The sequence below is a fragment of the Chelon labrosus genome (assembly GCF_963514085.1).
Source record: "Chelon labrosus genome assembly, chromosome: 1".
NCBI classification, from domain to species: Eukaryota; Metazoa; Chordata; class Actinopteri; order Mugiliformes; family Mugilidae; genus Chelon; species Chelon labrosus.
In genome coordinates, this window is record NC_140337.1 from 35,645,837 (window position 1) to 35,717,925 (window position 72,089).

At 42.7% G+C, this 72,089-nt stretch overlaps 3 protein-coding genes and 1 long non-coding RNA gene across 6 annotated transcripts in view; all 4 read left to right on the forward strand.

Annotated features, from left to right (window-relative positions):
• Window positions 1–6,982: 6,982 nt before the first annotated feature.
• Window positions 6,983–9,999, forward strand: LOC311489878. 2 transcript variants are annotated; one of them, XR_014699132.1, is made up of 3 exons: window positions 6,983–7,120; window positions 8,301–8,645; window positions 8,857–9,999. It is a non-coding gene; the product is annotated as an uncharacterized lncRNA (long non-coding RNA). The 2 variants fall into 2 exon arrangements; XR_014699133.1 differs by having other exon boundaries at window positions 6,999–7,120; window positions 7,297–8,645.
• A 16,518-nt stretch (window positions 10,000–26,517) lies between these two features.
• Window positions 26,518–39,015, forward strand: LOC311488908 (uncharacterized protein). Of its 2 annotated transcripts, XM_084545770.1 has the most exons (3): window positions 26,518–26,743; window positions 37,025–37,390; window positions 37,530–39,015. In XM_084545770.1, exons 2-3 carry the CDS (start codon window positions 37,237–37,239, stop codon window positions 37,739–37,741), a joined length of 366 nt encoding a protein of 121 aa, XP_084401896.1. In that variant the 5' UTR covers window positions 26,518–26,743; window positions 37,025–37,236; the 3' UTR covers window positions 37,742–39,015. The 2 variants fall into 2 exon arrangements, with proteins under 2 accessions (XP_084401896.1, XP_084401895.1); XM_084545769.1 differs by lacking the exons at window positions 37,025–37,390; window positions 37,530–39,015 and adding an exon at window positions 27,224–34,605.
• An 11,330-nt stretch (window positions 39,016–50,345) lies between these two features.
• Window positions 50,346–58,356, forward strand: LOC311489041 (cysteinyl leukotriene receptor 1-like). The gene is made up of 5 exons (XM_084545939.1): window positions 50,346–50,383; window positions 53,333–53,522; window positions 55,502–55,669; window positions 55,814–55,981; window positions 56,303–58,356. The coding sequence occupies exons 1-5, from the start codon at window positions 50,377–50,379 to the stop codon at window positions 56,850–56,852; spliced, it is 1,083 nt and encodes a 360-aa protein (XP_084402065.1). The 5' UTR covers window positions 50,346–50,376; the 3' UTR covers window positions 56,853–58,356.
• A 3,292-nt stretch (window positions 58,357–61,648) lies between these two features.
• The window catches only part of LOC311488410 (kinesin-like protein KIF1C), a 23,674-nt gene continuing 13,233 nt past the window's right edge, over window positions 61,649–72,089 (forward strand). Inside the window, exons 1-6 of the mRNA XM_084545084.1 lie at window positions 61,649–62,223; window positions 68,022–68,149; window positions 69,908–69,984; window positions 70,071–70,149; window positions 71,695–71,795; window positions 71,940–72,005. Coding sequence (XP_084401210.1) covers window positions 68,044–68,149; window positions 69,908–69,984; window positions 70,071–70,149; window positions 71,695–71,795; window positions 71,940–72,005 — 429 coding nt within the window. The 5' untranslated portion in view covers window positions 61,649–62,223; window positions 68,022–68,043. The remainder of the gene's footprint in view (window positions 62,224–68,021; window positions 68,150–69,907; window positions 69,985–70,070; window positions 70,150–71,694; window positions 71,796–71,939; window positions 72,006–72,089) is intronic.

A 72,089-nucleotide genomic window follows, 5' to 3' on the forward strand; every position in this document is an offset into this window, starting at 1 on the left:
AGCAGTGGAGACGCGTTCTCTGGAGTGATGATTCACGCTTTTCCATCTGGCAATCTGATGGACGAGTCTGGGTTTGGAGGTTGCCAGGAGAACGGTACATTTCAGATTGCATTGTGCCAACTGTGAAATTTGGTGGAGGAGGAATTATGGTATGGGGTTGTTTTTCAGGAGCTGGGCTTGGCCCCTTAGTTCCAGTGAAAGGAACATTGAATGCTTCAGGATACCAAAACATTTTGGACAATTCCATGCTCCCAACCTTGTGGGAACAGTTTGGAGCGGGCCCCTTCCTCTTCCAACATGACTGTGCACCAGTGCACAAAGCAAGGTCCATAAAGACGTGGATGACAGAGTCTGGTGTGGATGAACTTGACTGGCCTGCACAGAGTCCTGACCTGAACCCGATAGAACACCTTTGGGATGAATTAGAGCGGAGACTGAGAGCCAGGCCTTCTCGACCAACATCAGTGTGTGACCTCACCAATGCGCTTTTGGAAGAATGGTCAAAAATTCCTATAAACACTCTCCTCAACCTTGTGGACAGTCTTCCCAGAAGAGTTGAACCTGTAATAGCTGCAAAAGGTGGACCGACATCATATTGAATTCTATGAGTTAGGAATGGGATGGCACTTCAGTTCATAGAATGAGTAAAGGCAGGTGAGCGAATACTTTTGGTAATATAGTGTATATATACACATATATATGTGTAGTCCTACTTTAGGTTAAAATATATTTGGGAATTAGGCCATCGAGTTAAGATAAATGTTATGTTGGTGGTTGATAAAATCTGGATGAAGGCTATTTTATTTTATTTAATATTTATTTTACGGTCAGGGGGTTTGCGTGCCTCAGTGACCTTAAGAGCTATACCAACAGGAGCTTAGTCTTCATGTGGGACACCCAAGTTGGACAGATCTGAAGATAGAGGCCTGACAAAGTGCAGTCCATTTCTCCAGGCTGGGGTTGGACACATAGTTAACAACCCAATTCAATAAAGAAAATCCTGTTACTATAAGCAGAGGAAAAAAAGTGTATGTGTACACATGATGCCCCCTTCACATTTCTGACTGCCCCCTCATGTATGCCTACCTAGGACCGGCCCTGATTTCAATCCGTGTGTGTGTAACTAAATTTGCAAATGTGTAAAAAAAATCCAACCATGACACAAGTAAGACTGAACAATCTTGCTGTGTGCCATGTCCATCAGGGAAAACTGGACAATACTGACCTGACAGAAATCTGCCAGCAGTTCATTTCTGCCACAGACCGGCGTAGGCATGTGTTTGGCTCTTTCAAATAAAGTAAAGATGAGAACTCTTCGAAGTTGCCCCCTTGTCTTTCATTATTTGCTTTAACCTATAACATCTGCATGATGTGAAATTATGATTGCTAATGTAAAAAAAACGTCAACTTTCAGGAGTGCTGCTTTTTTGGATATGCTGCCTTGGAGCACTTTTGTGTCCCCACCAATCTCAAAATCAAACCTACTCCCTTGGATGATTCATTTGGTAAGAATAAATGACAGTGACACCAAGTTACCAAAGGTACAGGAATAAATCTATTGGAACACATATTACTGCAATGCATGAAGAACCAACATTAACTCACTCAGATAATACATCCAAAGTTAACAATCAACTGGAAAGTTTGCCGCTCCACAGCCAGACAGCATGCTCTGGAGGACAAAGGAAAAATGGGGCAAGCAGAGCCTGGCTGAGGTTTCTTATCACCTCAGGTGAAGTCTGTTTGATTGATGAGTGTAAGTCCCTCCCACCTGGGCCTGGGCAGGTGGGAGTATTTTCTACAAGCACTACTGTCAAATCTGGTTTTGTGCAGATAACCAACTCCATTTGTATAAAAGGCTATTATTGGAAGTGTGCCCATAGCCCCTCCTTACTGCCGCCACCGGAACTGACAACAGCATCACCGGAAGAAGCAAAAGAAAAACAATAGCCGGCAGCCATGCAAAGAAGTTCTCCAGTTCCTATTAATCACCTGTGCTGTGCCTGAGAGAGCTAGACCTGGAGTTACCTGTTTTTTTGACGTGGGTTTTTGTGTTGACACTCCGAGTTTAAGTTTATGACCAAACGTGAGTATCGTTCCTGTCGCAATGTTTATTGCCTCGTTAACTGCCTCGTTAACTGCCTCGGCAGTGATGTGCGTATTTCTCGCTGCGGTGACTGTTATCCCCACATTGTTAAAAGGACAGGATGAATTTCTGCAGCTGTAAAGTTGTTTATACGTCGCTGGTTGATATTCATACATGTAGTTGTTATTTTAATCCTTAATTGCTCGTTAAGAGTCGGATATGTGTGCCGCGGGTGGGCGCTCGTTTCTATGCCTCGCATAGACAGCAGAGGGCAGTGTTGTGCCATGTACCTCATGTTTATGTTATGTATTTGCTTAATTATTAATACATTGGAGATAATTGTGTATAGCTTTATGTTTACTGTTCATGCAAGAATTTACCAAGTTAGGAATAATATTGTTTATTATTATTTCAGAGCTGTGTACACGGATGTGTCAAAATAAAGCCCCCCTGCCTTGAAGAGACGCTGGCCTTCTGTTCCTTTGTGTCCTGACCGACACACCATCTTGGATGCTGTTATTACCTAAACGAATTAGCCCTTAGTCCCTTAGCTCCCTTACACCTTTGTTTTTGAAACATTGATTTCCACCTGACTGTCTAAGCACCATGCTTCAAAAGCCTTAATGTGAGCAAGATAGGAGGTCTCACCAGACGAGTCTGTTCTCAGTAACAAGCCCACTAAGGCCATGTCATCTGCATATTTAATCGGCTTGGAGTTATAATCATTAAGCGTGAATTCATTTGTAAATAAGGAAAAAAGCTTGTGGAAACCTTGTGGGCAACCTGTGCTTATGACAGCCTCTCCTGAAAGAGTATCATTAACACACAGAAAGTCTCTGATCCAAAGAATCAGGCCCTGCGAAAGGCGGGGGTACACCCTGGACAGGTTGCCAGTCCATCGCAGGGCTAACACAGAGACAGACAACCAGTCACACTCATATTCACACCTACGGCCAATTTAGAATCACCAATGAACCTAACCAGCATGTCTTTGGATGGTGGGAGGAAGCTGGAGAACCTGGAGAGAACCCACGCAGACACAGGGAGAACATGCAAAGGTGACCTTCTCGCTGAGAGGAATCAGTGCTAACCACCTCGCCACTGTGCGGCCCTGAAAGGCAGGAAAAAAAATTGATGTGTATAATTTTATTTTTAATTTAAAAACACATTTCTTAAACATAGACTGACAGGATGTGTACTACACTAAAGTGAAGTGAAGAGGTGCAGACATGTTACGTCTTTTTCGTTAGCTTTAGGTCTCAATACTGGGGCTCATTTCTTTCACCCTGCAGCTACTCAAAATATTTGAATCTCCCGCTAATAGTGTAAATGGCAGCAAATTTGTTTATGGTAAGTGATGCAGTTCCGCCACTTCGCGTTTTTTGTGCTTTTATCTTGAAGAGCATGCATCGCTCTTCTTCTACTTCTTCTTGTTATTGCTGATTAGACTTCCTGCTAGTGATGGGCAATCAAGGCTTTAACACGTGATTCAATAAAAGGTTAATTACTAGAAGCTTCAGTAACACAGTGCTCTATTAGGACATCTAGTGGACAATAAAATGTAGTACAATGGAGACGTGTCTTACTGGTTCATGCTTGTATGGGACTTGATTTGCCATGCACATTCCTGTTCGACTACATTACATGGATATGTGGTTTAAAGCTGATAATAAATACATTTTATACATATGATAATAAAATACATAAAAAGCAATCAAACCCTTGCTTCACTAACAGAAGACCGTTGTTTTTTCAATGTACCACTAGCCTCTTCGTATTGCGCATTTGTCGTTGGACGGTTTTGATTTACGTCACTACTATGCTGAACCCTCGTTAATTTAAATTTACACCAATGTTTTTGTTTCAGCACTTACATCAACTATTTTCTTTTGCTCTTGGTATCATGGTTTAGTAGTGTTAGAGAATATTTGTACTGAATGCAACTCTGTCAAAACAAATCTCTCTTGACTTAGTCATTATTTACTTCAAAGACTCATCTCATCTCTCCTGATGAGCCGAGACAACCAAACCAGTGACAGGGTTTCTGAATGAAGCAGTGAAATGGTTCATACGTCATAAAACACGTCATTTGTCCAAACCAAAACGGAGTGAGAGTTAGAAAAATAGGACTGTATAGCATATTTATGTTTGATTGCTCTAGACTAATGTATGGTTTCAAGTGGAAAAAAATAATAATAATAATAAGGATAATAATTATAAGGATACTAGTTATTGAAGACCACATTTCCTATTTGGCATGTTGGATTGTAACCCTATATACTCTTCAAATATATTATGTAATGAACCATTTAAATGGTGTTGTTTATGTATCTATGTCTATCAACCAGTCTAGTGTTATCTAACTAAGTAACTAATTTATCTATTTCTCTCTGTATCTTACTATCTATCTAGAAGGATTCTTCACAAAATATGCAATCTGATACAACACTACTAACTCTCAAAGCAACTAACACCAACTACAGCAACAAACCAACCTACTCTGCAAAGAAACATTCAAATTAACACCACTAAATAGGGATAGGATATCCAGGATATCCCTGAACACACTCGATCCCACCAGGTGATTCACTTGACGAACCGAACCTATCAGGTGATTCGTTTGCCCGCTAAAGCACTTGAACTGCTTCGAACGTCACTCAAGTGCTTCAAACGTCACTAGTCACGTGACCGAACCACGCCTCGGCACAGTGGTTCGATACAATATGTCGGAGCCTCGGGTGTCAAAGGACCATCACTACTTCCTGCTCCATTCTCGTCGTAACGACACGCTTACGTCGCTCCAGAGTTGGTAAAACATGCAAACAAATTATTAACCTGTCGTAGTCTATGTTGTTGACTTGTGAAAGGGTATTTTATTGTGGTTTGTAAGGACTGTCCAGGGGTGGAGCAGCAACTTTAAAAGTGGGGGGGTTATAGGGGTAGCACATGAGCATCTCAACCACCTTTGGCCCCTGTTTCAGTCTCCAGATCTAATGCAATGCATTTCTGGATTTTTTTCATGAGGATATGCCAATAATATTGCATTCAAAATGTACATTATAGCACAACACTATATAACCCAAGATATATATTCACAAACAATCACATATGGTATTAAGCATCCAATAAAGGCAACTGGACTTGTAGAGTCTTTTTGAGAAGACGTTTCACCACTCATCTGAGTAGTTTCTTCAGTTCTAGGAGAGTGGTGGGAAGTCTGAGGTTTAAATAGGAACTCCTCCTGAAAAAACTTGCTTGTTATGCTAATGACCAGAAACTGGTGCAGTTCATTTCCCTTGTTGAGGGGGGATTGTTTTGTCCCTGTCCTCTTTCCTATGAATGGTGCTCTAACGACTCTTGTCCGTCAGAGGCCACAGTGTCAAGGTGTGAATGAGGTTGCCCACCTCCTCTGTTTAGTGAAGGTTTTTCCAGTCTGACATAGATGGCTTCCTTTACTCCTCTTTCAAACCATCAGTCTTCTCTGGCTAAGATTTGGACGTTGTTATCTTCAAAGGAGTGTCCTTTGTCCTTCGGGTGTAGGTGGACCGCTGAATCGTTTCCTGATGAGCTGGCTCTCCTGTGCTGGTACATGCATTAAGCTATTAATAATAAATGGTATTAAGCAATTCATTTATGTTTTATTAGGAACAAGTGTGAGTGACTAGAACACTGTGTTAATATTCCTGAACATGGAAGCGTTGAGGAAAAAGTGGGGGGATGAAATCACCTCATTGAAAATCAATTTTTTTTTTTGGGGGGGGGGCATGAAGATTTTCTTATGTACCAAAGGGGGGGGCTGTCATTGGTTTAGAGGGGGGGTTCACCCTGGAGAGAACCCATGCAGACACAGGGAGAACATGCAGACTACACACAGAAAGGAACCAGTGGGCCTGGATTAGAACCCAGAACCTTCTGGCTGGGAGGCATCAGTGCTAACCACCACACCACTGAGCCGTCCGTGTACAAGTAAAAACTGTATTGCATAGTACCAGTGCTCCTCATATTATGTAATTATGTGTAATCACCAGTAGAGGGTGATAAGGGTTTTGAGAGTTTTGGAGTGTTGACCGCTCAAGGGCAGGTATCTGTTTTTGGATACCTATCAATAAAGATACTGTAATCATTTTTCTATCACCTTTTCCATCAGAGGAACAGTATTCTGTGTACACAACACATTATTATTTACCTCGTCTTACTGCAATCACACAGAACTTTACAAGAAAAGTTATAGTTCTGAAGAATCAAAACTGAAAGTGCTCTACTCAAATTGAATGTTGAAGCTATAATCTAATGAGCTTTAGATAGATAGATAGATAGATAGATAGATAGATGATACTTTATAATACATCAAGTAATGTTAGACTAAGAGGCAATGCAACATCCACGCACTGAATGGCTGCCCACTGCTCAAAAATCGCCTAAGTCATTTTTTGTCAAATAGTTTTTTTTGCCGAAATCATCTCCTCGCCGGCCACTTATGGTAAAATCGCCAACATCCTCAGTTGATCAGTTCAAGTAATTTTACCCCTTTAAGATGATGGCCTATGACAAGTGTGTGAGACTTCTGGTGAAGTTTTTTGTTTCCTGAAAAACTTGAAAAAATTAAAAAAAGATTATCAGAAATGTTTTACAGTTGGAATCACACTATGAAATGATAATTAAAATGGCATGAAAAAATGTCACATCATATGTTGGTTTCATTTTTAAAATAAGTGAGAGTTACAAAAACTGTCCCAATGCAGCTGAATTCAGGCTACTTTGAAAAACCCTTCACTTGTTAGTGCATGAGAAAAGTGAAGTCATTACAGTTTTCTTGTTTGGTAAGTGAATCACCACCCCCTCCTGTTTCCTTCTTTCTGCTCATAGGCGGGCTATAATCGCACAGTCACAGGCTCACAGCTATAATCTCAGTGGAACATATAATCTCACATTCGACAAGAGCAGGCGACCGTACGCTCATGGCTGCAATAACATCTGCACGGCGTTTGGCTTCCTTTCTGTGTCTATGGACATTAACACTGGGTGACACTGAAAGTGAGTAGTGTAGCTATGTCGGGCGGAGGGAGCTGGGGGATTTGATCACTGAGATATTCAGTTGAAATAATTCAGTTGCTGCTAACATGTTGTGTCGCTGCTATTTTTTGTAATGACTGTGTTCCTCTGTGCATTACTTAGTTTTGATGTCTGATTTTAACTAATTTATGTTGCAGTACAAATTGTTCCGAGATTTCCGTCCCGAAATCTTGAACCACCGTGTGCCACTCCTTCGTCTTACTTCAGCTGCGTTCGTTTTTGATTTCGGCTGACTCCGACTGATCTGAAGGACAATATGACTGCAGGGTTGAAGCGTTACAAAAACACCCTCGGCGGGTACATTTCAGCTGAGATCCCAGCAGCTTGCAGCCTTGGGTTTTTTGTTGTTGTTGCCGATTACAACGAATAACGAACGTGATTAAAATTCAGTAGATAATACTCAAAAGTGTCACGTGAGGTTCTTTATATATTAGAGAACCCCAGTACCTGTTTATCCTCCACATTAATTTTCTCAGATAATAAGAAAATAATAAAAGAATACATCGCTATTTAAAAAACAATGAATAAGCAGCATGCCGACACCGTTGCTAAAAAGTTAACAGTAGGCTATACTCGTGTCATCGCTGTAGGTTTTTTAAACAAGTCAGACATGTTAAATATGTTCATAACACACCATCTTTGTAGAAGAGCTGTCAGACGTCCTTTTTACAGTCTGTGGTATACACTCAATGGTTCCCACGCAGTTTGACATGGTGGCATTGTGCAACACCACTACATTTCTAACCAGGATGCATTGTTTTAAACGCAACAGACATGATGTTAAGATAGCAGTGCTGCAAACACCTGAGGAATAACATTTTTAAAAATGGAAAATTTTGTATAAATGCATAGTTTTATAATTACTTATTTGTCTCATTGAAATCTGACATCTTTGCATGGAAAGTGTGAAGTTAAATAAATTCAGAGAAAAAAACTGCCTTAACACAGGAGAAAAATATTCAGAGGAACAAGGACCACATGTCTATTTAGCATTATGTCTGTATTTTGCGTTAGTTAAAGCTGTTGAAAGATATGTCAAAGTGCCATCTAGGCAGTGTTTGTGTTTATATGACATGTTTTGAGAACTTCTCACATTAAAAGATGTATTACTGACATCTTGTTTTTTTTTTTTTTTCACAAGATATGGTTGCAGTGCCAGGACAAACTGTCAGTCTCCAATGTCTGATTGCCAAGGATAAAACCGTGAAAGCACTGTTGTGGAGAAGGCCTGACTTGAATGAGTCAGATGGTTGTGTGTTCTTCTTCAGAGAAAACCGCACCTATGAATCCTTTCAGATTCCATATTTTAGAGATCGAGTGAAGCTGAGTGATCCAGGGATGAAGAATGGAAATGTGTCTTTGACATTGAGTAACGTTAATGCCAATGACACTGGAACATATGAATGTCACGTAATAGTGAGTAGCACAGGGCGCAGTAAAAGGACCACTGAGTTAAGGAAAACTGTCACACTGACTGTAAATGCAGGTGAGTTGAAATGAAGCTGCTTCCTGGTTGTTGATGTGAGAGAGAAAGATCTCAGATCAGATGTTTGACTTTTAGAAAGATGTTGTTGATGAGACTTTCTAGAAAACAGCTGGTCTGAGTGATGTGATCAGAGTGCAGTAGATAATGTCTGACAGCAGTTTGTTCTTCACTCATCAGCTACCTCACACCTCACACCTGCTTCTGTCTGCAGGTCACACAGATGAATCCAGTCGAGAACATCCTGGTCTGATAGCTGCTGTTGCTGTTGTCCTTGTCATGGCTGTTTCTTTGATCACTCTAAGACACATGAAGAAGAAATCTTCACCTCCCTCCTCCTCATCCTCCTCATCCTCCTCATCCTCCCCACCCTCCTCCCCTCTTTCTCTTCAGTCATCTGATCAACTCCTGGCCTGAAACAGCCTGGCAGCAGATAAACCAGAGTTTGAACCCAGTAAAGAAACAAAGAATCCTATTGGCTGCTTCACAGAGGTCCTGACAGTAGCTGATGAACATCTGGAACATCTGGTCTATCAGTCTGCACCAACATATGTTCCCCTCCTAGAATTGCCACCTTATCGTGGTGGGGGGGTTTGAGTTCTCAAAGGATCCTGGGGGTTGTGTTATCTGGAGCAGTAGCTCATGGTAGGGTCTCCCCTGGTAGACTGGTCCCAGGTGATGAGACAGACAAAGAGCAATTCAGAAAGACTTTGAGCTGTGACTGTCACAGCTGTTAAACTACAGTGCATCACAGACTGACCAGAGACCAGGACTAAAATAATATCTTTAAAACAAACTCAACTCCTTCATCTCCTTTTAAAATTTACACAGATGTAAGTGGATTCATCCTAATGTGACAGTCCTAGTGATTAAATGATGTTGTAAAATAACATGAAAGATGTTTCTCTGGTTCTTCTATAGTGTATACGTGATCTGCTTCAAGATGAGATGTAGAGCAGGACTGGTACATTAGGATGTACCTAATGAACTGGTAAGTGAGTGTAGAGCTCTGGTTTATTGTTGCTGTTCAGGCTGATAAAGGTCTTCATCATTAACCTGTAGATATCTATAACAAAGCTCTACTGCTTTACTGTGCTCTACACTGATGGTGTTTTGGATGTAGGATCAGGAACATGTAGCCTGTATAATGTGTTTATTGATTGGTGGCAGTGCATTGCTGTTTAATTGATTTTATGTCATATGTGAACATGTGAAATTAAATGAAGTTTTATTTTTTATATTTGTATATTTTTTCAAACTGAAATTATTCTTCCTTCATTCATTCAGATTCAGAAACTTTATTTGTACCGTATAAGATCCATAAATAATAATAAAAAAAAACAATACACAAATGAAACCTGATCTAAGAGTATTTATTAGGACACAGTCTAATCTCTCTGAGTCCAGCTCAACCAGTCCCACACAAACTACAACTACAACAACACAGCAGCAGTTTTCCAGGTAACGTCAGGTCAACAACCTGCAGAGGTCACAGTCAGGTCTTCAAATAGTCCAGCAGTCTCTCATTATGTCCTCAGTTCATCTGGAACAGTTCAGAGTGACGTCTCTCTTCATATCTGACAGAATAATATCAGATCAAATCCTTTTTTTTTTTTTTTTTTATTTATTTTTAAATGACACACAAATATACAGTGACAACAATTAACATACACATAGACAAGACAAAGTTCACCTGTTCACAGAACTACTTAAGCTTAACAAGCTGTATTGAGCAGCAACATGTACACAGTTATTACTAGCAACCATAGTAGTTTTCAACATTCATCGGCTGAGGAATCAGCGTTGCAAATATTGCAAAAAGGGGGACCATGAGCTCTGTTTTTCCAGTTTAATAAAATTGTTTTTTTTGCAATGGTAAAAGCAATCAGGATAAAAGGCTTAACTGTCTTATTGACATCTAAATTAGACAAGTCACCGAGAAGTACAATAATGGGGCATAAGGGGATGTCAAAGTTCAGTATTTCAGACAAAATTTTTATCACTTCTGTCCAAAAGGAGTTGATACATACACAGTCCCAGAGAGCATGGACATAATCATCAATAGAATCTGGACAGTGTGGACAATTACTATTTTGACTAAAGCCCATCTGATAGAGTTGCTTTGTAGTTATATGGGCTCTATGTAGGACTTTATATTGGATCAACTGAACTTTAGAATTACACGACATAGAGAATGTGTTATTACATATTTTTTGCCAGTTAAGGTCTCTAGGCAGATTCTTTATGTCCTTGGACCATTTGTGTATGGGGATTGACAGGGCTTCTTCGTTAGATGTTAACAATTTGTAAATTTGTGAAAGTTTTTTCTTTGGCTTTAGGTTGCACAGCTTGTCATATAAAGGGGAATTAAGATTGTTGAAACTCTTGATGTTTAAATATTTCTTAAGCACTTCCCGTAACTGTATATATCCAAAGAAACACTGGTTCGGGATGTTAAATTTCTCTTGGATCTGCTTAAAGGACATAAAGAATCCATTTCTAAATAAATGTCCCAATTCTGTTACCCCTTCCCTCTTCCATATTGGCATTAGAAGGGGTTTATTATTCACAAGAAACATGTGGTTGTTCCACAGTGGAGTGTGTGTGGAGACTGAGAAATTAGACTTGAGGATTTCATTTGTCTTCCACCATGCTCGTAATGATGTGTTGATTGTGCAACTACCATAACCTATAGATTTTTTAATGGTTTTATCCATAAATAAAAGGTTCTGCAATCTCAACCCTTGAGTTAATGTATTTTCAATATCTATCCAAGGAGGATTGTCAGTCTTAATCCAATTGCATACCTGTAATATCTGATGTGATAAAAAATAATAATGAAAGTCTGGGGCTCCAAGTCCTCCACTGTGTTTTGGCCTCTGAAGTGAGCTTAAACTGATTCGTGCTTTACCCCCTTTCCAGTAAAATCTGGTGATGGCGCTATTAAGGGAGGAGAACCATCTAGGGGGAGGGGTAACAGGGATCATAGAAAAAAGGTAATTTACTCTCGGAAGGATATTCATTTTAATGATGGAGACTCGTCCGAGTAGGGATAATGGCAACTTAATCCACCTTTCAAGGCTATCTTTGATGTCCTGCAGAAGGGGATTATAGTTGATCTTAAATAGATCATTTAGATTAGTAGGTACTTGAATACCGAGGTACTTGATTATTTTGGAAGGTTCTTTAAAAGGGAGATTCCACTCCTCAGCCTTCCAAACCCAATCTGCTGTGTCTGATATCGACAATATTTCGGATTTTGACCAATTAATAGAATATCCTGACACTTTGCCATAGTCTTTTATCAACTTGTGAATCAGTGGGAGTGATGATGAGGGGTTAGTAATATATAATAAGATATCATCTGCATAAAGACTTATTTTGTGGTGATAAGACTCAGATCTTATTCCTGATATCCCTCCACATTGTCTAATGGCAGCTGCTAGGGGTTCCATAAATAAAGCAAGGATAGGGGGCATCCTTGTCGGGTACCCCTTTGTAACTGAAATGGTTGGGAGATTACTCCATTGGTTATTACTGAGGCCTGTGGTGAGTTATAGAGAACTTCTATCCAATTGATGAAATAATGGGGGAAACCAAATTTTTGTAATGTTGCAAAAAGGAAGGTCCATTCTACCCTATCGAATGCTTTTTCAGCGTCGAGGGTGGCTATGATAAATGGCGAATTAGATTTGGTGAGACTACTCCTATAAGCACTAATTAGATTAAACAATCTTCGGGTGTTATCTGAAGATCGCCTTCCTTTAATGAAGCCTGTTTGGTCTAAATGTATTAAAGGTGTGATTACCGACTCCATTCTAGTTGCTATCACTTTGCTTATAATTTTAATATCTACGTTAATCAATGATATAGGGCGATAATTGGAGCATTGGCTATGATCTTTATGTGGCTTGGGAATAAGTGTGATATATGCTGTGTTCATATGATAGGGTATAGTGCCCTTTTGTTGTATTTCAGCTACCATTTTAATGAAGAGCGGGGAAATCAGAGGCCAGAATTTTTCATAAAATTCTGCTGGATAGCCATCAGGCCCTGGAGATTTATTACTGGGCATGAGATGGAGAGCTTTAGTGATTTCCTCTAATGAAATAGGACTCTCTAACTGCTCTGTTTGTATTTTAGACAACCTGGGTAAGGCTATATTCCCCAAGAAATCGTCTACCTCCTGAGTTGAGGCATCCTGCTCTGAGGTGTACAATTTTTTGTAGAATGATCTAAAGGTTTCATTAATCACCTCAGCCTTTGTGGATGGAGTGCCAGATGCATCTGTTATTGAAGATATGATTGACTTCTCATGTTGCTGTTTAATTTGATTGGCTAAGAGTTTGCCTGTCTTATCTCCAAACTCAAAATAATGTTGTCGGAGCTTGAGACATATCGCTTCTGTTTTCTTGTTATATATGCTATTCAATTTATATTTAACATCCAATAACTCTTTATTTACTGGTCCGTCAGGTGTCCTAAAAGCCAGAATTTCCAGTCTCTTAATTTCTTTCAGTAGTTGTTGTTCCTCTGCTCTGTCTTTTTTCTTTTTATACGAGCAATATGAAATTATTCTTCCCCTCATGAACACCTTAGCAGTTTCCCACAATGTGCATGAACTAATGTCAGGAGCGTCATTACTAAACAAGAAAGAATCCCACTCAGAAGTGAAATAATTATAGAATTCTTTATCACTCAGAAGCGAGGTGTTAAAACGCCACCTTGGAGGTGGATAAGAGTGTTGGTCTGCTAAAAGAGTAATTCTCACAGGACCATGATCTGAGAGGATAATACTATGAATAGTTGAGTCTATTATATTACATGCGCAAGAGTTATTAACCAGAAAATAATCATAAAATATAAAAATATCATATCAAATCCTAAATCAGGCCTGGTTTCAGTTGAATGATGTCCTGCTTGTACAACAGAAGGAAGAATATTTCAATGAAGCTGATAGAAAGCCTGTAGGCCTCCAGACGAGCCTCGCCCTGGAACCAGAGAACAAAATGGAGGGAGGAGTGTTTTCAGAGCGTCTCTGGTTTCAAGCTGCAGTCGCCTCCTCCCCCACCGTTGGAGCTGAATGAGGAAGTGGTTTTATCAGACTGAGCTGAACTCAACCATGTCTGTGACGGCTGCAGTCAGTGTTTGTCGTCCAGTTCCATGTTGAATGCCAACCTGGACTGGCTCCTTTCTGGCAGCAGCAAGTTCAAAATGTTGATGTGAGTGAGAGCAGGGGAAGTCTGAGTAGAAGTCATCTGATGCTGGTTTAGAAACAGAGTAGAAACCCAAAGCCACAACACTGAAGACCATATGTGCTGGTTGAGAGTAGAAATGGATAGAAACAGGTTGAAGAAGCTGCTGTTCTGTTCAGTCTTCTCATGATCAGGGTCATGATGTTGCTTTGTCAACAGGAAGTAGAGACAGTTCCTGGAAACAAGTCTAAAAGTGTCCGAGCTGCTGAAGCTGCTGCTGATCACATATTTGACTTGATTGATATTAAACAGCTCTACTAAGTATTCACAGACTAAAATCTAGACTAGACGGGACTCTGGCCTCAGGGCGTCCCAGTTATCAGTGAGCAGCAGGTTCAAAGAGGAACTCAGAGATCAGACTGTGTTACTGTTTGAGTGTCTGCTCTAGAGTCAGTCCCTGGAAAGTCGAATATTTAGTCACATTCTCGTGGGTTTCTCTGCTCTGGGATTCAGGGGATTTCACTGCAGTCGCTCTGAAGCACTTTTTAAAAACTCCACAGAGTCTGAATCAAGTCAAGTGGAAAGTTTTCATGGTCATCAGCACCTCCCCCTCAGTGTGAACCAGGAAGAACAGAGCTGTTCCTCTTTAACACAATCAACTGTAAAAGGCTAGAAAGACTTTCCTCCTGTTCATGTGGCCAGAAGAATCAAAGGAAAAGAAGACAAAGTCTCCATGAGACACAGACATGTTGTGGACGGATGTTAATCCAGAGTCTGAGTGTGGACTCTGTGGTTAATCTCTCATCATGAATAGACTCAGTGTTTCCAGAGCAGTGTGACAGTCATCTCTGTGTCATCACTGAAAATAAAAGGTGACAATGATCTACAATGACTAATTTAAGCATAACCTTTAATTTTCTTAGTGTTTCCACCAGAGGTTGCGCTAGACTTTTTCGTTGTCGGTCATTTTGACTGACAAGGTCATAAAAATTCCGTCATAATCTACTTTTACCCGTCACTTTAAATTTTTTTTTTTAAACGATTATATATTATCATTTAAAATAAGGACATATTCAATAGCATTTCATTTTCATTGAAGTTTCATTAACTTTAAGTACTTTTTTCAGAACAGTATTTACTTTAAATGGTAACCAAAAAAATAAATAAATAAATAAAAATTTCGGCTGCCGACACGTGTCCGTACTCGGAACGGGACTGCTAGCGTAAACAGCTCTTGGACGGTACGCACAAGCTTCCACTGTTAAGAGCAAAGGGGATGATGACAGGCTCAGACTCAGACTCAGAGGCAGAAAGCAGATAAGTTGGGAGAAATATGGCTAATATTTTCAGCCGATTACACAAAAATTGCAGCAACTTTAAATGACCGTGGAGCTAAAACAAACGCGTCATCATAGGTTATGGAAGTAAAATTAGAACGCCAGTCATTGAATTCAATTGTAATAAAGTTACACACGACCCACAACATAAATAACAAAGAGGATCAGGAACGGATAAAAACAAATTATCCATCTGACGATTTTCAAGTGCAGCGCAGCTGGCTTAGTTAGTTGCGCCGTTGCGCATACGGTGCGTAGAAGAAGATAACTTCTTCTCCGCCATTGCATTTTGCATCTCGCCCACCCCCTAGAGGCAGTTCACGCATCTCCAGGGGTGCGCTCACCACACTTTGGGAATCCCTGGTCTATGGTTAGCCGAGCCAGAGAATGTCTAATAAGGCCGAGCTCTGATGTGTGCATCAGTGTAATCAGTGGACCAGGAAATCATGCACCGACAATAGATGTTTGGAACGCAAACTTCGATGAGAGACAAGAGCCAATTAATAAGGTCTCTCGCCACCATGTGGTCAGGGGTGTGAATTGCAATCTGTCAAAATGACGGACGGCCTTCAGATTTTTCCGTCATATTTAAAAAAAAACGGTCAATGACGGAAAATATTCGGTTAACGCGACCCCTGGTTTCCACCCACTAACCTAACTATCTATTACTTCCAGCTGAGGGTAAATTCCCCTCTTTAGTCTACTTTAAACTCTGTTGGACATGATGAGTAACTGAGGTCTGGAACAGTTTACGTTTATAGTCTTCACACACTTTTAAATATAACAAGATAGAAAGACATCAGGGTGATGGGCCGATGTCTGTTAAGTATTTCCATACTGGAGGACATGCTTGACTCCAAACTTTATACCTATATTTCAACATTTTCCTGTTGTCCTGGGAGGGGGTGCTGTTTTTCCCCGTGATCCTGGGAGGTACGTGGTAGGGTGCATCAGCCAGCGGTAGGGTCTCCCAAGACAAATCGTTCCCAGGGGAGGGACCGGACTAATAGCCGGTTTAGACTTCTGCATTAAGTTCACACAGAGGCTGAGGCGACAGCACAGACTCTAGCACCATAACTGACGCACACCTCCCCAGAAATGTAAAGATACTTTTAGAGTACTGCAGGACCTAGACGCAGTAACCTGCGTATCTGACCGAGCGAAATTTGGCCGAAATTTCTCCGAACACGAGTCATACAGACCTTACAGATCCTTTATTGCAGTCAATAATAAACAATCAATTTGAAAATTGCGGAGATGGAGAAGCAGCCGGAAATACTAAAGAGGAAACATGCTGCTACCAAGTGGACCAATCACAGCTCTTGTGCTCTGCATCGCCGCGTCGTCTATGGTGTTAGGTCCACACAGGCTCTGTGTAGGCGTCTGTGTTGTCGCCATAACCTCTGAATCAACTTAAAGAACTAGTATAAACCACCTATAACTATGCGCTACGCCGCCTGTTTCTCTTTAGTATTTCCAGCTGCTTCTCCATCTCCACAATTTTCAATTTGATTGTTCTGGATCGATAAAGACAGAACTACTGACAAGTGTTTCAGTGACATTGCTACAGAGCGAGCCAGACTAATAAGTATAAATGACTGACACCAGTGAAGTCTACATGCGTAGGCTACTTCGTCTATGTCCTGCAGTACTCTGAAAGAGTCTTAGAGTGATTCACAGACCCTGGTAGGTACGTTGGCTGCAGTACCTCCAGTACAGACCCCACCTGGAGCCAGACCTGGGACCTTAGCTCTCCAGCAAGCATCTGGTGTCCAGGCTTCCCTCCATGGGCCGTGGCCAGAAACAACGAGGACCCGCCTCTCTGGGTTTGTGTCTGCAAACAGCTAGTTGTGTGTGTCTGAACTTGATCCATCACATCATTTATTTAACGTATAAACATGTCATTTAAAGAGTCATGAGCGTTTCTGTTTCAGAGTCACGGTGCTTTTCAGTTGAGTCATATCTCAACAACAAGAGTCCCTCAGGTGAGTAGAAAAGTTTCCAGAACCCAGAGAGAGATTCACATCTCTCGTATAATCATCACGTTGAATTCACCCATTTTCATGTGGAAATTCAGTGAAAAGCAGAAGCAGAGGCTTTTTATTTTTTAACAAACAGAAAGTTAAACTATGTGAATGCTCTGACGTCGCTTATAGATTTCTGCTTATCTCAGCGGAGCAGTGTTTCCTCTAATTTAGCTCTGTGGACAAAACAGGAAGCTGACTGCTTCTGCAAAGTCTGCGGGAGTCAGATAAATACAGTTTAAAAGATAAAAGACAGTCTCAGGAAACAATGTTTATACACTAAAACAGAGCTAGGTAGTTTCTGCTGTTAATCGCAGTGAGGAATGAACAGACTTTACGCTGGGGGAAACAAAATCAGGAAATGATTTAACGGCCCACCTACACCTGAAGGTCAAAGAGGTTTTTATTTCCATTTAAACCACATATAACACATAGTGAGACGAGGAGACGTCTTTTATTGGTTAATGAACCAATAAAAAGACGTTACACAACAACAGAGAATTACTGGCTGTAAGGATTTGAATGATTAGTATCACATTGTGTGCAAAGGTTCAGATATGATTGTGGTTTATGGGTGTGTGTCTGTTGGCGTATGTTCAAGAGTCTGATGATCAACAACAGGGAAGTACTGTATCTAGCCGTAAATGGAGACAAGTCAAACAAGTTTCTGATAGGCTCCTCCCACAAATGTTCCTGTTTACTTCAACTTCTCAGCAGTTCCACAGAAATGAGGAAGCTTTTTTTAAATACACATGACCTGGAGAACAAAGGAGGGTTTTGTTGTGTCAAATCCTCCCTCTCTGTGTTTGTGAGGCTGTTAGCTGCTCTGTTGTTGAGCTTTGACGATGAACTGAAAGAAGTGAATTTGAAAGTGTAGGATGTGTTGAAAGAAATTTGAAATTTGATCCTGTGTGTGGACGTGTCTACTTTGTCTCTACCTGACTGATAAAGGAGCATGAATCAGACTTTATGGTGGTTGTTAACCTTTGAGCCTGCAGATAATAACCGTCAGGGACAGAGAGGAGTCAGAACTAAAATGGAGGAGAGTTGTTGTTTGCAGTAGCTGCACCTCCTCATGGTCTGAATCAGGACTTGGTTTCAGGAAGGCATGATGGCAGCGTCTAGCTATTTTCTCTGAGCACTGAAAGAAACTAAAAACCAGAGCGTGACACACAAGATGTGTAAACAGGAGGGAATGGAATGAAACACGCCCTGACAAGTACGATACGAATGATAAGAACGTTCTTTCACTTTAACTCTTTATAGGGCACTGATAGAAATACATAACCAGAGTGTTACTGTAGGACATAAGAAGACTCTTTCACTTTTGTAACTTTCTTTAAAATCTTTCATTTTCATGTAGAAAATCGAGGTCAGTGTAGTTACCATATATGGTTCCTTGTTCTAAAGTGGTAAACTAATGTAAACATGTATGTAGAACATTAGAACCCTAGACAACATTAGGACACTTCTTCTTCATGGTTCCTAATAAAGTAGTTATGCTCAGCGTTCATTCAGAGGTGGACCTTGTAGACCACATTAGACCCCGAGAAGGTTTCCTTGATCTTCTCTGATTGGCTGAGTGAAAACAACATGCTTCTAAACTTCACTGAGACGCCTCGGGACGCCCCATAACGGGTTAACTGTGGTGTTTAAGTCCTCTGTGTGAGGTCTCTCATGTCTCTCATGTCTGGTCTGACGGGTTAAACTGCATCATTCAAACAGTCACTTCTCAGAAACGAAGGCGAAGCTGCTCTGCAACTTCAGATCATAACAGAGACATGAGAGTTTAGGAGGTTGTTGTTTTTTTTAACATTTATTCTTACTGCAACTTATCCTCTTGCTTTAAATAAAATGATCTGCAGACATGGTTCACTGTGGTTCACATGGTTCAGGAAGCCCACTCATGGTGGAGCTGTGCAGCAGGGTGGGAGGATGCGTGGGCGCCAGTCTTCTAATCTGGGCGGGAAGGTCTCTCTCTGGAGATTCCCGCGCCCTTTTGTGGGCCCTGAGGGAGAAACAGCATATTTGTGGATCCTGTAAATAAAGAAGAGTTTTAAAACTAAACTAGTGTCTGGTTTAACAACTGTTAATTCATGATGAAAGAACCCGAAGGTCACATCTGTGTTTGTTTACACCTGCGTGGCACAGACCGAGGTGGATCAGTGGAAACCCACAGCAGGCTGGGTGCAGGTAATAACAGGTGTGTCTCTGCCTTGGTGATGGGCTGTGTGGCTCATGGTTGCCATCATCATCTCTACAGAGACCTGGCTCAGAGACTCATGTCGACTCGTGTGGAAACAAGAAGACGTTGATACTCAGACTCAGCGTCTGCTCATTTTAATGTGTGTGGCACGAATACACAACTGCTGATGTTTGATGATGATGATGGTGGTGATGAAGGCTGTTAGTGGCTCATATTTGATGATGAACTGAATGAAGTGAATTTGAAAGTGTATGATGTGTTGACTAAAAGAGGAATCTGATCCTGTGTGGACGTGTCTAATCTCTGATGATGCGTTCCAGCGATAGAGGCATGTCTCTACCTGACAGACACATTTTTATGTGGGTTCGAGCCTTTCAGCCTGCAGCTAATAACCGTCTTCAGGGACAGAGAGGAGTCCTGCATGGCTCTGAATGAACCTCTTCCTCGTTAACACAACTAAATGGAGTTGGAGAGTTGTTGTTTGCAGCAGTCTGAATCAGGAAGTGGTTTCAACAGAGACCTGAGCTCTCCCTCTTTAACCAGCTGCTCTGTAGAGAAACACCTTCAAGAATCCAGATCCATGCAGTTCACATCGTGTTCTGGAGCATCCTTCTTTAAATCTAATACACTGACTTTCATCTGAGGTTGGCGGCGGGGATTTTTGTCATTGTCAGATTATTCTCTCTCTTCCTGTCGTTCAGCTCTGTGACTGAAATGGAAACTAAAGCTCCTTCATCACATATGACTCTGTGTAGGGCCTGTCTCTAGGCAGCAGGGACACAGTATACCTCTGTGACCCTGAATTTGAATTTCAAATGTCAACATAATCTGTTTTCCTTGTTCGTGCCATGCGTTGCATAAGGCTGAGGCTGCAGGGTGTTGAACTGACACCGCCTCTTCTCTGAAAGTCCCTGTGAAACTCAGAGGAGTAGGTTTCGTTTCGCAATAAATGAAAGAGCAACAAGCAGTCGCCATTTTACATTCTGAGTCTGACATTATGATCACATGAGTTATGAACATGTTCTATATAACACAGCAGATCAGCCTTAGTTCCTCTAAATTATACAGCCTAGTTTTAAATCCAGACAGACTCTGTGACTGGGACTCAGTGTCTTTACTTTGGCTGGGTCTTAATGTCAGCTGATGTGTTTTTATGTGCTATGCTACTGATCCAGATCTCAGTTTGTCAGTGAAGAACAAAAAGCTGCAGCGTTCACTTCCTGGTTTCCTTCTTTGATATTTGCTGTAACTCTCAGTGTCTGTGAGGATACAAACCTCAGACCTTCACGTTCTTCCTCCTCAGACGTTACAGACTCCAGAGTCAACTCCATCATGTGTTCACAGACTAACTCGGTGTTTTTCAACCGTTCTTGAGCCAAGGTACATTTTTTTCATTGAAAAAAAATCACAAGGCACACCACCAACCGAAAATTCCTGTTTTCATCCTTGTCGAAAATAGGAATCAAATAAACACGAATAAAAAAAGTCTTATGATCTTTCATATTTCTACTCATTCAGTGTGAAACCTGGACCTGTTTGGATGAGCTCTTGGCCTATAGGTACAGATATATATACACAGACACTTGACAATGGCATATTATTTGCAGATAATAATTAATTTGCTTTCAAAAACCGTTTTTTAGACCAATTAGGTGAAATTGCATTATTCCCCACGGCACACCTGGCAATCTCTCATGGCACAATAGTGTGCCACGGCACAGTGGTTGAAAAACACTGGACTAACTGAAGCTCCTGTGATGCCCCCTGCTGGCTGCATCTACAGGATGGTTTTACCCAGAGTGCTTCACTCCCCTCTGACGCTCCACTGACAGGAGGTCTAATGTGTTCACTAACAGTTGCTGTTGATGCTGATGAAGGTGTGAACGAGGTGCAGTGATGATGAGGAGGGTTGTTTTAGATTTTAAAGGTCAGTCCAGCACATTAGAGTCCACAGAGAAGCTGCAGCCACATGGACACATGAACACTCATCCATTATCAGTCAGTGGTGAGTGAATGAGTGAATGGAATCACTGAGGGTCAACACAAAGTGTCCAGTCTACAAAGGTCAAGAGAACACATTCAAATAAAGGAAATAAAGGAATCCGGATTATTTGAATTTTACAAGTTAAAGGAATCACGTCATCAGGAAGTTAAAGGAAACTTAAACTAAAAACGACTTCTTTTCTTTTCTAACTTACAGCAGGTCCATCACTAGTAGGGTCCCGTCTTGAGACGATTTGTATCGCTATTGACGCTATATAAATAAAATTGAATTGAATTGAATTTCTGTTGTGCTTCTTACTTCTGACAGCTTTTAATTTCAATTGCAGGTCATGTGTTTGTCTACTGAATTTGTTTGCATGTGTTTCTTGAAGCTGCAGGACCCTGAGCCCTCCCAGCCAAACGTAGCTTTCTTTAGTTAATTTGCTATGTCATTTTATTTCACTAGATTTTTACTCATATCTTATTTTAATTTTATTTTACTAGAGCTTTACTTTTATTTTATTCTTATTTTACTTTGCTAGATTTTTACTTATATCTTGTTTTTATTTTATTTTATTTACCTATATTTTTACTTATATTTTACTTTTGTTTTATGTTACCAGATTTGTACTTACATGTTATTTTAATTGTATTTTACTGGAGCTTTACTTTTATTTTATTTTCATTTTACTTTACTAGATTTTTACTCATATTTTACTTTTATTTTATTTTACTGGATTTTTACTTTCATATTATTTTTATTTCATCTTTTATTTTTACTTGTGTTTCTCAAGAGTCTTTTTATGTGTAACTGGGACCAAGAAGTTTCCCTTGTGGATCAATAGTGTCTATCTACGACTATGTCTAAGTCTAAGTGTAAATTAAATGTCATCACAACAGACCAACAACAAAGGCGTTCACATTCTCTCATGGTGGAGTCTCTTTTTCTGTCGCCTCTGTCCACTGAGTCAGAATGAGTGTGTCCAAGGTGATGCTCCGTGAACAACCGTCGTCATTAAAGAGTGTTTAAATCAACAATCATCCTTCATGCGTCATATGTTTGGTTTAATTGTGACCAAAAGAATGCAGACAGAGACAACACACAACATCACGATTGGGGCCGGCTGGGCCAGTCAGGCTGGTCGGTCCATTTGGGACGGTCAGGGCGGTCGGGTCGGTGTGAAGGTGTGACGGTGTCCCTCAGGGAAGAGTAGACCACCTCTGGTCCCGGTTGAAACTCTGAACACAAACACACACGGGTGAGTCTAGACCTCTGCAGCCTTTCTAGAAACCAACCAGCAGGACTACAGTGACCACAGACGTCAGGCTGTATAGGCTGTAAGTGTTGTGGAGCGTGTGACTGGTGCATGAACGCCACTATGTGGAGTAAACATTGTGTACATACATCTGGCTTTAGTTAATTATTAGGTCTCAGTAGAAACCCTTGGTCAGAGTGGAGGGGAGGCAGCCGTACCTCTCCTTCTGTTCACCTTGATGGTGATTGGTCCATAACTGACGTCACTGGTTCTTCTCACTGATGAATAAACGGCAGCGGGTTCTGTGTGTGCAAAAGAGGACGGGTCATGAAAATGATAAACTAGTAAGTCTGATCTGGAGGAAACAGGAAACTTCTATTAAAAACACTTCACACGTTTCAGAAGCCGCTGTTAGCCACGTTCTAACAGCAGAGGTAAGAAGGCGTAATGGCACTTGTTTCTGATCGTTTATTAGACGGTTTAAGAAGAGGTATGCGTCAGAACGGGGTTCACGGATGACCCAGAGAAGATGTGGTTAACAGGTAACATCGTGACATAATTCAAAACCCCAGAGTTTCACAGCCGAGCCGAGAGAACATCGTCAACAGTTACACAATTAAAAATCTCAGACCTGTGAAAGGAGGATGTTGGAGAGTCAGATGTGCAAGAACAGAGAAGAGAGACATCCTTCAGAGTTTCAGAATGAAGTGTGACCCTTTCAAATCTCACGTTGCGACCACAAGAGCAGCAGTGTTCAGATTTACAAGGTTTCAAAACCCAGAACACAAACTCACTTAAAGTCATATCCAGTTATATTGGCAGATCCTCATTTTCCTCCTCCAAACCTGCAGCTGTGATTAGAACGTCCATATTACTTTAAAATCTCACCATCCCATATTGAAGCTAGAAATATTTTGTTTCCAACAAACAAAATGAACAACCCTTTATAAGTGAATGTTTACACTTATTATTATTCAATCAAAGAGACCACGCCCTTTAATAAACCAGGACTGGTTCAGCACCAGGCTGTGAACATGTGGAGACCGTTTACCACGTTGAAGTCCAGATGGAGACTCTGACCAGAGTCTCTGTCCCAAGCTGGAGGGGTATTGGAAAGCTCTTTCTGAAGCTCTCTCTTCAGTTCTTAATATTAAAATTGAGCAGCTACCAATTGAGGAGAACACGTAAAGCTGTCGCATTCACGTCGCCTAATACTCTTGAGGTGGAAGGAGGCTGGCCTTGTAAAGGAGACGTGTTGTATAAGCTGAAACTTGATAAAATCAGATACGCACTACGGGCTGTGAAAGCAAATTCATCAAAACTTGGAAACTTCTTGATTTTTCTTTTTTTTTTTGACAAACCCTCTCAGAGGTGGAGGAGTGATTTTCCTCTCTACCTTTATGCCTTGGGCCACTGTGATGGTTCAGTGTGTGGAAACATATCAGGTGGTGAATTCTTCTATGTAATGGAACAGTCTCAACTTTTGGGTGACGGCTGAGGTCGGGGTATGCTCTTGGTTGGCTGGGATTATGTCAGTTTTTCTCACATTAAAAAGAACAGTGATAGAAACTCTCACCAGACTTATCACGGTTCATCCTGAAGGGAACGCTCTCGTCCGAACCAGACGTCCATGTCGTCCTGTTTAGATCGGCGCTTGTTCTTCTCTCTGCAGCTGAATGACTTTCTGTAAAACACAGTCAGACGTCTTGAAGCTCTTCAGCCTCTACAGAGCATCAGCGACTATAACCAATGGAAACACTGTGAGTCTAACTGAGAGAGTGAAGATCTCAAACGTTCTGTTTCTGTGAATTCAGATGTTCTCAATGAGAAAACAGGAAACTGGACGGAGCTTCAGTTGACACTTTGACCACAAGTTCTGAAACGCAGTGTTACAGCTCACACAGGAAAGAGACCAGAGTACAACAACAAGCCTCAGGGAGAAGTCACTTCACCTGCTGTGATGGCGCGTTACCACGTGGAGCTCTAAGGGGTTTTCAGAAACAAGACAAGAACAATCAGTGTCTCACCTTCAGGTTTCCTGCGGACACATCGTCCCACCAGAACCACCAGCAAGACCAGAAGAACCAGACCAAAGATGGAGGGAATGGACAGCAGCACAGAGTCAACGGGAAAGGAGACCGTGGAGGGGGGAGGAGAGGAAACGGTGGAGGGGGTGGACTGCTCTGGAGCAAAAGAGAATAAAAAGTAGAATCTCGTTTTGACCTCCTGACCCCTCAGGTCTCCAGAAGCTGATCAAGAGCCCTCACCTGTGACAGTGATCCAGCTGGATGGAGACTCTCCATGACCCCTGATGTTACACTTGTAGAGGCCTTCATCAGACCTGGTAACATGGTGGATGGTCATGTGACCTGTAGACTCAGTCCTGATGAAGGAGCCATCTTTATAGAAACCAGCTGAGAGGATGGAGGGAGTGGTCTTTGTTTTACAGAGCAGAGTGACGTCATCTCCCTCCATCACAGGGAGGACAGGACTCTGCAGGATCACTGGTCCACCTCAACACAGAGACAAACTACAGCATTTCATCCATTTCCACACAGCTTCATCAATACTAACTCCACAGTCTGAGCTTACCAGAGACAGTGAGGTTGATGCTGTTACTGGTTGCTCCCTCTCTGGACTCACACCAGTAAACTCCACTGTCCAATGGGACAATATAGCCGATGTTACAGGAAGAACCAGCTGCTTCTCCCCAGTCAGCTCCACACTGAGTCCTCTGTCCCATGGTGGTTTTTCTCCTCAGAGTCCATCCAGCAGAGCTGTCGTCCTCCTCACAGCTCAGAGACACAGAGTCTCCTTCAAAGACCTGAGAGCTGCTGGGACTCACAGTCAGACGAGCTGTATTTAGAGCAAAACAGTTTGAGCCTCAGCTCGTTCAGAGGCTTAGACTCTGCACGGTGCCTCAGGAAGTTAAAACACAGAACATTAAAGCGCTAGAGAGGCTGTTTTTCCCTCCGTTACGACAACCAGCTGACTCCACATTTATTGCACTGATGAGACTGACGTCTACAGGTCAAACTGTCCAAGCATCTGTTTACATCCTAACTAACAGACAACACGTTGATCGGGTTCCCTTCAGTCTATGGAGGCTGTTATCTCCTTAAACTTTAAACCTCTTCATTTCATTCTCGTTCACTAACCTTGACGCGTTGAGATGCAGAGCAGCGACGTCTGACCTGAAAATAAACCACCTTGAGATGAGACGATGAGCTTCAGGATGCTTTTCAGAGGCTTTTTCTTTTCAGATCTTCGACTGACTGATGATCAACCTTTAACTGGTTCAGATAAACGCTCTCTGAGGGAGCATGTGCTCCGTGGTGGAGCTGCAGAGCTTCAGCTTCACCCAGAAATAAATTCATCTCCTGTTTAATAATACAAATAATAAAATAAAGTTAACAGTTAATGAATCCACTTACAGAGCAGCCACTGTTTGTTTCATCATAGTCGTGTCAGATTCAGATCTTTCTGTTCTCCTGCTCCACTTAAAGTCACCTCCTTCCTCTGTGGGTGAGATCAGTCACATGTGGTTAGAAAAAAGATTTTTTTTCACTTTATTCTCTGAGGTTTGAGGAGTGAGAGAAACAAAAACAGACAGAAAGAAACTTTTAACTACAAGTGTTTATTAAAGATCGTTTATTTTATTTTATGTTACCAAAGTCATCATTAATTCTTCAAATGTCAAATGAATCTGAATTTGCAGTGTTTTTTTTTTTTCTTTTTCGTGGGGGAGCAGGAAGTAGGGGGCGTGGCCTACTGTCTTTTTTTTTTTGTTTTTTTTTTTTTTTGTTTTTTTCATTCACCGGCGTTCAGGACCACAGCGCGGATTTCTCGTGGATCCCTTCACTCGTGGACCAGATCGCAGACGTGTTGTCTTTCCTTAAACCGAGGACTCGCGACTTATCTTCATGGATACTCTCGGTGAGAAGCTGAGTGGCCGCGGACCACGTGGAGACAGACGTGCGGACAGGGAGAGAGAAACCCCACGGATGTCCTCCACCCCTCAGGTGTCTGTGGGCCCCTGGAACCAGAGGAGGAGCCCTCACCTGTGACCGTTTCCTCCAGAAACCAGACGCAGTGAGCAGGTGAGTGACGTTTTAGACTTTTGAATAAGTGTCTAATAATAAAAAATCATTTGTTAACAACCTGTGGAAATGTGTCCATTGGAGTTTACCCCTGAAACAAAGCCTGGTCAGACACTGCCATGTAACTGCCCACGTCAGTTAATACATTTATTTATTTTTGGTTCCTACCTATCTTTCGGGCTCATTGTTTTTGTTTCTACACGGTACCCTTTTAATGACACACCGCCTGGCAGAGCACGGCAAGGGAGAAATCACGGCAGGTTGTCTCCACACACATTAAAGTAAAGTTAATATAAAGAGTTACAACGTTAAATGTAAACAAAGAAGACAGAGAAAGAAGAAAAGACAAGATTCAGCCCCCTTTGGTAGTGTGCAGCGTACGAGGTGTGGTTTATTGTTGTATTGTGTAATTACATTAAGCTACGAGCTCTGCATCAGCATATTCATTTACGTGATTGTTTGTTTACTTCCTTGCTTCAGTTCTCACGGGTCTGTCTGGGTCGCTTGATGACTGAATAAACCCTGTTTCATAAAATGATCTCGGGCCTCATGCTTTACTGCCGAGAGGAGCTACAGTGAGAACTCGACTGCTTCGCGTGAGTAGCCGAGGAAACGTCGCTAGAGCACAGTGATCCATGGTCGGGATGAAGCCTTTCCACGTCGCGGGTGCATCGTTTATTGCCGTCCTCACAGCAACCAAGGAAGCATCTGCGGGAGGGTTACGGTGCCGCTAGTGTGAATTTTGTGTAAATAAGAGACTTTGAGTGCTTTGCACAAGAGACTGAAACATTTTCAAGTTGTTGTTGTTTACTTACCTTTCATCGTTGAAGTCCGTTGACGTTCATTGATACAAATCGCGCTGATATTGAGATTGCGTTTATCGACAGTTACACTGTAAAATTTCTGTTAAAATAAGTAGTGTTAATATTAAGATATAACAGCGCCACAGTAATTTAAAGGTGCATTGCAAAGATTTATTGCATTTCTACCTGTGTTAGAGTTAACACCTTTGTGTAGTTATCACTGATGGTAATAAGACTATAAGTAGATAAGCCAAATTATTTAACAGAAAAGTACAATTATTGCTCTAGGTTAAAACTGAGTGTTGATTCAGCTACGCTGAGGTTATTTTGGCCATTCAATAAGGTAACTACAAAGCTAAGAGTTGTATAACATTTAATCTAACTCATTTAATCAAGGTAAAATGTCAGACATTGAACCCTTTTCTGAGAGTGACAGAAATGGTGGTGGTGAAGACATACAGCAGCATGAGACAGACATGCAGCCACAAGCATCGGAAGGCATCGAAGCTGCTTACCACACTTCTTCGCCAGAGCCACAAAGAAGTCAAAGAGCTCGCAAGCTGACGGAAAAAGGCCAAGAATTGCACAAAGAGCAAGTCAAAAGGGTTGAACACCGTTTCATTAAGAGCTACAATAAGTGGAAGACAATCATCAAGGATGCTAAAGGAGTGCTCAGTGGAGCGTGCTCAAACAGCCTGCTGCATGAACACATCACTAAGGTAAACAATGCTGCAAGGGAACTGAATGATGTTTATGAAGAGCTGAGACGCACTGACATTCCAGATCAGGACACACGTCGTAGAATCGACACCTGTGAAGCAGTAACAAAGACAATAATTAAAGCTGCTAAAGGTCATCTAACCACCGAAGCTGATGAAGATCAAGAGATTAAAAAACAAGACAAGAAAGAGAGAGATGGAGAATCTGTGTTTAAGTCTGCAGCATCAGATAGAACAAGTATCTCTCACCACACCAAATCCAAGTTCGCCAGGTCTTCGGTTCATTCTCGAAGCAACTCAAGGGTCACATCCAGACGTTCAAGCCAGTATTCTGCTCACAGACAAGAAGCTGCTGCTGAAGTCGCCGCCAATGAAGCTGAATTGCAGGTACTGTTAGAGAAAGAACATCATATCAAAGAACTTGAACGACTTGAGGCTGAAAATGCAGAGATGCAAAGAGTGCTAGAGGCCAAGCGAAGAGAAGTGGAACGATTGGAAACAATAAAGAAGTTAAGGGCTGCCAAAGCACGACAGCAAGTGTATGAGCAAAATGAATGGTCAGATGATGATATAGATCAACTGCTCCATCAACATGTCTCTCTGAAATTGAAGGAAGAAATTAAAGGTGAAAGTAACCTGTCTCAACATCAGCCTCCACCACAAGCTATGACACTGCTAGGGAGAGAAGATAGCACAGCAGCTCTTGTGAGAGTGTTTGCAGAGTCCATCAGTGCAAGTCGTCTTCCCATACCTGAACCAACAACATTCTGTGGTGATCCACTCAGGTTTAATGATTGGAAGGTTTCCTTCCAGACACTAATTGACAGGAAGAACATACCAGGTGAAGAAAAGATATATTACCTGCGAAAGTATGTGAGTGGCACAGCCAAGAAAGCCATAGAAAGCTACTTCCTGCTAGGCACAGAGTCTGCCTACCATGCAGCATGGACCATCCTCGAAGAGCGATATGGCAATCCATTCCTCATCGCCAAAGCTTTCAGGGACAAGCTTGATTCATGGCCCAAGTTAAACTCCAAGAGCAGTGTAGAACTTCAAGAACTTGCTGACTTTCTCCGCAGCTGTGAGACAGCCATGTCTCAAATCAAGGGTCTCGAAGTGCTCAACGACTGTAGTGAGAATCAGAAGATACTCGCTAAACTTCCAGATTGGCTGACTTCTAGATGGAATAGGAAGGTCATGGACGTAGAAGAGCAAAGTCATGAGTTCCCAAGCTTCAGAAGCTTTGTTGAATTCGTCACACGTGAAGCCAGAATCGCTTGCAACCCAATAACGTCTCTCCATGCTCTAAAGCCAAATGAAAGTGAGAAGATCAAGGTCTCAAGGAACAGAGGTCCAGGAGCAAAGGTGCTTGCAACAAATGCAGGTGAAAGGACTGCTGTTATAAGTTGTGTATTCTGTGAGAAGGTAGGTCACAATTTACTCAAGTGTTACAAGTTCATGGATGAAACCATCTCTGCACGAGTTAAGTTTGTCCAGGAAAACAAGTTGTGTTTTGGCTGTCTGCAATCCGGTCATCGCTCAAAAGAATGTGAAAGGAGACAGACCTGCAATATATGTGAGAAGAAACATCCGACTTGCCTCCATGATAATCGCACTAAAGAAACAAAGGTGCTAACAAAGGCTAATGGAGCAGTTGACTATGACAAGCTAAAGGACAGAAGCACTGAACGGCAACAAGACAAAGCAATGAGACCCTCATTCGAGGCAACATCAAACAGAGTCATACAGAACATTAAAGACACTCATACATCCACTATCATCCCAGTGTGGGTGTCAGCCACAAGTGAGCCTGATCGTGAAATTCTTGTGTATGCACTCCTAGATACACAGAGTGACACAACCTTTCTCCTTGAAGAAACTGCAAGGGCTCTGCACGCAAAAAATGAACCAGTTCAGTTGAAGCTGTCCACCATGGCCTCAAAGAACACCATTGTGCCATGTCGAAGAGTTAGTAGTCTGCAAGTAAGAGGATTCTACTCGGACAAGGTAATACCTCTGCCGGTGACATATACGAGAGACTTTATACCTGCAAACAGAGAACATATTCCCACACCAGAGACGGCTAAAGTTTGGCCTCACCTTGAACACATCGCAGCTGAGATAGCTCCTCAACAAAGTTGTGACGTTGGCTTGTTAATTGGCTACAACTGTCCTCAAGCTCTCGTTCCAAGACAGGTGGTGCCTGGTGAAGGAAATCAGCCATTCGGGCTGAAAACAGACTTGGGCTGGAGCATAGTAGGCTATGGCAACCTCCGTCTTGATTATGGAGATGCAATAGGAGTAAGTCACCAAGTTGTTGTGAAACAAGTCATTCCAGATTGTCAGTTGGCTTCAGATGTCACAAGTGAAGTGCATTATGTCTGCAGAACGCTGATCAAGGAAGTAGTCTCACCTGTAGATGTCATTAAGGTCCTGGAGTCCGACTTCGTGGAAAGAACTTCAGGTGATACAAGCATCTCCCAAGAAGACCTCAGATTCCTGTCAAAGATGCAAGGAAGCATCAGGCTCAATGATGACGGTCACTATGAGATGCCGCTACCTTTCAAGAAGGAGAGACCTAACTTACCAAACAACAAGGTATGCGCCGTCCATCGTCTCAAATGCCTAGAAAGGAAGCTGAAAAGAAACGAACAGTACTACAAGGACTACAAAACCTTCATGGATGACATCATAGCTCGCGGAGACGCCAAAAGGGTTCCTGAAGAAGATATCAACAAGACTCCTGTGTGGTACATTCCCCATCACGGGGTGTATCATCCACAGAAGCCTGGAAAAATCCGCGTCGTCTTTGACTGTTCGGCAAGGTTTCAGCAGACTTCTTTGAACGACCACCTACTAACTGGTCCTGAGTTGACAAACAACTTGGTCGGAGTCCTTTGTCGTTTTCGTAGAGGCCCTGTGGCAATAATGTGTGACATCGAGCGCATGTTTCACCAGTTCTATGTCAAAGCAGAAGACCAAGATTACCTACGTTTCCTTTGGTGGGAGGATGGAAATCTGGAAGCTCAACCATCTATCTACCGAATGAAAGTTCATCTGTTTGGTGCGGCTTCTTCCCCAGGCTGCGCCAACTTTGGACTAAGACATCTTGCTGATGAAGGACGGGGAAGATTCAGTGAAGGCACCATCCAGTTCATCAGAAGGAATTTTTACGTTGACGATGGGCTAGCAAGTGTCACATCTCAAAGCCAAGCCATCCAACTAGTGAGGGAAGCAAGAGAACTCTGCAGCACAGGCAAACTCCGGCTGCATAAGTTCATCTCAAATAGTGAGGAAGTCATGGCCGCAATTCCTAAGGAGGAATGTGTTGAGGCTGCCAAAGATCTGGACATGGCGTTGGGTGAATATCATATGGAAAGAGCGCTTGGCGTTCAGTGGTGTGTGACCTCAGATGAGTTCCAGTTCCGAGTAGTCGTCAAAGAGAACCCACTCACCCGAAGAGGAGTCTTGTCCACGGTTGCCTCAATATTTGACCCGCTGGGATTTGTGGCACCTTTCATTCTGGTCGGGAAAAGGATTGTCCAGCAGATGTGTCGCGACAAGCTAAGTTGGGATGACACCTTACCTGACGACCTGCGACCTTTGTGGGAATCATGGCTCCTAGACCTGAAAAACCTGGCTGGGGTGAAGATCCAGAGGTGCTACGTTCCACCAAATTTCAAGGTTCTGTACTATGAGTTGCATCATTTCTCCGACGCCAGTGTGTCGGGATATGGAGAGTGTTCGTATCTCAGAGCGATCAGTACATCGGGAGAAGTGCACTGTACTCTAGTCATGGGGAGGTCAAGAGTTGCTCCCACTAAGGTGACCACCATACCGAGGCTAGAGCTGTCGGCGGCTGTAGTAGCAGTCAGAGTCAGTGACATGCTCAAAGGAGAACTTGAAGTGGAATGCATGCATGAAGTCTTTTGGACAGATTCAAAGATTGTTCTAGGCTACATCAGTAACGAAGCCAGAAGATTCCATGTGTTTGTAGCTAATCGCGTGGAACGTATCAAACAAAGCACAGAGTCTGTGCAATGGAGGTACGTGACTTCGGAGGAAAACCCAGCAGATCACGCCTCAAGAGGCCTCTCAGCTGACCAGCTGTCAACATCTAACTGGTTCACAGGCCCAGACCTGCTTTGGCAGAAAGAGTTACCAACTGAAGATGTCAAGGTGGGAGAGATCCCAAGTGATGACCCAGAGCTCAAGAAGGCCCAAGTTCATGACATGCAGGCAAAGGAGGTGAGGTCACTATTGGATCGCCTACACAAGTTCTCTGATTGGTCAAGATTGGTGAAGGCCATTGCTAGATTAAAGCGCCTTGTTAGAGAAGTCAAAGGCCAGAAGCCACGGTCCTGTGAAGCCACCAGTTTAGAGGAAAGGAGAGAAGCACAGATAACCATAATAAAAATGGTTCAAGAAACAAACCTGTCTCAAGAAATCCAGTGTCTTCAGCATCACAAGGAGACACAACCAAAGTCCAAGCTATATAAATTAAATCCATTCCTGGATGACCAAGGTATCATCAGAGTTGGAGGCCGCTTGACTCACGCTGCCTTACATGCACATGTAAAGCATCCAGCGGTTCTTCCAAGAGACAGTCACATCTCATCATTACTGGTCAAGCACTATCACGAAGGAGTACACCATCAAGGCCGGGGAATGACCATGAATGAGCTCCGTGCCAATGGCATATGGATCCTTGGATGCAGCAACTTGGTCTCATCCCACATTTACAAGTGCACTAAGTGCAGGAAATACAGAAGAGGTATGGAGCAACAAAGGATGTCAGACCTTCCTGTAGACCGAACTGAAGCTACACCGCCATTCACTTTCTGTGGTTTGGATTGTTTCGGTCCATTTTACATCAAGGAAGGAAGAAAAGAGTTAAAGAGGTACGGACTGTTACTCACCTGTATGTGCTCCAGAGCAATTCACATTGAAATGCTTGATGACTTGACCTCTGATGCATTCATTAACGCCCTGCGTTCATTCATTGCCATTCGTGGAGCAGTGCGGCAGATAAGATGCGATCAGGGGACGAACTTCGTCGGTGCAAGGCGAGAGTTTGCGGAGGCATTGAAAGGGATGGATCAAGAGGAACTCAAGGAAAGGGGATGTGAGTTCATCTTTAACACCCCAAGCTCAAGCCACATGGGCGGAGTCTGGGAAAGACAGATCCGCACCATCAGGAGTGTTTTGATGTCTATCCTGGAACAGTCTGCCAAACAGCTTGACTCCTCCTCTCTACGAACATTCTTGTATGAGGTCATGGCAGTAGTTAATAGCAGACCGCTGACCACGGACAACCTGAATGATTCATCCAGTCCAGAACCATTGACACCAAACCACATTCTGACCATGAAGTCCACAATCATAGCGCCTCCCCCTGGGAAGTTCATCAGGGAAGACCTTTATCTCCGGAAGAGATGGCGTAGAGTTCAACTCCTGGCCAACAACTTCTGGTCACGTTGGAAGAAGGAGTATCTCCTAAATCTCCAAAACAGGCAAAAGTGGACCAAGGACCGCAGAAATGCACAGGTCAATGACATTGTTCTTCTGAAGGAGGATGGGATACCACGGAACAAGTGGAAGTTGGCAAAGGTCATGCAAGTTCATTCTGGGAAGGATGGAAGAGTGAGAACACTCAAGCTGTTACTCAGTGATTCAGCGCTGGATAAAATGGGAAGACGCACCTCCAAACCAGTCTACCTGGAGAGGCCCATTCAGAAGACGGTCACACTGTTAGAAGCAGACTAAAGACCACTGTGTACCATTATCACTCTCAGTGTATTAGCTGGCCTTATCAATTTGTTATTGATTTGTTACATGATAATATTTAAAGTGACGCTCATATACAGTATATGTCTCCCATAAATCGTTCTAAGAAATCACTTGTGATTTGGTGGGAGTGTAACTGCCCACGTCAGTTAATACATTTATTTATTTTTGGTTCCTACCTATCTTTCGGGCTCATTGTTTTTGTTTCTACACGGTACCCTTTTAATGACACACCGCCTGGCAGAGCACGGCAAGGGAGAAATCACGGCAGGTTGTCTCCACACACATTAAAGTAAAGTTAATATAAAGAGTTACAACGTTAAATGTAAACAAAGAAGACAGAGAAAGAAGAAAAGACAAGATTCAGCCCCCTTTGGTAGTGTGCAGCGTACGAGGTGTGGTTTATTGTTGTATTGTGTAATTACATTAAGCTACGAGCTCTGCATCAGCATATTCATTTACGTGATTGTTTGTTTACTTCCTTTGCTTCAGTTCTCACGGGTCTGTCTGGGTCGCTTGATGACTGAATAAACCCTGTTTCATAAAATGATCTCGGGCCTCATGCTTTACTGCCGAGAGGAGCTACACTGCCAGTTTATTAGGAACACCATCTGCAGAGCTGACCTGGCTTCATGTCTGTGGTGATTCATGATGTGTCCCCAAAAACAAGAAAGAAGGGAAACTGGAGCTGAAGGGTTTTGTGTTGCTTTAAATATTTCTTTGAACGTCCGAGGGAACTTGAACGCAGCAGTGAGCCCCTTCCCCTCCTTATCCAAGAACAGATGTAAACAACACGGTCTGAAAACTTATTTGTGCTCCATCCTCCGCGGTCATGTCGTCCCCTGCAGCCTTCATCACCACCACCATCCTCCTCGTCATCATCGTCATCATCATGTGTCCTCTGTCTGAAGCCTCCAGAGGTGAGAGGTGAACATCTGGCTGCAGGCCAGACACCAGTGACTCATTCTTCCTGTTCTGCTCCAGTTCGTTTTGCAGCGTTTGCAGCAGCTTCAATGTTGTTACTGCGGGACTTTGATAAGAAGCAGAAATGTTTTTAAAATAGAGAATAGTAGAATAGAGTGAGCGAGAGTGGGCTTTCTGAACTGTATTCTTAAATACTTTTGAAAACAAAACAGAACGTGGTGGACTCCACCCAGAGACGGTTGAAAACAAACTGAGTCAGACTTTGTGTTTACATGACTCCATCAGACTCAGACTCATGTGACACTGTGGCGTTAGAGAGTTTCATTTACCTTCTGTTCAGTTTTGTGTCGACAGATTTAACAGAGACAGAGTTCAAACCTCCTCCTGCAGAAAACTGGAAAACTTTTGCGGGAAATTTTCGATTTCAGGAAACTGTTGACTTGAAAGCTGAGCGTGGTTTGTGGTCTCTGTTTCTGTTTCTGTTTCTGTGATGAGAAGGAGCTCTCTGCTTTCTAAGACTCATCAGATGAAGTCCACCCAGTCCCACCGACCTCCTCTCAACCCCAGTTTTCTTCTCTATCTGCAGCGTGGTGCTGGTGCCTGGAGTTTCTCTGTAAACGCTCAGCCCTGGTTGATATTAAACGCTGAGGCCAGATTAAAATCCCCGTGGAACAGAGATAAAGAGAGATTCACGTGACACAGATTAACTGAATCGGCACATTTTCTCTTGGTAGAGAACGTTCAGGTGATCAGAACATGTTCATCAGATCTGTGTTTGTTCCCACGCTGCAGCTAATAGGCGTGTTCGAATTCATGCAGATCTGTGCAGATCTGACTTGACGTGATGCATGCTGGGTTGTTCTGCTCATAGACCTCAAATATGATTGGTTAAAATGAACTTGTTCATCCCAGCATGCATCACGTCAAGTCAGATCTGCACAGATCTGCATGAAGTCGAATATGCCTATTGATTCATTCATCACTCCTGACGTCAGGGAGACGCTACAGGAGAGCACTCAAGGACAAGACTCCCAAACTGTTTCTACCATAGACAGTATAAGGCTGGGACTGCTCCTCTGAAGTGAAGCCAAAAAAAAAAAAGGCAAGAAAGACTTCTACAAGTCCAGTTGCCTTTTTTGAACCCTTTTTGGATATACCATGACCTGGATGACTGAGATCCTTCACAGACCTCTAAGTGAAGCCAAAGGAAGCAGAGTGAGCTCCACCTGCTCCATGTTCGTGGGCAGGACTTGGGCCAAACTAAAACACTACAGCACACAAAGATGGTTTCTGTCATTTTAGATAGTTAATGTAATGCTGATGAATGTTCAAGTGTCTGTTTGTTTTGTTTTAGTTAGTTATTTGATACGTTTTGACATGCCAACCACAGACAACCACGGGATGTAAAGCATCCTGTGGCACTGTGAGAGTGACAGGAGGTGACATGTCCTTGTAACAGGTGGAGGCAGAGAAGAGTGAAGTATTAATTAAAAAAAAAACATGAGTGAGTCTGGAGGAAGTGTCACTATCACGGCTCCATGTGGCTCCACCCTCAGACCGTACTGATCAGAGTCTGGCTCCAAACTCACAAGATGGCGCCGTCCGTATCCCTGGGAAAATATGAGTCAGTTTGACCAATGAGAGGAAGAGGAGACATATTGTCCATATTTATATACAGTCTATGTTTTAGACGTCATCAGAGTCCTGAACAGTTCATTCAGCACCGCCTCATTTCTCCATCACTGACTGCACTTGTAGCACAAGAGCACAGAAGATTTTTAGAGTTTAATTTAATTAATTTGTCTTTCACCTTGTTTATATTTTGTTTTTCTAGGTTTTATATTTATTTCCTGCTGTCAGTAAGAGACACTTGATTTAAACTGAACACATGACAACACACATCTGAAATCCTAAATGTTACTGAGCATTGAGTTTGAGCAGATTCAAACAGATTCTTTGGGCAGTCTAGTTATCTGTGATGTATGTGTGTTAACCAGACTTCCTCTAGAGGTTCTTATCCGCTCACAGATGATTTCTTTTCTGTTCAGATGATGAGGAGGAGGAGGTCAAAGTGAAGCCTGGACAGGATGTCACTCTTCAGTGTCGGCCGCCCACGACTGCAGCCATCACTCTGCTGGCGTGGACCAGACCCGACCTAAAGGCCGACGGTTACGTCTTCTTCTACCGCAACAACCGCTCGTATGAAAGCTACCAGCATCCGTGGTTCAGAGGTCGAGTGGAGCTGAGAGACGCGGCGGCCATGAAGGACGGAGACGTTTCTGTGATTGTGCGGAACGTCAGCGTCGGCGATACCGGGACGTACGAGTGTAAGGTCATAAGCAGCGAGAGGAGGAGCAGCGACGGAGGCTACGCCGAGTTCAAGCGCTTCACCAACCTCACCGTCACAGCCTCAGGTGAGTAGTAGAGCTGAGGCTCACCCATCACGTGGTTTCAGGCAGAAGCCTTTATTCTCCAGGTAGCAGCTGTGAGATCGACTGATGCTCCACAAGAAAACATGAATAATGAGACCTCTGACCTGTTTCTACTCTGCAGGGGTCACGGATGGAGACACCGAGGATGCTGGAGACAAGAATGCACGAGACAAGGATGGAGGAGACAAGCGTGAATATAGTGCAGTCATAGTTGCTGTGTCCATCTCTGCAGTGGTTCTTGTTGTTCTCATTGTTGCAGGTGGTTGCATCATGGTTCATAGAAAGCCTAAAGCGCCCTTAAAAGGCAGGGTGTACACACCTCCTCCAGATTAGACAGAGGGTCTGAGAAGTGTCTCTTTACTCCTGACTGTGTTTGTTCTGCTGATGTTCCTCAAAGTGTCAAAGCTCCAGATTATTCTACAGCTGCATGGACCAAATAAAGCTTCAAATGACCCCTTAACAGAAAATAACAGAGAGTACATAGAACAGGAATCAGCTGATCACCTCACCTCGCATGATCTTGCATTTAGGTTTGAAAGGTCAGGTTCCTAGCGGCTAAAATCAGTGTCAGTGCAGTGTTTTCTCAGGCTGTTTTCTCTCTGATCTCGTGGCTTCTTTCAAGCAGACGAAGCTTTAAAATGCCTGAGGGCTCTTTTGAGGAGCTGTTAGAGACGCAAACTCGGAGCTGAAAGACGGCTGGACTGACTGCGACCTGGAGAATCTTCACAGACATTCAGAAATGGTGAAATTATGATTGTATTATTCAGTGTTCAGTGTCAGAGTGCCTCATCAGAACTTTGAGTAAAATCAGGACAGGACAGAGTGTGGGCGATGTTTTAGACACAGATAACATGATGGGCAGGGCTACAGTAGCACGGCTAGCTGGTTCACAAACTGCACTTTATTTTCGTATTTCAATTTCAATAAGCTATGTTTGCTTCTTTGCACAAACTGCAGCCAATCAGAGCCTTCCTGCTCGTCGTCTTTCCACGTTTTTCCTTTCTGTCCAGCTGAGACACTCAAACCCAATCTGACAAATGGAAGCATAATCATGTACAATTAATGTATTATTATTATTATTATTATTATACAATAACTTAATTTCAGGACTATAAATGTTACATAATGTGTGTTAAATGTGATTTTATAACCGTATGATAGTGTTTTCATATATATTTCTAATGAATGATCGTCTTATTTTTAGACGTTACTTCTTGTTCTCAGACTTTCAGCTCTGACTGTTGGTGGTTTATCGTTACAAGTCTTTATCTAATCTAACCATTCCGGCGTCACACCCACTTTATTGCTCTGAGCGTTGACCTCACAGTGAATGTGAAACTAAAGCGACTGTCTTCTAAAACATAAAGTAGAACAAAAGTCTGATCTGACAATGTTGGAGAAAAGAAACCCAGCAGAACACGTCGTCATGTCAGGAGTAAACCGGTGTAAGTCTATACTTGTATAAGTTGATCATATATCTAAGATTAGTCTGCAGCTTCAGCCTCTCAACTTTTACTTGTGGATGAATAAATGAATGTTTGTAGTTTCACTCAGTGGAGTCATGTTGACAACAATGGTTCTCATTTTTCTTCAGCACTTTAGTAATAATCTGTTCTTATTTAGTTTGAAATAAAAGCTTTGATGAATTCATGTGTGGTGTGTCCTTTTATTAATCGCATTACCTTCACCACGTCTATATAGAAACGAGGCAGACCTGCCTTTCCTTCTCTAAATCACAGTTTTTTCTCCGAACCAAAGCAAAAACAGGATTTTGAAAAAAAATGAAGATACCAGCCGTGGCACCTCTGTTTTGATTTGATCTCGATCAGATGATGCCTCCTTGCTACTGAGGAGGTGTTGTGCTGCCACCTGCTGCCTGAAACATGTCACTCCAGTCAGTTTATCAATCTCATTTTAATGCACAACCTTTAGAAAAATGTGTCTTCCATCACAAACCGAACAAATGTACCAGGAAGCCCCTGACCACAAAGAGACACAATACCAGACCCAGGACTCTGGGAATTAAACTGCTAGTACTGGCATCAATTATATGGTTATTTATTATCCATTATTCTTATACAGTACTTATAAGAATAATCAGTGTGTGTGTGTGTGTACACACTGTGTGTGTGTGTGTGTGTGTGTATATACACTCACCGGCCACTTTATTAGGTACACCTTGCTAGTACCGGGTTGGACCCCCTTTTGCCTTCAGAACTGCTTTAATCCTTCGTGGCATAGATTCAACAAGGTACTGGAAACATTCCTCAGAGAGTTTGGTCCATATTGACATGATAGCATCACGCAGTTGCTGCAGATTTGTCAGCTGCACATCCATGATGCGAATCTCCCGTTCCACCACGTCCCAAAGGTGCTCTATTGGATTGAGATCTGGTGACTGTGGAGGCCATTTGAGTACAGTGAACTCATTGTCATGTTCAAGAAACCAGTCTGAGATGATTCGCGCTTTATGACATGGCGCGTTATCCTGCTGGAAGTAGCCATCAGAAGATGGGTACACTGTGGTCATAAAGGGATGGACATGGTCTGCAACAATACTCAGGTAGGCTGTGGCGTTGACACGATGCTCAATTGGTACTAATGGGCCCAAAGTGTGCCAAGAAAATATCCCCCACACCATTACACTACCACCACCAGCCTGAACTGTTGATACAAGGCAGGATGGATCCATGCTTTCATGTTGTTGACGCCAAATTCTGACCCTACCATCCGAATGTCGCAGCAGAAATCGAGACTCATCAGACCAGGCAACGTTTTTCCAATCTTCTATTGTCCAATTTTGGTGAGCCTGTGCGAATTGTAACCTCAGTTTCCTGTTCTTAGCTGACAGGAGTGGCACCCGGTGTGGTCTTCTGCTGCTGTAGCCCATCCGCCTCAAGGTTCGACGTGTTGTGCGTTCAGAGATGCTCTTCTGCATACCTCGGTTGTAACGAGTGGTTATTTGAGTTACTGTTGCCTTTCTATCAGCTCGAACCAGTCTGGCCATTCTCCTCTGACCTCTGGCATCAACAAGGAATTTGCGCCCACAGAACTGCCGCTCACTGGATATTTTCTTTTTTTCGGACCATTCTCTGTAAACCCTAGAGATGGTTGTGCGTGAAAATCCCAGTAGATCAGCAGTTTCTGAAATACTCAGACCAGCCCGTCTGCCACCAACAACCATGCCTCGTTCAAAGTCACTTAAATCACCTTTCTTCCCCATTCTGATGCTCGGTTTGAACTGCAGCAGATCGTCTTGACCATGTCTACATGCCTAAATGCATTGAGTTGCTGCCATGTGATTGGCTGATTAGAAATTGAAGTTAACGAGCAGTTGGACAGGTGTACCTAATAAAGTGGCCGGTGAGTGTATGTATATATGTATATACAGTTGAAACCAGATGTTTACATACACTGTGTTAAAAGACACATAAACATTTTTTCCTCACTGAAGTTAAATCAGACTAAACCTCTCCTGTTTAAGGTCAGTTAAGTTTACAAACACAAAGATTACTACGTCTTTAAACAATGAAGGAAAGCCCCGATGATGATGTCATGGCTTTGGAAGCTTCTGATAGGTTAACAGACAACATTTGAATTAATTGAAGGCACACCTGTGGATGTATTTTAAGGCTACACCTCAAACACATGGGAAAATCAAAAGAAATCAGCCAAGATGTCAGGAAAAGAATCGTGGAGCTCCACAAGTCTGGTTCATCCTTGGGTACAGTTTGTAGATGCTTGATGGTGTCATATTCATCTGTTCAAACAATTATACGCAAGTATAGACACCATGAGAATGTCCAGCCATCATACCACTCAGCAAGGAGGTGGCTTGTCCATTGAGAAATGGACCAGAATTTCAGCAGACTATTGTGAGAAGCTTGTGGAAGGATACCCAAAGCATTTGACCCAAGTCAGCTCTCTAAGAAACTCTCTCTCTTATTATTGTGACATTTAGCAAATAGAAATAATTTTAGTAATCCTAACTGACCTAAAACAGGAGAGGTTTAGTCTGATTTAACTTCAGACAGTAAGGAAAAAAGTTTGTCTTTTAACACAGTGTATGTAAACATCTGGTTTCAACTGTATACACACACGTGTGTGTGTGTGTGTGTGTGTGTGTGTGTGTGTGTGTGTGTGTGTGTGTGTGTGTGTGTGTGTGTGACCACCAGTCAAAAGTTTGGACGCACGCTCATTTAATGGCTTTTCTTTATTTTCATGATTATTTACGTTGTAGATTCTCACTGAAGACATCAAAACTATGAATGAACACATGGAATTATGTAGTACCGTATTTTCCGCACTATAAGGCGCACTTAAAAGCCTTTAATTTTCTCAAAAAACGACAGTGCACCTTATAATCCGGAGCGCCTTATATATGGATTCATTCTGGTTGTGCTTACTGACCTCGAAGCGATTTTGTGTCGTACACGGCGCTCACGGCGCTCAAAGCCGCACCGCTTGCAGCATTACGGCTACCGTAGTCAGGAGAATCACGGAGCAATCTCTACAGAGAGGCGAAGTCCCGCCCCTCTACTTCCAGGTCATGGGACCTATCTTTCGAAAAAATATGAACGGCAGTCTATGGAGAGATCATAATTATTTTTTGGTCCCATTCGAATTGTGGCATGAATTTCACATATGATGTGAGTGAATTTAAAAGATAATTTTTCACGTCAAGAGATAAATTATTTGACGTAAATAAGCTGAACAACATTAGGTTTTGTATGAGATCGCTTAGTGAACTACATCTCTCGTCTTGAACAATGTACGTCACTAGAGAACTATGTCTGTCTCCTTGTTGAGCTTTACCGTCTTCTTCCAGGACGAAGACAGAAGCATCAAACGAGGTGAAAATCATTATAAATCGGGTCATGTCGAGAGCTGTAGTTACACCAAGGGAGTTTTGGTCGGTTCTGTACGCGCCAGCATGCGGGACTTGTAGTTTGTGTATTTTCCATAGCGTGTTACTTAACTATCTGGCGACAAACTGTGACATTCTTGACATGTAAAATCATTTTTTTATTCTGAAAAACAACATATGTATAATCCAAGGCACAAATCGATCGGGACCAGAAAATAATTTATCTTTCGCCATAGACTGCTGTTCATATTTTTTCGAAAGATAGGTCCCATAACCCGGAAGTAGAGGGGACGGGACTTCGGCCTTCGGCTCTCTTAATGCGCCTTATAGTCCGGTGGCCTTATATATGAAAAAAGATCGAAAATAGACCATTCATTGACAGAGCGCCTTATAATCCAGTGCGCCCTATAGTGCGGAAAATACGGTAAACAAAAAAGTGTGAAATAGTAATAATAATATGATTCATGTTTTAGAATCCTCAAAGTAGCCACCCTTTGCTTTGTTGACAGCGCTGCAAACTCTTGGGCTTCTCTCAATGAGCTTCATGATGTAGTCACCTGGAATGGTTTTCACTTCACAGGTGAGCCTTGTCAGGGTTACTTTGTGGAATTTTTTGTCTTCTTAATGGGGTTGAGACCATTAGTCAGGTTGGTACACAGCTGACAGCCCTATTTGTCAACTGTTAGAATTCATATTATGACAAGAACCAATCAGCTAAGTAAAGAGAAACGACAGTCCATCATTACTTTAAGAACTGAAGGTCAGTCAGTCCAGAAAATTGCAAAAACTTTGAAGGTGTCCCCAAGTGCAGTTGCAAAAACCATCAAGTGCTACGATGAAACTGGCTGACATGAGGACCACCCCAGGAAAGTAAGACCAAGAGTCACCTCTGCTGCTGAGGATAAGTTCATCCGAGTCACCAGCCTTAGAAATCACAAGTTAACAGCACCTCAGATTAGAGTCCAGATCAATGCCACTCAGAGTTCTGGTAGCCAACACATCTCTACATGAACTGTTCAGAGGAGACTGCGCCAATCAGACTAATGGAAATCTGTGCTTTGGTCTGATGAGTCCAAATTTGAGATCTTTGGGTCAAAACACCTTGTCTTTTCACAAATTCCACAAATGACCCCTAACAAGGCACACCTGTGAAGTGAAAACCATCTCAGGTGACTACATCATGAAGCTCACTGAGAGAAGTCCAAGGGTTTGCTGCACTGTCAACAAAGCAAAGGGTGGCTACTTTGAGGACTCTAAAATATGAATCATATTTTTGTTCACTACACAATTCCATATGTGTTCATTCATAGTTTTGATGTCTTCAGTGAGAATCTACAACGTAAATAATCATGAAAATAAAGAAAAACCATTAAATGAGAGGGTGTGTCCTGTAGGGGATCCTGTCTCCTCTGTATCTCTACCCCTCTCTGGAAAGTAAATTTAAGAGATTGGCCTGTGGAAGAACCCTTCTATCAGACCAACCTTTACACCTGAGCCATAAAGGTGCCAAGTCCAGATTCTGGACAGACCCACGCTAAGGGGCCCTTAAGGGGCCTCTCTGAATGCTGAGGACGTCAACTGAGCCAAAAAGACAGATTTACACTTCTGCGGAATTTCACACTCTTGTTTCTCATCTAATTAGTCCTGAATCGAAAGAACATCAACACGATATCAGGAACTACAAAGAATGAGGTGAGTTGGCTCTCTTACTTCATATGAACAAAATCAAGAAGCCTTAATGTTATATTCATTATGTTTTAAATCTGTGATTCATTAATTCTTCCTTTTCAGAGACACACACATGCCAGACACTTCCTTCCTCCCCCTCTCTCAGAGTGACCAGGGGAGTGAAAACAAATAACAAGTCATGAATAACTTTCTTCCCCAGAGCAGAACTCTGATGTGTACTCCTCTGTAAAAGAACGTATACCTATAGAGTTCAATACTATCACTATCGAAACAGTAATAAACTGGTAAGTTATACAGAGGCGGTCCTGGCTAGATTTATGCCCTGGGCGAACCATCCCTTGGCTCGCCCAGGTGCTTGAAAAATCCCTGAAGAAAGCTAAAAAAATAAATAAAAAACTACATAAAAAAAGGTTCCTGCAGTAAACTATTTCGTATTTTACATACAAGTTTTGTTTTGCATCATCCTAATACCATCTGAACAGTTCCAGTTATGATAACACACCAGTTTTGTACATAGAGAAAGAGCAGATAACAAATAACAAACAATAACAAAAAAAAACAGCAGAATCATATGGTAACTGATGTTTTGAAAATCTCAACATCAATTGTTTTAGAGTGAAAAAGGAAAAACCACAAGCCGACAACTTCTCTTTTAAATTCAGTGCTCAGACTGTAGCAGATTTTTCAACCTGGGTTTTTTACCCTGTTTACAACTGGCATTAACATTGACAACAGGTGTGAAGTGCGATTGCCTCAATTCTAATAGTTTCTAGTTCAGCAAAACTAAAAACCAAATACAGTCGTCTTCTGTGGCTAATAGCAATATATTAGCAAGAGGCTAATAAATAGCCTGTAGCCTACTGTCACTCACGTCACTCATAGAAATCTGTATACCTTTATCTTTTGCCCGTTTCTCCTCTTTTTCTTTTCTTGTTTTTCTGAACTGGGCACCTGATGCTTCTTTGGTCTTTTACTTTGATCCATGATGAAGATGAAGACTCGACATCATTACCTTTTGCCAACACCGTCCCTTTGCCCGTCAATCAACCGGAGTTGACCCCCCCTCCCGCCTCTTCTGACACACACACAACCTGTATGACTCTCAGCAGCAAGTTGACGTGACCATGAGGGCGTCCCAGCGCCCACTCCACTAACTTGACATGGAAATGAGCAGTAGTCTAGAAAACTAGCGAGTTTTTGTTTTGTTTTGTAGAAACGAGCGCCCTCACATGGATTGCGCCCTGGGCGGTCGCCCACATTGCCCATAGCAAAAATTGGCCCTGAAGTTATATATTGTTTTTCAGGAAGTGCGTAGGATCAAAATGACACGATTTTGATCCTTGTACAGTAAACCTTGCCCAAATTCACATAATTTGTCAAAGTAAAGATGGATCAACAGTGCCCTCAAGCGGCAATTCTTTCAAACATTTTCTTTCTTTTAATCATTGTTGAAATTAAAGTGTTAAACCTTAGGTATGTTATTATACTAATTGTAGCTAGTAGTTGCAATTGTAGGATGAAATTATTATTTAAGCAACCATAACCTTCTCCCATTAGCAAAATATCCTAACGAACCTGTTAGCTGTTATTAACTTACTGATGATTTTGAGCTATTTTGGTTTTGTCATTCAGATACATCATCTTGTCATGTTGTAATGTTGAGTGTTGCCGCATAGGCAAGAACATCGCGAACAAGCCATAATGAGTGATGGAATGATTAAATTAAGTAATATGAAGTAGGGTAAGAATATCAGGTAATAAGACATCTGTAGACAAAGAACTGTAGGCATTCTCTTCTGTATCCGCACGAAGAATTTGGAAACCCGATCCAAAACACACCCTGAATAATTAACACATAAAACCAGAGGGACACACGCTCTTCTCCGCACCTTTTACTTTTAGCTTTTTACTTTTAACTTCCTTTTTACTTTCTTTGAACCTTTCTTTTTGAGTTTTTATTTTTACTTTAATTTCTTTTCTCGTCAGAACCTTTTTCCCCGACACGCAATTTTTGTCGTAAACATTAATTCTTAAAATTAAGGTAAACTTTAATTCTTAAAGTTTATTCATTTTCTATTCTACACGCAGAAGTACTAATTAAGAAAGCCAACCTCGTTTATAAGTTAGCCAGCGTAGTCAGCTGGGATATTAGAGCAAGACCCAATCTCTTCCATGGATCAAGTCGCCATAACAATGATCCGGGAGGCCGTGCCGATCTGGCTTCCTTCTTCGAACACAAAGACATCGTAAAGTTGCAATCAACAATGCTCTCAAGCGAAGCTGGGTGTTGGAGTTGCAGACCAAGCAACAAGCACCCATCTACCGGCTTTGCCGTTTCGTCACCACCTTGTCACGCCGAGCATGCCGACACTTCATCGTCGCCGTCCTCTGCTGAGAAACCTCTACAAAAGTAGGCTCAATCGTTCCTTAAGATAAAGAGTTGGTGTCACTTCTTTGAAACTCCCTATTAACATCTTTTAGAGAAGCTTGATCAGATTAGGTATCCTAGCAAAGCCGGTCCCGTACCGCAGTGAAGTTAGTTTTAAGTTGGATATTCGACAGACAGTCGCTCTAGGTAAACCTCTTTTTCGCTGAAGGTACAGCGCGACTCCAAGCAAGACACTCCAACGTTTCATTTAAGTGCACCTGTACTGCAGACTATACGGTACACACACGGAGATAGAATAAGGCTACAGCGTGTATCGACTTCCGGTTTTCAAACTAAAAATGTGGGCTATTTAAAGCAGAGATACTGTGTATTTAAAGACAAAACACCCAGACAAAAACAGATTAATGTGGTGTATGCTGGTCAGTGCAGTGAGGCGTGTACAGACCTATATATTGGGGAAACCAAACAACCCATCCATAAACGCATGTACCAACACAGGAGAGCCAGCTCATCAGGAAACGATTCAGCGGTCCACCTACACCTGAAGGTAAACATTCATTCATTCATCTTCTGTAAACGCTTGTTCCTGTGAAGGGTCGCGGGGTCTGCTGGAGCCTATCCCAGCTGTCATCGGGCGAGAGGCGGGGTACACCCGGGACAGGTCACCAGTCTATCGCAGGGCTAACACAGAGAGACAGACAACCATTCACACCCACATTCACACCTACGGCCAATTTCGAATCACCAGTTAACCTAACAAGCATGTCTTAGGACAGTGGGAGGAAGCTGGAGTACCCGTAGAGAACCCTCGCAGACACAGGGAGAACATGCAAACTCCACACAGAAAGGGACCAGTCGGCCCATGGATTTGAACCCGGGACTTCCTCGCTGTGAGACATCAGTGCTAAGCACCTCGCCACTGTGCCGCCCAAATCTCTAAACATTTTTTTTTTATTTTTATTAGGGCCGGGACTCGATTTTTTTGTTCAACCAAGTCCAACAGACCAGTGCAATTTTGCCATTAAGTGTAGCAATAGCATATTTCCCATCCACGGGGCCAACCAAAGCGGTCTCATCAGCTTCTTCGTTCATGTTCACTGTGGTTTGTTGTTGTCTGAAGTAATGAATGCTAGTTGGTGCTCCAGTATAATCGGTCCGCCGAAACTCATCCAGTGAGAAACGTTCGGCGGTGCAAAAATATGTGTGATTAAAATGCGTAAAAAATGTTTAATGCGTTATTTTTGTGTAATTAATTAATCTTAACACGTTAAAGTCCCGGCCCTAATTTTTATATGTAAATATTAGCACTTTACCTCAATAGCTTCCAGGTCATGTGATGAATTGACTCCAAATCAATATTGGATCATGTTACTACACTGGCTGCATGAGATACACCTCTTGTTTTCGCCCAATACCTTCTCAATAGCTTTAAAAACACAGTATCTCTGCTTTAAATATCCCACATTTTTATTTTGAAAACCGGAAGTCGATACACGCTGTAACTGTCTTCTATCTTCGTGTGTTTACCGTATAGTCTGCAGTACAGGTGCACTTAAATGAAATGTTGGAGTGGCTTGCTCGGAGTCGTACTGTACTCATAGCGAAAAAGAGTCCCTTTTTTTTTTAACCCTAACCCTAACCCAGAGCGAATGTCTGTCGAATATCCAACTTAAAACTAGTTTAAGACATTACACATCTCCATCTCTCACCATCGCTCAGCAAATAAGTTATTTCAGATCTCATCATATCATATTCTCTTAGTAACTCATTTATTCATAGTTGGCACTTCAATAAATAAATATTTATTCACACGAAGTTATTTGTGACGTGGTTTTACGGCAGAGGATGAATGGTACAAATTGTGGAAAAGGATTCACTTCTTCAGATATTATTTAATTGAGACTGATAAATTGATTTAAATCATGTTCTTCCTACGACAAAACGGAGGTGGTGCTCTAACGACACATTTAAAAGGTGTAAGCCCTACAGTCCAAACTTATGACTGGTGGTTTATATATAGTACATTTAAAGTACAGTACAGATTACAGATGACTGTACACTTCCATTGGTACGTCTGTGTATACTTTACATTTACTTCTGGTTCATTTTACTTCATCTCGCTTCACATTTCCTTTTTTTTTTTATCCATGCTGTGGTTCTCCTGTCTGTCAGGAGTAGGAGGAACCAGTGTCCCTTTTAATACCCATAAAGTTTTCTTATTCTGATTCTTAACGGTGTCAGACACAGAGCAACCACAAACACTCAGCCTGACCACCGGTGTGATTTGGTTTGACCACAAGGTGGTGCTCTAGTGATGTTTTGATCACTTCATAATTGAGCAGAACACAGGACTGCCCTCTTTAACCTGCATGACATTATCAACACAAAACAAAAATAAAAGTGACACAGAGAAACGTGTTCATGCACGTTAGGAAGTGTCACAAACAGCTGCTCAGGGAGGATTGTTGGGTTTCTCCCTTTAAACTCTATGTGAAGAACTGAATGAGAGTTTAACACAAACCAGTCATCACTAACCTAGGGGTTAAAGTGGATGCAGAGCTCAAGTTTGACAGCCAGATCAGGGCAGTCGTCAAATCTAGTTTTTATCATTTGAGGCAGCTTGCTAAAATAAAGCCGATTCTCTCAAGGCAACAGTTTGAAATTGTAATCCACGCCTTTGTCACCACTCGGCTGGATTACTGCAACGCCCTTTATGTGGGGGTAAATGCTTCCTCCATCGCCCGTCTCCAGATGGTCCAAAATGCTGCTGCACGTCTTTTAACCGGCACACGCAAGCACGAGCACATTACCCCCATTTTAGCCTCACTCCACTGGCTGCCCATACATTTTAGGATTCATTTTAAAATTCTCTTATTCGCTTTTAAGTCCCTGAATGGTCTTGCCCCACCGTACCTCTCTGAGCTTCTGCACCCTTACACACCTTCTCGCTGTCTCAGGTCAGCTGATCAGCTGCTCCTGAGACAGCCTAAAACTAAGCGGAAGCTCAGAGGTGACCGTGCTTTTGCTGTTGCAGCTCCAAATCTATGGAATGATCTGCCCCAGCACATCAGACAGGCCTCTTCTCTGTCTGTTTTTAAATCCCTTGTTAAAACCCACCTTTTCTCCTTGGCTTTTGACACGTAGCAAGACATTGGACTCTATTTTACTTATTGTTTGGATTGTATGACTGTTATTTTTACTCATGTTTTATGTTTTTACTCTTGTTTTATGTCTTTTAATTTATTTTATTTATTTATTTTTCTTAATCTTCTATGTCTTTTGATCGGTTTATTTTATTTCTCTGTACAGCACTTTGGTCAGCTGTGGTTGTTTTTAAAGTGCTTAACAAATAAAATTGGATTGGATTGGATTGGAACATTTGAAAACATTTGCAGGATTGAATAGTTTCACAGTTTTTATTATATTTTATTTTATTGCAAACACTTTGTGTATCTAATGCAAAGTAAATACTAAATAAATCAAAAACTAACTGGTGATGTGTGAATGAGAATCATGGGATATATTGATATAAGGCACTATCAGCTAACATGTAGGATGGAAGATGGAGGCGGCCCAGCTGGGCTCTGATCCAGGTTAATCTGACTGTGGTTAAACATAAATGCAAATGTAACAGGAATTACAGGGATTATATATTAAATACATATAACAATAAAAATAAAAATAAAAATACAAAATTGAAAAAAAAAACTAAAATTGGTTGGGAAAACAAAAAAAATAATACTTTGCATGTCTGGGCTAATGAATCGATTAATTCATTTTCTTTTGATTAATCGGTTAATTGTTTTATTCCGTCTAAGGTCTCAGTAAGAGCTGACCACAGCTGAGAGAACCGGTTGAGGTTGTTGGCTCGCTGCCTGGATTCCATGGAAAACCTTCCCTACATCTAACACACCCACAAACACTCTGACAGGAGGATCGAGTGGCGGCAGCAACACAAACAGACATGAGCTCACAGGAGGGTGAACGGATGAATGGCTTCTGGAGAGATACAGCTGTGACAAGATGAACGGTGAGTGACACCTTTTTAAATAAGGCCGAGGTGTGTTTAGATTCTGACATGTCTTAGGCTGTCTCATATTTCCATGGTCTTCAGTGCAGCAGAGGTGAAACCAGTTCTACCCGCTGTTTACTGAGACATGGTCGACTGTCTCTGGTTTGGCTTAAGTCATAATTTGTTGTAACTTTTTATCTGAAAATCTGGTGAAAAGAAATGTGTTGGAGCAATGAAGGATTAAGAGTTTTGTATGTGAGATTCAAAAGAATTGAGGAAAAACACTTGTGAAGTATACTTGTACACACTATACTTGTGTGTATGAGGGAATTCATCATCTCCTCTGACAGATGTTTGTAAAAGACGCCGCCGGCAGCATTTAGAAGAAGTTCTCTTCAGTGCCGTTGACAGGAGTCAGGATCAGGATGTCACTTCTCAAGAAGTTTCCATCAACAGCATGTGACTGTGTCTGGCAAATTCATTTAGTGAGAGTTAAAACTTTAAAGTGTAAAAAGCAACTTCCTATGGAATTTCTATGGAAAGTTATTACAAATAACAAATAACACAGAGGCTCAAAGAGACGTCCACAGAGAAAAGAAAAAAGACGAGCAGCACTGTTTGCTTCCGTTAGCCTCTCCTCTGAGGTCACACGTTAGAATAAACTATCGTCCATCTATTATCCATCATTGGCCATGTCACAAACACAAACCAGCCAGGAGGTCACAGCAGTCGAGGAGTCAAGAGTTTGTGTTTGTTGGGATAAAATTGTGTGGGAAAGTCAGAGGACACATTGTCACTAACAACCGTTTGGTTTCTCCGGTCCAAAACTTTGAATGACCATTAGCGGCTAAGCTAACAGTTAGAGCTTTGTTAGCATTAAAGCATTTTTCCTCTTGAACAAAATGTCACAGTTCAGAACAAAGACCTTAGAGTGAAAGCTAGCCATTTAGTTTGCAAGCTACTTAAAGGTTGCATGCAACATGTTTCAAATCAGTGATTTGCTAAAACTGGTTTACACCTGTATAAAATGCAAGATAACATTTGTTATATATAGTACAATGCATAGTGAAATATATTTTAGTTTCTGCAGTAACAGTAAAGATTTCACACAGCACTCAAGGGAAAAAAAAAGTCTAAATGTATAAAAAGTAGTATATGGATAAAAACTCTTCTTCAGCCTCAGACAGTGGAAACGCCGGCCTGATGGCACCACCCTGACCACCCTTTAGGACCAGGACGTCCTGCCTGGTGCAGTATCCCATCCAGGTGGTGTTAGGAACGCTTGTCAGCAGCATGCAAACATTTTGCAGAGTCACTAAGTCAAAATAAAGTCATTTTAGCCCCGCCAGCTCGAAGATCAGTTCCAGTTTTAAAGACCTGAACATCATCAATCAATAAATCATTGATAAATTGATGTACGGTAACTTTTATTTATTTATGCACACATGCAGAATTCAGCAAGAGGGAAATATCTGATGAATCTAACCCTGTGTAGCCAGGATGTGTTTGTTTTTAATATATTTATGATATCCTTGTTAACATTGTTAGCATTTAGCTGAAGAACCACTTTCCACATTACATTAATTACTCTTCAGTCTAAATGAGGGTAATCAATGGTCCAGCTGGTTCAGTTTATGATCGTACTCCAGTTTAAACCAAACATCACTGATGTAGTTTCAGCCTCAACGTTATCTTTGACATCCCCAGAGTTTGCAGCACAAACTCTGAACACAATAAACTGTTTGCACTTGAACTAATGTTAACAAACACTTACCTCCCTCCTCTGCAGCAGTTTGTTACATAAAATGTATATTAGAAAACACAGAGGGCATCTTGTATCCGATCATTTACATTTCATTAGATAAGCAGGCCGTTAATCCGTCCAGACTTTTATTCAAATGGACAGTCCAGGAAATGAAGTGTTTTTCTAACCCTGCGCTAACCCTGCGCTGTAATAAGAACAGCTTTGTTTAAAATGGACCAACTGGTTTGGTCTCATTTACATGTGGCATCCTTTCACCCAGGAAAGCATTAGCTTCCTGGTTGTCTGGTTTTTGGGCCCTCATGGCAAAAATTAACCACTGCAGCTGGTTTCAACTCATATTATTGTTCGTTGGAAAGAGTGGGAAACCAGCTTGGGGAGGAAATAAAGCAACAGTCATTATCAGAAACATCAATCTACAAAAAGCCATCTGCCTAATAGTGTGTGAGTCTCCCCTAGTGCTAGGACTCTAATTAGATGGTGCAGTTAGAGACAAGACGAAGAGGGTCTAGTGTCACCGGTGAACGGGCTGAGGGAGTTTTATGACGCTGAGGGAAACGCGGCTACATTCAATCGAGGCCTGAATGTTTAAATACCAAATTAACCAGAGCATGATATTGCGTGGCATTGTGCATAGCTGAGGAACCACAACCCCAGTGACGTTGCTCCTCACCGATGCTTAAGGTATGTGTTTGACTACGAGCCAAGTTAAATATCAATCTGCATCGTTCGGCTGGATCTCTACCGACTAAATAATCAGTGGTTACGACACAAGCCTGCAGAGTCTGTAACCGTAAACTTTCCTTTGTTTGAAACTAGCAGTCCTCCCAGCCAGCGATCAGTGAATGCACCAACACACTTTAGTATCCTTCTACCTGACCCTCGGCCTGTGTGTATTTATGTATGTACAGTATTTGTTTGTGTGTACTTGTGTAAATAGGTTTGTATGGATCTAAGTGCGTTACATATTCTCACCTTTGTCCTACTCTGGTACTATTTTAGAATGTAGTAAAGCACTTTAGTATGAAACAGACTCACAAAATTAGAATGTGTATATAGAGATGAGTAAATAATATGTGAGTATCGTGTTCTGAGTTTTGAGTTTTGAGTTTTAAGATTTAATTGTGGCTCATAAATTGCTTGCATCATTCAGCGTTTTAAGTTGTGAGTCTGTGTATGGTCTGAGGTGTCTGTTTGTTTTGTAGATTGCCTGCTGGCTGCTCCCATCACGGTCAGCAACAACACGACGACCCAGGAGTCGCTGATAAAGTGTGTTCATAACGACGATGCGTTCAAGTACATCGCCTACATCGTCACCTACCTGCTGGTCTTTCCTCTGGCCTTTCTTGGCAACTTTGGAGCGCTCCTCGTCTTTTTCCTGCAGAGGAACCGCAGGTCTGGACATGCAAACACACAAACACTCACGTCCACGTCTGGAGGAGCTCGTTCTTCTCCCACTTTTATCTTTAGTGCTTCACGACAGAAACATGTAAACATACATCTCTGTTGTTCTGAGCTCCGCCCTTTCACTTCTGCTAATCTTTGTGATGTCTTTCAGTCAGAGCATCATGTTTACACAGAAACTGAAATCCAAACTTTGAAACCTTGTCCTCATTAAATATCTGCTACTTCGCCAATAAGATTGCAGACACCAAATTGGATCTGACTGCAGGACTTTCTGTCCATTGAGACACAAGAGCATTAGTGTTTGGGGGTAAATCATGTTTTATAGGCAAAGCTCCAGTCCCGAAAGTATTTGATTAGACCCGTCTTCTACCGGTCTGGGTCTCGGGGGCAGCAGCCCCAGCAGGGAAGTTCAGACAGCCCTCTCTCCAGCCACTTCAGCCAGCTCCTCCGGAGGAGGCCATACGAGATATATAATCCCTCCATCGTGTCCTGGGGCTGCTCCAAGGTCTCCTTCCGGTGTGACCTCTCCCGGGAGACATCCAGGAGGCATCCTTACCAGACGCCCTAGCCACCTCAACTGACTCCTCTCGACGTGGAGGAGCAGCGGTTCTACTCTGAGCTCCTCCCTTATGTCCGAGCTCCTTACCCTATCTCTAAGGCTGAGCCCGGCCACCCTACGAAGGAAACTCATTTTAGGTACTTGTATTCGCGATCTTGTTCTTTTGGTCATTACTCAAAGTTCATGACAAAGGTGAGGGTTGGAATGTAGATCGATAGGAGGACCACCTCATCTGCAAAAAGCAGGGATGAGACCCTCCGATCAGCGAACAGACACCTTCACCGACCCGGCTGCGCCTAGAAATTCTGTTCATTAAAGTTATGAACAGAACCGGTGACACAGGGCAGACCTGGTGGGGTCTAACCCTCACCAGGAAGGGGTCCGACTGACTACCTGCTACATGGACCAAACTCCTTTGGTACAGAGATTGAATGACCCTTAGCAAGGGACCCCAGCCCCAGGCCTGGTGGTAAGCCAGGTGCATGGACTCCTGATGTTGTTCTGCATCAAGGGTCTTCTGAATCGTTCTTTGTCTGGCCCTTCACCTAGGATCAATCTGCCTTGGGAGACCCTACCAGGGGCAAAAAGCCCCAGACAGCATAGCCCCTAGGATCCTTAGGGCACTCAATCTCCTCCACCACAGTAATGTGATGGTTCAAGGAGGAGTGTAAAAACATTAAAAAATCTAAAATCATCTCATTCTGTTTTCACCTGATGCAATAATCACCGACCTGTCTTTGTTTGTAGTCGAAGGCCGTGTGATAAACACCTTTATGTTTGCAGGGAAGTTTATTTGTGTCGCTATTTTTCTGATTTAATATGTTGGTTGAAACTCGTCTGATTCTTATTGATACATATCTGGGTGGTGCCGTCTGAGTCTGTGTTGTTGAACAATGGATTGAAGAAAAACCTGTTGATTGTGGTCATGTCAAGCTGTGTCAGCTAATTATCCTTTCCAATGCAGAAGAATGTCACACAGCAACTTTTACTATTCAGCAGGACTTCCAGTAGTTTTCTCTACGGCACAAACGGATCCAGGTTTAATTTAATCTGCAGAAAAATACCTCACATTAAAAAATGTGATTGGAGCCACCTGTCCGCTCTGACACTGAACTGCTGCCTGTGGATTATTTTACGAGCCTCATTTGTTTAACGTGCAGAATTCAAATCAGGAACATGATTAACGGCATGCTCTATGCAAACTTTATTTTACAAGACGACGACACCAGAATACTGTGGATCTGTGTGCAGGCGTGTCCACACAACATGATAGCTGAAAGAAACATTCAAAGCCAGGACAAAACCTTTTTTATTACTGGATGTTAGATAAAGAAACACGTTTTTATTAATTAAATTTTATTTGTTTTACTTTCAAAGTTCATTACATTAATCCCGTCTCCTCCTACAGAAGCTCCGCCTCCAAGGTGGTCATGATAAACCTCGCCATATCAGACGGTGGCTTCTCCCTCACCCTCCCCCTGCGGCTGGCTTACTATTTTAGGGACGGGATGTGGCCCTTTCCTGATTGGCTGTGTCGACTGTGTGTCTACGGCTTCTACGTCAACCTGTACACCAGGTAACAAACAAACACCCGTTTCTAATAACATTCTAACATTTAATATAACATTTTAAGATTTACTTGATTTATGTCCCCATAAAGTATCGGGTCCCCATAACGCATGAATATGTTCCTTACTACTTCCCTTCCTTCCTTCCTCAGCATCCTCTTCCTCACTCTACTGAGCGTGCTTCGCTGGATGGCCGTGAACAAACCCCTTGACCACCGGACTCTGGCCACGCCCACTCGCGCCTTATTGGCCTGTCTGGGAGTCTGGCTGTTTGTGTTCGCGTCCTCTGCCCCCTTCCTGTTCGATGGGATCTCGTACAGGTGGAAGATCTTTACTTTAACAGAATTATGTCTTTTTATAACCGTTTTACTCATTTTAACTTACGCCGCGCTTACTTATTTTTCTGGCAAACATTCTTTTATTTTATTTTATAACTTTATTTCTGTACTGTACATACTGTACATTTCTGTAAATGCAGCTATAATAATCTACTAGTTTCAATCAGCTTTCAGTGAAGAGAGATATTGTCCCTCACAGTGAACTTAGTCAGACCAGTTTTTATGATTTCTGCTTCATGTCATGCCTCCATCAGGACACGGTTGACATTTCTTGACAGGTTCATATGTTTGTTTCTCTCTCAGGGATGGACAACCTCGCTGCTTCGAGCCGTCCAACCCGACCTCTTGGTCTCGTGTCTTGATCCTGAACTACGTGGCGTTGCTTTTCGGCTTCGTGCTTCCGTTCCTCACCATCGTCATCTGCTACAGCCGACTCGTCGAGCGCCTGATGTCCGGCCCTGACCGCCACGGCACCGGCTCGTCCAGCAAAAGTCGCATCCACGACCGAGCCCGCTCGGTGCACCTGGTCACCATGGTGACGGCGACCTTCTTGCTCTGCTTCCTGCCCTACCACGTGATCCGCTCGCTGCACCTGCATGCCATGTGCAGCGGCTGGAGGTGCAGCATCACTCGGCAGCTGCAGCGGGCGGTGGTGGTGACGCTGTGTCTGGCGGCGTCCAACAGCATGATCAACCCTCTGCTGTACTACTACTCCACCAGGACGTTCAGAGACAACATGAAGGACGCTCGCTCCTCGCTGCGCTCCAGTCTCGGGAACTCCTTCAGGTCAGGACGGATGAGAAAGGGGAGCACCCCCGTGCAGGCTGAGACTGTGCAGCTTCCTTCTTGTTGAACATCTCCTGCTTCAGCACAACTAGTGATGCCGCTGCTCAACTTTATTTATTTCACTTAGGGCATTTGAATCAGTCTCACGTTTCCAGTGCAATCATGAGAAGAAACTGTTGAACGTTCAGGACTGAAATCAGTGGAAGCTTTGCAGACAGAGGTTGTTCAGGAGGAGGAGGAGGGAGGAGGGCTGAGGTGTCCTTCTAGACTAAGCTCATAGTTTGGGCTGGTGACCATCCCTTAATCATGCTGCTATAGGTCCAGGCTGCTGGGGGACCTCCCATGATGCACTGGGCACATGCACATACCTTCTTCTCTCTCTCACTACCCAAGCATCCATCTGCTCCTCCTACCTTCATGTCCTTACCTCCATGTCCCTCTCTTTGTCTCTTTTTGTATGTCTCTGGCCTGGAGCTGCATGTTTCAGATCTGGTCCCACCAACCTGCCGATGATACCTCACGCATTCATAAACTGGGTCTCTTCCTCCTCCTCCTCCTCCTCCTCCCTCTCTTCTGTCTCCATCCTCTGGCCTCGGTCCGATGGGTTCAGCTCAAAGTTTCTTCAGAAGGTTTTTTTTTTGTCAGTGACTCTGAGGATATGTAAAGAAAATGTAAATTAACTCATTAACCAGATCCAGAGTGGTTTTATTTCACGGGGGGCGTCAGTCTGTGTGACATTTAACCTCAATGAACAAGGGAGGAGAGTGTTCATGTGGATTTCACTCCACATGAACACACTCCAGCAGAGTGACAGCGCCCCCCACTGGCGTTGGACTTAAAGACAAGCCATGAGAGCCGTCTCAAGTTAAACTAGGTCTGGTTCTATTCAAGATGTTTCTCCACGGCAACATGTCCACATTTTTATTAAATACGCTACGTAAGGAGTTCATTGGTACATTTATTTGACATTAAGCTGAACTGTAAATAAGGCTGGTTTACAACATTTTGTCATTTTCACTTTAAATACGTTGCACTGACTGTTTCTTTGTGGTTGTGTCACCGTGTCCAGAGTTTCCATCTTCTTTCCATGTCAGGCCACAGTCGTGAAGAAGATGGAGCTGAGCTTTATTTTTATTTGTTGTTATTATCTCGTTAGGTCGGTCAGCTGAGTTGAGATGTTGTTCTGTTAGCTGAAGGTTTAGAGGAGAGTTCGTTCTATCTGACCTGTTTTAAAGACCCTGTTACCTCCTGAGTTTGTTGGTTGATTCATTTGAACATGTCGTGTCCGTTTGTCTCAGACAGTGTAAACGTTTCTATGTAATGTTATTTTCCATTTTTTTTTGTGATGCAGACATTCAGGAGAGGACATTCACTGTAAAGTGTGATGTTTGATATACAAATATTAATTATAAAATATGTTATTCATTAAACAGTCAAACCTCTCCTGGCCATACTGTGGACACTACAGGCTGCAGGACAGACAAACAAATAATTATCACCCCTCATCTCATCAGTAACAGCTACTGGAGCTGGATCAGAATAAACTCATTTAATAAACATTTAACAAACTGTTTCTTTGTTTAAATCTGTTTTCATTCATTGTCTGTTGACTCAGCAGTAAGATGTGGACAGAGTTACAGCAGCTGGTGCATTGCAGTGTCTTGTAAATAACTTTTAGAGCATATAAAAGCCACAACATTATGACCACATAATGTGAATACATTGACTTCAGTCCAGTGTTCTGCTGGGAAACTTCTGGACCTGGCATTCATTGGTGTGGATGTTACTTAGACATGTAGCACCCACCTAGACCAGACCAGGCACCCCCACCCCATAGCAATGACACTCCTTGATGGCAGCAGCCATCCCCAGCAGGACGCAGCCTGACACAGACACACACACAAAAACACTTTAGGAACAACTAAAAAAAAAGAACATGAAGAACAGCACAAGGTGTTGACCTGGCCTCCAAATTCACTAGATCCCAAACTGATCAAGTATCTGTGGACCTTCAAGCATAAACAGCTTTCTAAGGGGACAAACAGGGGCCACGGTGACGGGGGCTGTAATGAGCCGTCATGTCCAGCAGAGGGAGCAGCAGCTCTGTCTGGACCCTCATACCCCGCGACCTCCGACCCCAGAGCTCCACCTCACAGTTGATTACGTCACAGGAGGAAACACGGCCTTTCCTGGGGAAGCGGTGTGGACCAATCAGGATTCAGCTGAGCTGTGAATCAGCAGGAGGTCAAAGGTCAGACGTGGCAATCATCAACAAGGAGGCAGAAACTGAAACTCATTTTAACAGCTTTATCCACAGTGTGTGTGTGTGTGTGTGTGTGTGTGTGAGTGTGTGTGCTTCCTGACTCCCAGGTGTTTCCTGACCCCACCCGCCCTTGTTCCATACACACGGTGTGTATTGCTGTTCTTGTGAGGACCCTGAGTGACTTAATTTAACCTCACGAAGAAAAATGCACAAAAGAAAAGTTTGTTTTATTAGATTTATTCGTCTCTCTGACGTTCACACTGAGTTTAAACATGTCTTATGAGGACGTGTCTGTCAAACAAACCCCAGGCACAGAGGAGATGATAGATTTAGACTCTGAGTCCTGCAGCGAATCCTCCTTCGTGAAGATTATCTGACTACCATCATAAATCACCTGCTGACAGAGCGACAGTTTAACCTTATAATTACAACACTCTCGGTCTCAGAGGCCCTGAAGTGACTCTGAGACGTCCCTGGTCTTGGAGAAAGTCCCTCAGTTTGGATCACACCAGCTGATGGACCCTCTAAGCCAGGTCCTTTAAACCAAACGGACTGCTCCTTTAAAAGCTGCCCCTCTGCTTTTATTGGGGCTAAGGGTGGGGGCACGGAGTCAAAGATCGTCTCCTTTAGATGAGATGAGCCACTACATCAGCATTTCAGTTGGAGGGATACCATGAGTCATCAGCTTAATTAATGAGAGTAATATTAGTCTAGATAACTGAAACATCTCAGTATTGTTAATAAAACATTAATCACATATTCCATTATAAAAGGCATAAAATATATCAATTTAGTTTACTGTCAAAAAATATATTCCTTGAGTTACTGAAGGTGTTTAGCCTAGCTTAGCATTAAGACTAATAGCTGCATCTTCAACATTAAAATCCTTCCAGACGGAACAAATGAGATTTATTAGAGTATGTCTCACTACTGTCTCTTTATGAACTGGTTTTATTTATCTGCGCATATAAACACATGTTCCTGACAACATGAGAAACTCTTGAATCTGAATCTGAATTCTGTTTATTGTCACATACGTTCACATATATGAGGAATTTGTTGTGGTGGTTAGAACCAGACACATCTGGATATTTATATATATATATATATATACACTGTCTGGCCAAAAAACAAGTTGCCACCAAAAAAATAAAAAGGTCACCCACTCTAATATTTGGTTGGACCTCCTTTATCTCTGATTCCAGCTCATTCTCTGTATCATTGTTTCTATAATCTTCTCCAATGTCTCCAGATTTATTTCCATCCAGTGTTTCATTCATTTTCCACCAAGATCTTGTATTGATGATGGAGAGTCTGACCACTGCTCAAAGCCTTCTCCAGCACATCCCAAAGATTCTCAATGGGGTTCAGGTCTGGACTCTGTGGTGGCCAATCCATGTGTGAAAATGATGTCTCATGCTCCCTGAACCACTCTTTCACAATCTGAGCCCCATGAATCCTGGCATTGTCATCTTGGAATATGATCCATTGATGGAATAACCTGGTCATTCAGTATATTCAGGTAGTCAGCTGACCTCATTCTTTGGACACATAATGTTGCTGAACCTAGACCTGAGCAACTGCAGCAACCCCAGATCATAGCACTGCCCCCACAGGCTTGTACAGTAGACACTAGGCATGATGGGTGCATCACTTCATCTGCCTCTCTTCTTACCCTGATGCTTCTCCACTATCCTTCCAGTTTTTAATAATGCCTTGGACAGTTCTTAATCCAGTTTTAGTAGTTTCTACAATCTCCTTAGATGTTTTCTCTGCTTGATGCATGCCAATGATTACAACCCTTCTCAAACAGACGACCACAGGATGTGTCTTTAGACATGGTTGTTGAAGAAATGAGAAGCTACTCATTGCATCAGTTGGGCTTAAATAACTTGTACGAGCTGAAAGATAATCACCCATGCAGTAATTATCCAATAGGAGGTGAATACCTGTTTGCTTAGTTAAATCCAGGTGGAGACTTTTGTTTTGGCCGTGCAGTGTATGTATATACTTCAAATAGTTGTCCACCGTCCAAAGACATGCTGGTTAGGTTCATTGGTGATTCTAAATTGGCCGTAGGTGTGAGTGTCTCTCTGTGTTAGTCCTGTGATAGACTGGAGACCTGTCCAGGGTGGAACCCCCCCCCCCCCCATCCTTGTGGCCCTTCACAGGACAAGAGGTTACAGAAGATGAATGGATGATGTATTATCAACTTGATATATTCTCGGGGGAAGATCACCACCATCTCCAGACGGATTTAACAATGTTAATTAGTGTTGATTAGTTTATTTATTTTTTATGATTCTTTCTCAGTCCAGGGGTCACCAGGTATGGGACGTCCCATAACAAAAAAACACTAATTCAGTGTGTTGCGTTTTACTCATGCTCCTACATTTAAATGTCTATTATAATTAAAATGTTCCAGGTATCTATCTGTTAGCCACTGGGTCACACCGTTTGAAGCTCTCTCTTAGTCTCAGGAAACTGTGTCAGAGTGAGACCTCTGTCTGTCGGGGAGGAGCTGCTCGGCCCCGCGGGGCTGACGGCTCACGGGGACGCGCCCGCAATCACACGCACTCACCCGCCGCGCGGCCAGGCCACCGGCCAGCCTCTCTGCCTCTCTCCCCCTCTTCTCTTTCCTTTCCTCCGTTTTCCGTTAAAACTTTCCGGTCTGACCCGGTCCACCGGTGAAGCCCCCCGCCCTCCCCGCCGCCAGCAGCCGGAGAAGCGTCCACCGGCCGGACAAATAACCGGATTACCGAGTTTCAGAGCCGGACCTGCCGTGATTCACCGCCCCGCCAGCGGCGGGCCTCAACTTTCCTCCACCTCCTCTCACCGTGTTCCTCCCTCTACCGACGGCCGCTGTTACCGGACGGTGACGTCACCCCGGAGAAAAGTTGAGAGCGAGCCGCCGTTAAACCGGAGCAGCGCCGGTTGGTGTCCGTTTAAACTTTTCTTCAACGGCGGAGACACAGCAGCGCCCCCACCCAGCTCCCACCGCCCGGCTGTCCCGGTACCGACAGGCCCGCACCGGGACCAGGACCGGGACCACGGAGGACCCGCACACCGAACTCTCCGTTTGTTTGTTTGTTGTTTAGTTTCCTGATGGGGACTCTGTGAACGGGTCAGCGCGTGGCTTCCACGAGACTCAACGGTTTCCAACGTTCCGGTAGAGGTGAGTCATGTCCCGGTAATTAGACCCGGCCGGTACCGGACTACAGTCCCGCTTCAACCAGAGCTAGAGGCCGTTACCGAGACTTCAGAGTCCCAGCTGATCAGATCAATAACAATCAGCTGATCAGATCAATAACAATCAGCTGATCAGGTCAATAACAGTCAGCTGATCGGATCAATAACAATCAGCTGATCAGATCAATAACAATCAGCTGATCGGATCAATAACAATCAGCTGATTAGATCAATAACAATCAGCTGATTAGATCAATAACAATCAGCTGATCAGATCAATAACAATCAGCTGATTAGATCAATAACAATCAGCTGATCGGATCAATAACAATCAGCTGATTAGATCAATAACAATCAGCTGATCGGATCAATAACAATCAGCTGATCGGATCAGAAACGTGTCACACACTGACGTCACCAGTGATTAATAATCTAAAGTCAGGGTGTATCTATTATTCTGTCAGTCAGGGTGTATCTATTATTCTGTCAGTCAGGGTGTATCTATTATTCTGTCACACCGACCAGGTGAAAATAAAACCATATAGTTGTTCTTCCTCCAGACTGATCTGTTCATTCAGAGCTCTGTGGTTTATTTACATCTGTACCATCATCATCATCATCACCATCATCATCATCAGGGTCTAAATGGTCAAAACTATGTGGACACCAGTCCTTCTTTGTTGTCTCTTTATGTCCCATGTAAACGTCTCAGGCGTGTCCACATACTGAGCTGAATAATGAGACTCACCTCTCTCTGCTAAAGTTAGCCTGAGTGGCTACAGCAGCTCTCAGCTGGCATCTCAGCTATCTGAGCGCGTGTGTGTGTGTTACTGTGTGTGTGTGTTACTGAGCGTGTGTGTGTGTGTGTGTTACTGTGTGTGTGTTGTGTATTTTTAGCTGCATGTTGTTTGGATTCATGCTCTGATGTTATTAGGCAACAGCACAAAACCAATAATCTGAGGCACACACACACACACACACACACACACACACACACACACTCACCGTCTGCTTCAACATGACACCTCTGTGTGTGTGTGTGTGTGTGTGTGTGTGTGTGTGTGTGTGTGTGTGTCCACATGAGGAATGTTAAATGTCTCCACTGTGCCACATGTTAGCGCTCAGGCTAGTGCTGCTCAATACAAACAGGAGTTAGCATCCAGTGTTAGCATGTAGCTGGAAGCTGTCCTGGGGGAGTTTCTTCTTCTTCTTCTTCTTCTTCTTCTTCTTCTTCTTCTTCTTCTTCTTCTTCTTCTTGCCTCCAGGTCCTGATCAAGTCGTGGCTTCATGCTCTTAATCAGCTGCTTCGTCTCATTTATACGTAGATGGAATCAAACCTGTTGAAGCTTGGTGTCCCAGCTGATTCAATCCCCGCTGATTCAAACCGGGTCACAGAGAGATGGAGCGTGACCTCTGCTAAAACCTCTGGTCCTGGGATCATCCTGCCCCGTCTGGATACGGGATGAGATGTTCACATTTACCAAACGTCTCAGCAGTTTGATTTCTGCTGGAATAGTTCAGTGTGTTTGTTTTCTGCAGGCTCGCTCATGCTCAGTAGGAGCAGAGCTTCCCGTAACCAACTGAGACTGAAGTTGATTATAAAGTGATTTCATTTTATGATCTGTACATATTAACCATCAGTCATGTGCTGCAGGACGACGGCGTTAAATCAGGTTGCTGTCTCAGGAGGAGCAGCAGCGTCTGAAGGCTCAGTTTCTGCTTTGAAAAGAAAGAAAAATATGTGATAAACTCAAATGAAATCCTCCTTATCAAACAGCTAATCAGCGTTTCTTCTTCCTCCCCCACATCATCATCATCACCCGTCGGCCTGCGTCTTGTTTTTGTTTTGTCTTGAACGTCCTGCTGCTGTAGTTTTTATGCAGCTAGTCGTCGTCTCTAAAAGCCCCAAACACTAAACGCTCTCTAGTTCCAGCCTCTCAGACGTCAGGGTTTGATGCTGCTCTTGGGTTTTTGTTGGTTTGAGGTAAAACAAACTCTCTAAACTGATCCTGGCTCGTGGGAAAGTGTTTGTCAGTAGCTTGTGGTGAGTTTGAGGCTCGGTCCTGACTAATAATGCTATGTTTGAGTTAAAGTCATCTGATCTGGTCTCTGAGGGCCTGAGGCTGTTTGAACACCAGACACGATGCTCATATCTCTCACTGCACTTGAAGGCACCACGTGGTCCATCGTCTTGTGAACAGGATGTAGAGACGGTTCAAGTCAAACAGTGTTAAATGTTCTTTACGGGCCGGGCGTCAGGTCGAGCCCTTCGCTATCTTTAGCTGAGTGTGTGTACGTTGCCATAGGACGTGTGTGACTGTGTGTGTGTGTGTGTGTGTGTGTGTGTGTGTGTGTGTGTGTGTGTGGGGGGGTGTGTGTGTGTGTGTGTGTGTGGTATGAAGACCATTCATTATCACATTCCTCCAGAGAGGCCTCCACATGGGAACTAAAGGCTGCTACATACTCCGAGAGAAGTTTGTTCTCGCACTGAGGGCTGCAAGAACAAACTGACGTCATTTTGTTCTCGCAGCCTGTTCTCGACACGTCAGCCGGGCAGAACTTTTTTCTCATGTGGCGTCTGGTTACTGTTCAGTGATTGGTCAGAAATTAGAAGTGGGTGTGGTTAAATGCAGACATGCTAGCGGCTGGATGCTAATAGTCGCAGTGTGACCGCTAATCCCTCCTGGGTAGAGATCGGCATACTGAATGAACGGCGTGATCCGACGGACGCGGTCGCCATAACGACTGGCCGACATCCGAAAATAATAAGAAAAGTGTCTCTCGTCATCAGTCTCCCGCATATCCCACAATGCTTAGCGTGTGTGACCTACGCTGCAGTGGGAGGGGCCTATGAGGACTTCCCCAGAGTTAGACACTTGAGTTTCTCGTGAAGTATAAATGACCAGGACGAACTTTTGTCTTGTTCTTGCAGCCTTAGGAGCAAGAACAAATTATATAACAAGCTTTGTCCTCGTGACGGCTGATGGACGTCAGATCTAGATCAGATGTCTTCACCTCCAGTCCAGTTAGAGGCGACGAGCTACGTGTCCACGGACGAGAGACAGGAAAGACGTGTCCCCTGATAAAAGAATCCAAGATGGCGTCTTCAGAGGCACATTACACTGGTCGGATCTGAGCGCCGATAATAAATGTCCATAAGTCCTATATGTGGACAAACACCACAGACGCCTCTTTCCTGTAGTTGCAGGGTTCAGTGTTGTTGCTCTGTGTTTGGTCTCCACCAGCTCCACAGGTTCAACCCTGCAGCGTTTCTGACCTTTAGTTACCTACAGATGTTAGAGGCTGAACCTGGACAGATGTGACGTCTGAGACGTGGACTCAAGAAGAAGAAGAAGAAGTGTTGTGCGTATTTCTGTTGTGTTTCCTCGTTGTTGCTCTGAGAATAAAGCAACAAATCCTTCGCCTGGTTTCTGTCTGGAGGTGAAAGACGTCGTTCTCGTCCCGGTTGTGTGTTTAAACAGCTGATTAGTTTGAGTAACAGCAGCTGAACCAGCCGGGCCCGTTCAACCAGACATGCTCAGTGTGTGTGTGCTGGTGTGTGTTGGGATGCCTGCAGCGTGAAGTCAGCGTTTGTGCCTGGGGTCTGTGGTATGAAGGCAGCTCGCTCACCTAGACTCCCTCACAATAAGATTAGAGCACAGTCCAGTATCTGTGGCCACCATCTTGTCTGTGTGTGTTCCTGCTGTGTTGACAGAGCAAACACACACTCTGCTGCTGCTGCTTTATGTGTGTGTGTGTGTGTGTGTGTGTGTGTGTGTGTGTGTGTGTGTGTGTGTGTGTGTGTGTGTGTGTGTGTGTGTGTGTGTGTGTGTGTGTGTGTGTGTGTGTGTGTGTGTGTGTGTGTGTGTGTGTGTGTGTGTGTGTGTGTGTGGGTGTGTGGCACATTTAAAAGAACATTAACATTCAGATCTTTATGGTCTTCAGTAAATCTACAAATTAATGTTCCTGTCTCGGTGCAGCTCAGATTGTTCATAATAAATATATGTTAATAAATAAATTAATTAAAAATAATAATAGTGAAAGAAATAAGAAGAAGAACGTTAACAACAGGTTGTACGGGTTATAAAATAACACACAAATGTCTGAAAAAAAAAAAAGTCCTTAAATGTCAAAATTAAAATAAAAAGTCAGGTAAATAAATAAATAAATAAATAATATTGGGACAAAAAAAGGTTTGAAATCTGTTAAAAAAGAAAAGAAAAAATACAATATAGAAATAAAAAAAATAGCAGAAAACCTTTCATAAAACCTCTACAAAATTTTATTAATAATACTAATATGTAAAAACAAAATTAACAAAAAATATACTTTAAAGGGGAATATAAATGCAGAAAAAAAAAACATTTTAAATATCCAGAGGAAAAAAATAAAATAAAAATCCATATGATTTACTAAAATATTATTGTAGGTGATAAAATTGATCATTTCTAAAAAAATTATAATAAAACTATTTAAAAAAATTTTTTTTATTTTTTTGTGTTACATGTCAAATTGAATGACTGAAAGTAATTCAGAAAAATATCAGTTGTAATAAAATAAAGATATTTAATGTAGACAATGTAAATACAATGTCAGAAAAATACAGAATAAATGTCCTGAGGGTCAATAACACGCAAAAGAACATAAATAAATAAAAGTAAATAAGAGATTAAAATCCTCTCTGTGTTTGTATGGAGGAGCTGAAGTGAGGCCAAGAGTCTTGATCAAGACTTAAACTGTGTGAGTTTGTAATTGATGGAATGTCAGCTATGTGTTTATTACAGACACACACTAACACACACTGACAAACACTAACACACACAGTAACACACACACTGACACACAGCAGCTGATTACCAGTGACTCTGATAGATGATTGATGACTGGATCAATAACCTGCTGACTGTTTGGTTAACGCAGTGAACACACACACACACACACACACAGTAACACACACACTAACACACACACACTAACACACACACACAGTAACACACACACTAACACACACACACAGTAACACACACACTAACACACACTCAGTTACAGTATCTTAGTTTTTTTTCTCAGGAGAACAGACTGATGTTTGACCTGAGGGCGTTCGACATAGACTAACACAAAGAGAGAGAGAGAGAGGGAGAATATGAATAAGAGACAATGGGATGAAGAAAAGTAGGAAGACAGAGTTGACGAAGGGGGCTGTGGTTTCTATGACGACGAGGAAACTCATAACAGAGGACAGGAATGTAGAGAGAGAGAGAGGAAGGAATGAAGGAAGGAAGGAGGAGTTGAGGGAGCAGTAATGAAAGGAAAGAACTGAGAGAGAGAATGAGTAGCAGTGCTCGAACGGCCGGGATGAATTCGAGGAGAGAGACAGAGGAGGTGGAGAAAAACAAGGGATTACTGAAAAGAATAGAGAGAAAGAAAGTAGAGGTGTATGACAGGAAAAGAGGAGAAGGAAAGGAAACGGGAAAGAGTGAAATTAAAAACTGAGGGCGGAGGAAAAGCTAGGCCTGGAAAAAAGGAGAGAGGGGAAAAAAGCGGGAAGGAGGGAATGTCATAAAATGAAGGGAGGAGTGCTGGAAAAGAGACAGAAAGACTTTGACCATAAAACGAGGGATGAAAGAGAAGAAGAGGAAGGTTTATAAAAATAAAGAAGGGATGGAGGTAGAATGACATGGATGGAGGGAACGTGAAGAGAAGACGCTTTGAAGAACCTGTGTCTGTGTGTGTGTGTGTGTGTGTGGGCTGTAATGCTGCTGTTTTCTGATTGGCTGTCCTCAGGTGGGGTGGGCGGAGCCGCAGGATGGCGGGCGCATCGGTGAAGGTGGCGGTCCGAGTCCGTCCGTTCAACTCCAGAGAGACGGGACGCAACGCCAAGTGTGTCATCCAGATGCAGGGAAACAGCACCTGTAAGACCAGCACACATCTGTCAATCAAACATCTGGAAGACTTCACTCATGATGACAGGGTGTCTCATCAGATCAGTCCACTGGATTCAGTCCAATAAATCTTTCTGTCAAAGTTAATGTAGTGTGGAGAGGGTAGCTGGTACCTTGTGTTCTCTACTCCAGAAATGTTCTGGTCATCCAACGCTGCCATAAACTCCCTAACCCTCTCTGGAAGATGTTTCTCCTTGACGCTGTCTCCAGGAAACTTTTCTCTTCTTTTAAATGCAGCGTTTCTTCATCTGGTTCTTCTTCTTCTGCTTCTTCTTCTTCTTCTTCTTCTTCTTCTTCTGTTCCTTCTCTTTCTTCTTCTGGTCCTGTTCTTCTTCTTCTTCTGGTCCTGTTCTTCTTCTTCTTCTGGTTCTGGTCCTTCTTCTCCTGATTCTAGTTCTTCTTCTTCTAGTTCTTCTTCTAGTTCTTCTTCTTCTTCTGATTCTAGTTCTTCTTCTAGTTCTTCTTCTTCTTCTTCTCCTGATTCTAGTTCTTCTTCTAGTTCTTCTTCTTCTTCTTCTCCTGATTCTAGTTCTTCTTCTTCTGTTTCTAGTTCTTCTTCTTCTGATTCTAGTTCTTCTTTCTCTCCTGATTCTAGTTCTTCTTCTCCTGATTCTAGTTCTTCTTCTTCTTCTTCTCCTGATTCTAGTTCTTCTTCTAGTTCTTCTTCTTCTTCTTCTCCTGATTCTAGTTCTTCTTCTTCTGTTTCTAGTTCTTCTTCTTCTGATTCTAGTTCTTCTTCTTTCTCTCCTGATTCTAGTTCTTCTTCTTCTGATTCTAGTTCTTCTTCTTTCTCTCCTGATTCTAGTTTTTCTTCCTCTGATTCTAGTTCTTCTTCTTTCTAGTTCTTTTTGTTCTTCTCCTGATTCTAGTTCTTCTTCCTCTGATTCTAGTTCTTCTTCCTCTGATTCTAGTTCTTCTTCTTCTGGGTCTAGTTCTTCTTTTTACATTTTTCAGCTTTGACGCTAGCCAACGTAGAGGAAGACTACGTTTTGGCGCTACAGAGACGTGGTTCTTGTTTATGGCAGAGATAAATAAATAACAATAGATGAGGATTAGCTGCCGATCCGGTCATTTTAGAAATGCCTGATTAGGCCCTGCTACCGATCGGGACATCCCGTATGACCGTTATCTACACTTTCTACTATTACAGTTTACTTTTATTTTTTTATGCCTTTATTTAGTCGTTGCTAGAGAAGACAGGAAGTTATGAGGTGAGAGAAAGAAGAGATGATGTGTTAAACCCTGTGAAGAGGCAGGAATCAGAAACTCTTATTGTCTTCTTACCCAACATGAGGTTTCATAATGAAGCTAAAGTACACACTTGTATGTCACAGAGCTGTCAGACACTTATCATACCAGAACCAGTCGGTGATAAAACCAAACAGTTTTACTTTCACAGTTGGTCAGATGTAAAACACTGAGAGACCCACCAGCTTCCAGGTCTTCATGAGTTAAAACAGGAGGCTCCTGCCTGTCATGTGACCTCTGAACCTGCTGCTATTTAACCTCACACACTCACTTTATTAATAGACTTCCCTGCAGGACTGTTTTTAGCAGCCATGTGTCCGTCTGAACGCTCTCTCATCCACGCAAACATTTACACTGAACCTCTCCAGCTTTGTTGCCCCCCTGGTTTAAATCTAAGAGTACTAGGGCGTCTACATACGTCTGGACTAGTGGAGGGACTAGTTTCATGAGCTGACTCTTTCCTTTTCTCTCTCTCTCCAGGTATCTCCAACCCCAAACAGGCCAAAGATGGAGCCAAGAACTTCACCTTCGACTACTCATACTGGTCACACACAACGGTAATCACACACACACACACACACATAAACACAGGAAACATTCATAATCACAGCGATAACCTTACACTTTGTTTGTGTTTCTTCAGGCTGATGACCCCAGCTTTGCGTCCCAGAGGCAGGTGTATAAGGACATTGGAGAGGAGATGCTGCTGCACGCCTTCGAAGGTAAGAATGCTAATGTCTGCTAATCTTCAGTGACCAGGTTTTAAATGTTATCCACTTGTTCTAATGCCCCGGGACACCATAATGACCTTAATGATAAAGAATAATGTTGTTAATGAGCCTCAGGTTGATGCAACAGGAGCTAATGAGACTGGTGGTGATTTGATGCTACATATGCTAAGGCTAGTACTTCAGACATTTAACGAATATACTGCAGAATCTGGTCATGATGCTAATGAGATTCACGTTGATGCTATAGATGCTAATGCTAATAACAAACCTGCAGGTTTTACTTACACACACTACACTGCCTGGCCACAAATAAAAAAAGTCTCCACCTGGATTTAACTGATCAAACGGGTAGGAGCCTCCTATTGGATAATTACTGCATGGGTGATTATTTTTCAGCTGACAGCAAGTTATTTAACTCCAACTGATGCAATGAGTAGCTTCTCATTTCTTCAACAACCATGTCTAAAGACACATCCTGTGGTCGTCTGTTCGAGAAGGGTCAAATCATTGGCATGCATCAAGCAGAGAAAACATCTAAGGAGATTGTAGAAACTACTAAAACTGGGTTAAGAACTGTCCAAGGCATTATTAAAAACTGGAAGGATAGTGGAGAACCATCAGGGTAAGAAGAGAGGCAGATGAAGTGATGCACCCATCATGCCTAGTGTCCACTGTACAAGCCTGTGGGGGCAGTGCTATGATCTGGGGTTGCTGCAGTTGCTCAGGTCTAGGTTCAGCAACATTATGTGTCCAAAGAATGAGGTCAGCTGACTACCTGAATATACTGAATGACCAGGTTATTCCATCAATGGATCATATTCCAAGATGACAATGCCAGGATTCATGGGGCTCAGATTGTGAAAGAGTGGTTCAGGGAGCATGAGACATCATTTTCACACATGGATTGGCCACCACAGAGTCCAGACCTTAACCCCATTGAGAATCTTTGGGATGTGATGGAGAAGGCTTTGTGCAGTGGTCAGACTCTCCCATCATCAATACAAGATATTGGTGAAAAATGAATGCAACACTGGATGGAAATAAATCTGGAGACATTGGAGAAGATTATTGAAACAATGATACAGAGAATGAGCTGGAATCAAAGATAAAGGAGGTCCAACGAAGTGGTGACTTGTTTTTGGCCAGGCGGTGTATAATTTTAGTACTACAGGTGTTCAGAGATGATGCTACAGAATCTGATCATGGTGCTAATACGACTGGTAAAGAAGCTACATATGCTAATGCTAATAACAATTCTATTGACGCTACATGTGCTAATGATGATATTTCAGCTGTTGCTAGAGATGTAGCAGATTTTAATAATGTTGCCACACGTGTTGATGCTCATGTTATGATGTTGCTACAGGTGCTAATGCTGCTAATGTTCCTATTGAGTGATATCTCGGATATTAGCAATGATGCTAGTGAGGTTGTTGATGCTGATGCTAAGTAATATTACCAGTATTATTATGGATGCTGCTGATGCTGATATTAAAGATCTTATTTTTAATATTCTTATTTTTATTATTTTTCCAGGATACAATGTTTGCATTTTTGCGTATGGTCAGACGGGCGCAGGAAAAAGCTACACCATGATGGGCAAACAGGAGCCTGGACAGGAAGGGATCATCCCACAGGTAACACACGGTTTGATTATTGTAATGAATAAATACTTCTGTACTTCTGTCTGTTAAATGAGTTTATTCCTCCGTGTGTGGAGGCAGTTCTACAAACATCCAAACATCATTAATGATCTTCTGATGGTTTGTATTTGTTTTCAGCTGTGTGAGGATTTATTTTCAAGAACAGGTGAAAACACGGATCCTGACCTGACCTACTCTGTGGAGGTAAACCTCTGACCTTTGACCGCCTCCGTTCAGACTGATTCACTGATCGGATGCTGATTGGCTGAACCCCGTCTCCTCCGTCTG

Coding starts and splice junctions, on each gene's coding strand:
- LOC311488908 (XM_084545769.1), top strand. CDS start 27,948: ATGTCAGACATTGAACCCTTTTCTGAGAGTGACAGAAATGGTGGTGGT.
- LOC311489041 (XM_084545939.1), top strand. Junction 53,523..55,501: donor TTCCTGCAGAGGAACCGCAG/GTCTGGACATGC, acceptor CTCCTCCTACAG/AAGCTCCGCCTCCAAGGTGG. Junction 55,982..56,302: donor TTCGATGGGATCTCGTACAG/GTGGAAGATCTT, acceptor TTTCTCTCTCAG/GGATGGACAACCTCGCTGCT.